We start from the raw sequence: 72,089 nt of genomic DNA, 5'->3' as shown, positions 1-72,089 counted from the left end.
TGTTTTGAAGAAGGCTTGTCTCCAAGTAACAAAGTATTCCTCATGTCACAACCAGAAATTAAACACATGGACAGAGCCACCTCCACTATCCTGAGATGGTGCTCTGAGGTAGCAATGAGCCCCTTTCTTCTCAAATAACTGAACTGGTTCATCATTATTACAACAGGAAGAGTGAGAAGAATTATGGGTCCTGCCCCAAACCTGAAGGCCAGAGCTTAGGAGATATAATAAAAGATCTCACTAATTCATTGGAATCACAGAAGAAGATGAAACAAGATAAAAAGGGAGGGATGGGGCTAAAGTAGTCCCTTCATCCCAGATTGGAGAGAATTTATGGAGCTTTAAAGATAAAACATAATTTTTTGTCCAGACCTTTCTCTGTTCCAGTCCTGTGAGGAGACATTAGGGCAATATTAGATCTTGTTTACCATCATCTCTTTCCACATACATGAGAAGAAGAATCCTTATATTGTGGCTGAATTTGACTAGTGACATGAAGAAAGGAACCGTGTTTTAAAATGGTGTTAAAATTCTTCTTTGTGGAATGAACATGCAAGTTTCAGACACACAAGGCTCCCTCAGTTGAAGTAGCTTTAGTACTTGTGATACAGACCTCTCTGAACATGGGTTTCTTGACTCTTAAAGTCAAAGGGACTGTTGTCACTGAATATTTGGCAATTCAGAAAAAAATCAGTGACAATATACCATTAGTTGTTGACTCCTCTTCAATATTTAGAGGACTTGATGCTTTTCTAGCAAGGTCACAGCACTGCTCATTTCAGTGAGATCCCACTACGAGTCCACTACATCTTGGATACATACTGAAGATGTGGAAGCTGAGCAACCGCTAATAATACCTTTGAAGATACGGAACATGTTTTTCACTGAGGTTCCTGGAAACACAAACCAGATAGTTACCTGTAGTTTGTTCTCTGGTCCTTTCATACCACTGTGATCAGGCTTCCAACTTTTTAGATCAACCCACAATTGATAATAAGAAGCCTTGTCTCTGCACCAAGCTGTAATCACAGGGAAGTGGCTGTTTACCATGAGTGATGTGAATGCAGCTCCTGCAAGCTCTTAAACTGCAAAATGAGGCAGAAGAAAGTGGATTGACCAAGAAATAAGCCCTTGCCTGAGAATACTTCCTGCAATCCTCCTCTTTTATCTAGATTGGTCTTCATCAAGGAAAGTTGGTTAAAGGTTGTCATGCTAGAGGAATAGTAAAAAAAATATCACATAGATGGTATAATCTTTATTGCATTAATCCTGTTAATTATTAGCTCTCTGCCAACTGATGTCAGCAGCAAATTACAGAACAGATTAAACTTCTCATTTTGGATGTGACTTCACCATGCCCTCTATATTTCTTAGCATTGTAATTGTAGAGGCTATTCCTGAGCAGAACTCCCTGAACTGATGTTGAAGTTTTTATGACTGCCTTCAAGTTTTGTGGGACTAACCTGTATTAGCAATAATGCTGACCTTTAGTACAAGGATATCCAAGAAGGAGCAGGACATACTCTGACCAAGTTAACCATCTTACATCCTTTAAACCTAGATTACATCTCTTTGAAGTACGAGAGAAGTAAACAGAATTTTCTGATATAAATTTGTACTATATGAAAGTCACTTGGTTTAGGCAGAACAGAAAAAAAAATATTTGATGCTATGGGTATATATTGTGCTTGGCAACATGTAGGAAGTATCCTTCTGCATCTGAAAATATCTCTGTGTTTATTGTGCTGTAAGATCATCTAAAGAATCTAACAAGCATCAGAGCTTTAGTGTGGCAACAACTGTACAAATTAAAAACTCTGCCTGCAGAAGATTTTGTACTTTTGCATTTGGATTCAGAGTTAATCTGTCCCTCAGCTAGTTGACGGTATAGGAGAACAGGTAGAAAAGGAACATAAAAGACAGAGAAGGGCAGTGGGGTGCTTTGATATGTTGAGGGATTGACCCCCTCTTTTGCCTTTTACAAAAGAACACATCCAATGCTAGTCCACAGCAGTACTGATCATCAACAACTGTCAATGCTGTTAGCAGAAAGCAAACAGCCCCAGTACTTCTCTGGTGTTCACTTCTGCTCAGATCTTCCTCCCCTTTGGACAGTGACCTGGGCCACCAAGGAGTCTGTCCCAGCCTCGTACCAGCTACACTAGAACATGGCACCCAGTGCTCATCTTCTGCCCCAAGCTCAGATTGCCAGCTGCAGCACATCAAGCCATACCATCCCACCATAGCTAAGTCCTCCAGCCAAAGGAGAGCTGACAGCTGAATGAAAAGGGAAGATTTCTTGCCATTCAGCTGCATTACACTATGACACTTTGGAACTGAGAACAGGAAGGCACTGCAGTTAAATGGGTAATTAAGAATTTAAGTAATAATGAGCATTATATGAAAAGTGATATTGTAAATACACAGATATATACCTTGGAACTTCCTATTTCAAAATCTAAGAATTGAAATGTGAGGGTTAGGCAAAGCTAAGATAATTTTTCATTAGATATGGACCAGGAAGCACACTGTTGCAATAATTTTCCCAGGGACTGAGATACAATTGTTATATCCCAGCACAATTCCAAGGTAGTTGAGCACAAAGAATAGTTACTGAGACTTTCCTGTAAAACACATTGCAAAGAGAGGACCTGATAATAAGTTAGCAGAGCAGTTTAAAAGAAGATAAATGTTCTTATGCATACAGAAGCTCATGTGTGCAAATGTGGAATAAAAAGCATTTTCCTTGCTCAAACAAGCTTGCATACACAATGCAGTTAGCTGCGATCGTTTGCTACCAAAAAAAGTAGTATAGAAAGAGCAATATCTTAACCAATGGCCTGTTGTGTCAGCCTGATCACTGATATACAACCCACAAAGCCACAACACAGCAAAACATCACATTACTTATAGTCACACCTGTAGGTCCCTGTCCAGTTTCTCCATGTTCGTCTGACAGATTTCCATGGAAACTTCAGATGTTGTTGAAGCCCTGAAAGGGTGAGATGTTCTGCAATTTGCCCAAGCTCAAAAGAGATCTACAACTGCGCAGCTCATATTAGGGAGACCTTTTGTGGGCTCATCCATCATTTTAGCCTGAAGAATGGACAATGCTTCCTCTAACCACCTGATTTTACCAATCACTGGGTATTTATGTAAGTTCAGCAATAGAAAGAATCAATTAAATGTTAATGTGCATAGAGATGACAGTCTAAATACTGAGGCCACTGAAATATGGCCATTTATTAGATAAAGATAAACCTTAATTGTTATTTTGAAGATAGGTATGCCTAGTATAGTGGTGCTGTAACAGATTTGTCACTTCAGTATCAAGGACGCTAAGATGGCAGTCATTAAGTTTGCATGGTTATATATTATAACTTTCACGCAGAACTAAGTAACCTATAAACTTTCTTTCAGGTGAAGTAAGGTAAACTTGATATATATTGGGATGTAAGAGCTGCTGCTTCCAGAGGGGAGATGGTAAACCGAACTTTCTGTTGGAGGCAGATGAGGGTTCCATTGATCCCTAACATTAAATCAGATCAGTGTTAGTGAAGAACCTACACCTCTTCTTTTGAAATCAAGTATCTATGTTAGCTTCTGTTCTTGACAGTTCTGCACTTCAACAGGCACTTCAGACTTAGTGTTTATGTCAGTTTTCTACTTTCTTGGTATCTCAAGTGGCATAACAGTGACATGATCTGACCCATCTTTACTGCAGTCATGAGACTGAGAAACTGCTCATCTGTAAAGTAAACATGTGCACTTTATACAGGTGCCTTTTGATCAAAAATAATTAGCTTTGTAGATTTTATGGCATATTACACATTTATCTATTTTTCAGTGCTGCTATGCTTTAGAAGAAAGAAAATTAGTCTCAGGGAAGATCATTAAAATCTTGCAGATAACTAATTGAACTGAAGCTTCGTTTTCTTTCCTGCAAACATCTTCAAGGTTACAATGAAAGGAAGGCACAGGTAGAAAATGAAGGCTTCTGTCCACACTGTAAAAAATCGACTTTTCCTCCAGGAACACCTGACAGGCATCCCCTGATACCAACACTTTTAGAGTAGCAAATCCTGCTCTCACAGACATGGCAGAACCCCACTGTTGTTTACACTGTTTGCTCAGAAGCCCTGAAACCAAAGCAGAGCATCCATATTTGTCTTCCAGTGCATCCCTGCCCTTTCAGTAGGAGAGGTACAGGTGCTGAAGCAAAAACACTGCTTGCAGACTTAACGAAGCTGGGTTTGATTATTCTAGCTTATAAAATAGTTCTGATGAGGAAAATAAAAAGCAAGAAAGAAGAGAGAACAAACACTAATAACTTTAGTAGAAAGGACTGTGTAAGCATTTGATTGTGCAGACTGAGTACAACCCAAAAAACACTTTTGGAAGTTTGGAGTCCAGTACTGGAACAAGGAGAATTTTAGTGACATGAATAATAAAATGGGAAAAAAGAGCCTGAAGAATGCAAAAAGTCAAGGAAGTCTAGTGTTCTTGGAAACCAGCTATTGCACTTAATTTCTGACGGGGGGAATGAAGTGAGCAGCTCTTTGGAAGAGCTATCTAACGTTGTAAAACACATCCAATCTTTTTGTCAAGGGTAGAGCTGACCTAACTTGTATTCATGCTGACTGCAAGTACTGAAAGTCTTTCCTTTCTGTCTGTTAAGTAGCAGACCAACATCAAAGGCCAAGATATCCCCAGCTGCCACATGAGCGAGCAAGCGAGGATGTGTAGGAAAACTCTTCCTTCCCTTGGTGTTTCTGTTCCAATGCCCATTTAGCTGGTCCCAGCACTGAGCTTTAAGAAGAACCAGTCCTACATCCAAGGTGGAAATGAAGCACCCAATTCAACTTTTAGGCAGGCAGCAGGGACTAAATTAGCACGTTTTGGAATATGCAGTATCTGTTTTCTCCTCCGAAGCTGCTCCGTTTGGGTGTCAGAAGCACAGTCCCCACAGAGCTCCTTTGAGAGGAACGATCCATGAGGTCCTTGCTTCCTGCAGGTACCAAGAGCTGAACAATTCCATCTTCTGCAGTTGCTCACACTGTGTGTGCCATACAGATTCCACCCAAAGGTTTGTCCCGCACACAGAATTTAACAGGTATATGGCCCTAATGCACTTGTGTACACTTTCCTACTATGACCTTGAAGTCTTAACACACTCTAGAGATTAAAAAGATTTTTCTCCCCCAGAACAGATGTCACAAATCACGATTTATGTGGTGCAGTCACAGAAGCTCTGTTTTGCCGGTGTCTTCCACATGCTTTCCACATCCTCACAACTTCCAAGGCTTCCCAATGAAGCATACCCTGTGAGCAGATATACTTTGAGCCAACCCAGCACTTCTGCAGCCCAACAGACACTGTAATGTGCATCCACACACACTTTCAGCTCTGCTGATAGTCCTGATTACTCAGCTGTTGTACCAAACTCTTTCTCCTTATGCTGCAGTATCAAAGCAAAAGCACACTTTATGTTGAATTCTAGATCTTCAAAGATTGCAGGGCTACAAAGAAGGAATCCTGAATTCCTGTTCCCACAGTGACACATCTCTCCTGGCTGCATTGTTGTGCCGCACTGGTGGATAATCAGAGTAGTTCACTTGAAACAGGAACAATACAGCATACTAGGTAGTTGACTCTGCCTGCCAGGCCATTCAGCACTGACTTGAATGTCCCTATGCAGCTATGTACAAGGTTTTATGGCTCAACCAACCAAAAGTTATCACTAAAGAGGGAATGCTAGGTTCTGAATTTGCTGTGTCATCGTGGAGTTGAACCCTTTTGTAATGTTGTTCCACATATATGATAACCATGCTGAAATTACTGTAACTATCATACATTTTTCAAATAGCTATCAAAGTCATTTACGCATGTCTTTCACTAACCTTGCTTTTTCTTATCTCTGGTGCTTATCTCATCTGTAATTTAGATCTTGGCAGGTGCTGCCTAGCTAAAGGTACTGAGAATTTCTTGAGGGAGCCTCCTGCTAAGCACTTTCCTATTTCTTGCTGAACAAGCAACTTTTTTTTTTCCTTCCTTGTTTTGAAGTCACAGCTGCTGATCATGATAATCAGCACTTTGGCAAAGCTTCCCTTTTTATTTTTACCAAAAAGATCCTCAAAGTCATTGTTCAAGATCCCTTGGCACTGTTAGAAACATTGAATTTCGCCCCCTGCCCTGATGAACACTAGCCATTTCAATGCTTTACAAGTAACATAAGCTGTTTTTTAACATATGTTAGGCCTTGAGTGCACTAACAAGCTTTTATGGTCACCTGGGACCCACATCCACACCCTAATGTATTGGGGCTCTATTTAGTGTCAGGTTGGGCTTTTACTCTCTTCAAGCTGTGTTGCAGTCTGTACCTGGCCAAGGACTCTTATATTGTGAATTGGCTGCCCAGTTGTACCCCAGTCCTTTTTCATCATTGTAGGCACCAATGTGGCATGCTGGTGGAAATCTCACTTTTACAGATTGGGACTTTCCTCAAGGGATGACACGTTTTTGGTTCTATGACTGGGAAGTCTGTGGCTTTTCCTTTGAGGAAAGACAGATTCTTCTTTGACACCAAAAAGCAGACTAATTTGAAGTCCAAAATTGGATCCAAGGAAATAATTAAGGTTTGAGGAAAAACTGCCAGTCCTGAACCGTGCCAGATATGTTTTGTAGCCATGCAAAGTTTTGTAAACCTTCTGTTAGAGATGAAGTGGGGAGGGAGTATTTAAATTTTAAATCTAAGATGCTTCCAGGTCGAAGAAATGTTTTCAGCAATACTTACCTGTAGTCAAACTCCAAGGCTATGCTCTTATATTCTGTTTTATTGTACAATATAACACTTTATTGCTTTATCTTCTGTTAACACTACCTTACAATTTGAAGTTGTCACTAGTTTGCTTGATTTTAAGTACCTTAGATAAAATATCTAACCTCAGCAGAAGCCTTCATGTACTGAGCTCTAAGTTGTCAGTAATGGGTGTGACATCTCATGATGCTGCCACACGTACACCATGGAAAGAAGTATTAATTCAAAAGTCACATCTTTGTAACAGTTTTACAAGTGGCTCAGAGGATGTCGGCTCCTTGGTTTGTAATGTTAATGGAAGCTCTTGTACAGTTCCTTCTGACAGAAAAGTAGGCAGTGAAGGGGTTAGACAGAGGTTAAATACTAATCCAGAACCTTTCTGGTCATGGAAACTTAAGTCTTGTAACCCAGCTTGGAGCCCAGGATTTCATAGCAGGGCAAGCTGTACTACCTGCTGTGTAGTTTAATATGAAAAGCCTGAAGGCTTTTCCTGTTAACTCCTCCCTAAAGAATATAAGTTTATCATTTTACTGTATGCCATACAGGAACTGCCACTAAAGACAGTCCTTTAGCCCTGTGCATGGAGAACGGCTTCTAAACACCTCCACTAAACATCTGCCTTCTGCAAGTGCTCCCTCCTGAAAGATCTTTGAAAGAAACATTAACAGTGCCTACTGGAAAGTACCAAGAAACACAAAATTAAGAGTTTGACAAAAAGTACTGGACAGGCATATTATTGATGAGGACTCAAAGACTGAAAAAAGACAGTCATGGCACAATGGAGTTGAGAAAAGATGAGAAAGCAACTGATGTGAGTGTACATCTCACTGCTTTGGAAGAATGACCACAAGAAGAATAGTGTCAAAGTGTGAACTGAGACCTCACTGTCAGATTCTGGATAGTACAACACTTCTCTTGGATTGCAACAGAATAAGTATGAAGGGTCTGAACACCTAACTTTTACGTGTCTGTATATTGTCTTGAAAATGAATCCTGTGTATGTCAGCACTTTGAGTATTTTAATGGAGTAGGTTCTTTTTTCATTCCAGAAAAGTAACTTACAGCTGTCAGGCACAAGCAACAACACGGTTTCAGTTGTGTAGTAACAAAATGTTGGAGTCTGGTTCTAAAAACAGCTAGGTTGTAAAAAGAAGTAGCACGGTTCACTTCATAAAAGCACATTTCAGAACCAGAATGACCAAGTGCACCATTAGTATTAGCTATATTAAACAACTAACTTCAGAGTGAGATGGCAGGGGAACATCATTCTACTGTTTACATGAGTAGAGGGAAGTCATACAGATGCAGTAAGATCCTGTCCTTTTAGCCTGTTCATTTATTTTTAACAAAAACAATCAGTGAATGATGCAACTAAAGCACAGAAGTTAACAGTTATGTACTGGGTAATCTCCCAAACAAAATAGCATATGGAAGTTAGGGACTTGTTCACACAACTTTGAGGTTATTTTGCCAAAGGTCACTTTGTAAAATCTTTCTGTGGTAATAAACATTCATATCAGTCTATCTTTTTTACTTGCTGCACTTTCCATAGGTGAGAACATGAATACTATTCCTATGTAATTTGACAATCATTAAAGTCACTCTTGATGAAAGAATAAAGTCCAACAACATGCAATAAGCTAGAGCTATTTGCAGCATTTCAAAACATACTGGTGAATCCTGAGTAAACTATTAACAGGATTAACAACAAGACTAATTGCAGCCCTATAGCACAGGAATTCCTCCATAAGTGAATACCCAGTTTCCATTTAAGCAACAGGCAGTTCTTAGAGCAACAGCTGTGGCTACCTAAATTCAAAATACTGCAAATCTATCAGCACAAGTCTAAAACAGAACAGCATCTTGATTCCGTTTGCATAATCATGCATATTGATTAGCACTCCCTCACTGCCATCTTCATACAGCTGCAAAATGCAATGTGTTTTGTACCTCTGGGCATTGAAGTGTTAAATCCAGCTGTTCTTGGGGCAGGATGCACGGGAGAGAGCACAGAGGCTCTTCCACTCCAACCTGAGCAACTAGCTAACAGGGGAGTGGGTTGTCTTCACAGAGAAGCTAGTGCGAAGAAAGGGAAACAATATTAAATTGAGAGTAAATAATCTTATTCTCCACACCTGTTCTTCATTGGTATGTGAGTAAAACATCTGTTCCTATTTATAAATGATCAATGAAACTGCCACAGAGTAAGATAATGGAAGTTTGTCCTCATGAGAACTGCAAAGCTACCTTTTCAAGACATGCAATGTAGGCAAGCAGCATGGCCTTCCACTTGCTGGAACAGGAAAGTGAATCATAGCCTGATGCAAAAAATCCCTCAGAGCCACATTTCTGCCACTTCCAGGTCACTTAGCTCACAACTTTTGGAATTTGACTACCTTAAATACGGAAATCATTGCTCAGCTTTGGGAAGAGCATAAACACAGGTCCTGGCTGCACTTACATTGGTGGGAGATGGATACGAGAGGCTGCACGTGTAACATTAGCGAAAGGAAATTGAATCTGAAGTGTTATGCATCTGTCATTGAGTCACACAGGTGTCAAAAATAAACCACCAAAAAAATCAGTCAGGTTACCTCATTAACCGCCCATCCAGGGAAATATTTCTACATATATCCATCCTCCATAGTGGTTACACAGAAATCTCACTCACTCATCAGGCCTCACCTTAGAAAGCAAGTTCTTTTAAGCCACCACCTCCTTTGGCCACTCTCTTCCCAGCCCTTTTATTCAGAGCAGTTGAGGCCATTTCCTTTGCTCCCTGCTCATTGCCTGGCTTCACCCCCTGCATTCTGGGTGAGGTTGTAAATCCCAGCAGATCAAGGGATTTGGAATTGTATTTAAGAGACTAGTTCATGATGCTCTCAGGGGGAAGTGGCTTTAGTGATTTGCTGTATAAAAGCACTTTTTACAATGATTTCTCATACTCCTACAGCTGCAATCATGTGCTGAAAAAACACCTGAGAAACTGAATTTCAGAATTTCCCTGGCAAAAGGCATTGATGGGTGAGTGTTTTTACTGACCCCAAAAAAGGAATGCAAGGGTTTTGAGGAGACACTCTATTTAGTGTTGCAGAGACAGTAGAAATTATGGTCTGTCTGAATTGAGCTAGTTCCCAAGGACTAGGTTAGCAGAGAGTACAGACAGTAGCCTTTGATGGGACTTGGCTACTCAGAGGGGCTGTGATACAGGGCTAAATGTGGGATCAGCATTGCTTGGTAGAATTGCTCTAATCCTGGCTACACTGGGTGCTCTGCCCTGGGAGAGGCTGCAGGATTAGTGCTGAATTTTATTTCCTGGTGGAATGACAAAGGCAGATAGCAGACTCCTCCTCCAAGTCCTGTTCTTGTGGTCACCAGATGAAAGGCACTAATAGGCCATAGAGAGAATTCACTTGGACGCTGTTGCTGATCATGTGCATGACCTGAAGCAACAGAACTTTCTTCTCTGGTGGCACTTTTTCAGTGTATTGCAGGAGATGGAAAGTCCTGAGTCTTGCTACACTGCAGGGAAGGCCTGGCATGACATGAGTGCAGACACCCAGCTCAATGTGGCCATGGCAATAGTCCAAGTGATCAGCCAAGCATAATCAGAAGTCATCTTTTAATTAAACAGGCTGTATTTCTTTCTGCAAGTCTAGATGTAGTCAGGGGTATAACATTGTTTCTGACAGAATTCCAGGAGGGCAGATCTGCAGCAAGTGATACATATAAACCTTCAGGATAACCTTGGAAAGCAAGTGTGTTTTGGAGTTTTTTTACTATTTATCTTCTTTTTTGCTTTTACTTCACAAAAATATTAAATTGAATTACAATTTCAGGTGTTTTTTTTTTTTTTTCCTGAAGAATCAAAGTTAAAGTGGATGGTTAAGTTCACTAGAAAGCACTTGAAAAACTGGGCCACCTGTCTAAATGTTTCATGTGAACCTGGGAGTCTCAGCTGAGCGTGTGCCAAAATATTGCCACAGGACAATAAGAAACAGTTTGTGCAGCATGCTAAACTGTAGTGAGTTTGCCTGGAGGCGAGGCTGTGAACTCTGCTTTCTTTACAGCACCAAGTGTACAGCTACCTCTTAGAGAAGCATAAGTGTTCAGAAAACCCAGATGCGCCTTGGTAAAACAGAAAAAGCCTTTTCTATTTCTCCATCTAGAACTTTGAGGATTTTTTACCTGGTATTGTTTAAACGGCACTGCTGACATGTTCCACATAGTCAGAAGCATTCCTTTGCAATCTGGGCAAAATATCCCCAGAATATCAGCAATTCAGAAATCTGTCCTGGTTTGGGAAAACAGACAATTAGTAGTAAGCAGGAAGGACTGGGAGGCGGAAATAGGTTTCAGTGTCCTTTTACATTAACATTTTTTTAGTTGACTACAAAGACAGTCATGTTTTGAGTCTCCTGAGTGTTCCAATTTATTTTCCCTCCTACTGGCCATGTCTGAAGATTTGAACATCTCTGTCAACAATACATTTCAGACCAAGATAGATTGAAGGAAAGGGGTGACACATCTTCAGGAAAAACAAACAAACAAAAAACCACCACCATCACCAACAAACAACACAAAACCTCAGCAACAACTATACCCAAAAAACCAAACCAACCAACCAAACCATCTGACCCTCCAGCTGGAGCAAACAGAATCAAATCTTGTGCACAGATGTCCTCATGTCATAGTCAACTTAATGAACAAATTTTTATCGAAACATAAGAAAATTATTAATGTTCTGTCTCTGACAGAGCTTTTTTTGCTGTGTATCACTGCAGTAGTGTATCTTCCTCAAAAAAATATTATTCCCATTCTAAAAATCACACATAACTTAGAGGTGTGAGGGGGAGTTAAATAGAGTGCACCTAGCTTTATTGTTAACCTAAGTATGTTCTTCAGAAACAACTTTCTTTTCTTGGAAAAGTAAGGTATGATCATTGTAAAACTATGCTGAACAGTTTGTCCTTTGACTTTAGAATCTTTACACTGACTCATCAGAATTGAAAAACTATTGCACCATAGTTATGAGTTCTGGTAATTCAGCTGGGATTGCTTTGTCTGAGAGTCCAATAAGTGCTCTTCTTGGCTGAGCAGATATTTTTACGGAATTACCTAGTTTAAAATAACTCAATTTCAAGTCCTGTGCCATTGCGAGAAGCGAGTCAACAGAATGAGAGCCTGTCATGTAATGTGAATTACATATGTTGGATTATGTTGGACGTTATTTTTAGTAAAGGAAGATTCCTGCTAAATTCTATCATTGGGGTTTGAGGAAAAGGAAAAGAAAAAAAGTGAATTAAAGTGAGAAGGGAAAGAAGGCTCTGTGGGAAATACCTGTTTGTACAATAATATTCTACCCTATAGCTTATCCTGTAAAACACCAGTGCTTAAACTTCTCCAGGGACAGCAGAGAAAGCGATCCTACAAATTTAAATGTCAATTGATGGATAAGATTCAATCTCATCTGACATCTGACTCTCAGTGGAGAATGTCTTGGTGAAGGGGTTAAACTCCTGAGCTGGATCCAGACAGCCCAAGACACGATTTGATTTAATATTTCCCCAACTCTAAACCTCTTTGGCTCCATTTGGTGTGGGATATAAAGGACGCAATACCATAGCTGCTTTTGAAAGGAAGATGAAATATTACTTTGATCATCTGTAAGATCTGAAATTCCTGCATTTTTTTGATTTTGTTTGCATTGCTTTTTCTTCAGTGCAATATCTACCAACTGCTAAGTTTTGCTGATCTGTTCATTTATGCTCTTGCCAATCTGTACTGCCGCATACAGGCTCAAAATAACATGTTATATGTCTGAAGAATAAAGACGTCCTCATCCTTGTGTAGAAACACCTACAATTTTGTTTGCTACTGCTCATAATAAAAAATAATTTAGATATGAGGACTTACTGTTGGCTGATAAAATTGTACTCCCGGGTCAACTTGGGTTTGCTAAAGTAGAGGAAAATAATTTATAGTATTCTTTCTGTGTGAAAACATTCGGCCTGTTGTTGCTCATGACTCCCAAATAACATCAAAATAAACATTACTCATTACAGAGCCCTTCTCCTAATGTGACATCCCCTTTCAGGCAAACTTGCTACTCCAGTGCATACACTCCACCATCCCGCACATAAATACCTGCTTGTGAAAGTGTGTGCGGTGAGTGATTTAGGAACTTGCCTGGGAATTGTTCAATGATCTCTGTCTATCTCGTGCTCTACCCACCCATTACAACTACAGTTGACAGTGGCTGTGGGGATGTCAGGACTGGTGAAAATTGAGCTAGTCCTTGAAAGAGGGAGATATTCCATGCAGGGCAAAGCTGGTGAAGTAAATGTGGTTGAAGTCCCAAAGGCGTAGCTTGTTCTATTTCCACTTTGCAGGCAAATAGATTCAACTGGCGGGGAGGGAGGGAAGGAAGCCAGACCTATAATTGCCCACTTTCTTTCATCCCCCAATCTCTTGATTCATTTTCAAATACCTTAATACAACTACAATCCTGTTTACAAAGGGAAAACCAAATGATTACTTTTTTTTTAATATAATAGTAAATGAAATAGTTTATGCTTACAATTGTTTTTTCTCTTACCAACTTCATCATGCTGGCCAAGAAAATGAAACCAAGGACAAATGCAGAGGTAGCAGACCTGGAAATAACCTAAATACGTGCAGACAGAAAACTCCCCTGAGATTACATAAGCAACTGAACAAAAGTGTTTAACTGTTGTCTCCTCTTCCATTAACTTGGTTTCATTCATGGGAATTTTCTAGTACTGGAAATCATACGAGCAATTATTTTTCATGATATGGCATGATTTCTCATGCACCTTCAACAGCAAAGGACCACACAAATTTATACAGCAGGATAGATCAGAAATCTGGCATTAGATGCTTCACAATCAGCATCTATGCCCCCTCACTATAAATGCCACAGGTGAGGTATATGAGAGATTAACATGAAAAGTTTTCTCCTAATCTCTGTCAAATTTGCTGCCTTTGAAAGCTCTGTGATTTTCTATGCTATTATGCTGTGGGATAGGGAAACTATCTTAATCTAAACTGCCCACAGTTTTTACACTGTTATCATATCCTATTGCTCCTTTTTCAGATTCTCGAGCACTTTGTTATTGACTGTTATGAAATTGCTCCCAGTACACACAGTTGTAAGAGAGCAAGATTCAGTGTCTCAATCTCTTTTAGTGATTAAAAGGATGATTGATCCTTCAGTTCTGTTTGTCTTGCCAGTTACGTTGATGTCTTCTTTTATTTCCACTGTATCTTTTTCAGTGAGATGGGAAACCCACAATTTACTGTAAGTGAAAACAGGCCTTCAACTGCAAATACTGTTTTCCACAGTAATCTCCATTACCTGCTCAATGAAGCTACTATCATACTTGGATTTAGTACTATCACTGCATGCTGAGCAGGCATCATTACTGGGCTGCTAATGCTTCATTTTCATTTATTCAGCCCCTGAACTTCCCACTGCTTCTAAAGGAGAAAGCAGTACAAATAAGCCTGCCCTGAAGGTTAACAGTTTTGGGCTGGGGCCAGTTAAGGTAAGAAGGAAATTTTACACCTCTCCTCCATTAAAATTCTTTTCTCCTCATTCCCTGCTATCTAGACATAGAAATGGATCAATATGACTGCATACTGAATGACACAGCAGTGCTCAAGGGCAGAGGTGGCACCTGAGGTAACTGCAACTCGTATCAGACAGATTAAAGTGGTGCCCTGAATTGCAGGTGGAGAGATAAGGTCCTCTAAGGTATTGCACTCACCAGAAAAGACGTGTAGAGAGTGGAAAGCAAGCTTCTCATTCTAAGAGATGGCTCCAGAAGTTCAGCAAATAATTTCCCATTGAATTTCTAAATTGCAGAATTTGGTTTTCCTGTGGACCTGCTGGTGTTCCAATGTATCCTAGAGGTTATACTGTAAAAACTTGTTGCTTTATTCACTCTTGCTTAGAAAGTTGTTAACCAAGGCATGTGTTGAGTGAGTTTGAAAAAACATCCATAAAAGTTAAATTGTATTTTGTTGATACAGTAGAACTCCCCTCAGGCATGTTTTTAAAGACAAAAAGGAAATTTCATATTGGAAGCTAGACTTTGAAGTGCAGAGCCAGAAACTGTAACTATTTTAATGGCCAGTGTTGACCAGAAATAGGTGACTAAAATCTAGAAATAATAAAACATGTTAGAATTAGAAAGTTGGAACTCTACTGACCGGGATCCAGACTTTTGTTCTGGTTGTGTATTAAAGGTTAATTATTAGAATGAAAGAATCCAAGCAAGCTCATCTTGGTAACAATGCAGTGGAAGGTTAAATGATATGATATGATTATGGTATGATAAGGAATAGCAAAGCAAATGAATACAGTTTGACTTGCTTTGTTTACACAAATAGTATAAGAGAAGACATTCACATTCAGAGGAACAGAATTCGTGTCCAGGAATTTTAAAAAGGAAAAAAAAATGGAAGAAAGAAAGAAAATGGAGTCTCTAGTACCGGTAAATCACTGTACTTTCTTGTGAAGAGGCTTTGAGGTAACTCCCTTCAACCTCGACCCTAGCGATAAATAAAATACACAGCACTGACCTGCTGGGGGAACCCAGCAGAACCCAGAATAGGTGGTGGGACTGCACTGCGCTTCAGCCAGCATGTTATATGCAGAGCTCATCACTCTGCAGCAGGAGATAACACCAATCTTCAAAGGCACCACAGCCCACAGTGCCACACAGCTGGGGCCAGATTTCTAAGATCTAAATGAGGAAATAATTATGACTGAAGAAATCCTGACTGTCTTTCTCAAATCAGTTCAGAACATTTGCATTTCCAAACAACACAGATGCAAAAGGTATTGTGGCTGGAACAATGACCGCTGCAGGCCAGTAATTACTGAGACTTGTGAACTCTAGGAGACTCATGATCGTTAAAAGGTTTTCAAAGCTAAGGACAGAGACCAAAACAGACATTACAAATGTAGGAAAACACTGGACAAGGGAATTATTTCTGATACAGTTCATTTGTGACCTGATGGAACACCACAACCATCTCTCAAATTAATATCCTAAATTTTTTTTGGTAGAGGGCCACAGAGTAGAAGTCTACACGTGCAGCCCAGCCAGAAAGCAGTCACTACAGCAGATTGCTTCATGCCTTATTTTTTTGCAATGACAAATGTAATGAGGAGTGTTAGTTTAGCATACAGAGAGCCAAATTCCTCCCGATGGAGGCAGAGAGCATCCATTTATTATCCTTAAGTCTTGTAGTGGGAGCAGCTCAGAGAACAGAAGGAAGTCAGAGGTGCTTAGACTCTGTTGCCCACATGTTGCCTTAATGTCCCTGGACACAGGGAGCCAAATACCTCCTTGGCATAGGCCCAGTAAGTGTTTCATGTTATTCCAAGGATAGACTTGGCTTGGAGGAGTTTCATTTGTTGTGAGTTGCAGTTCTTCTTCTTCTTTTTTTTTTTTTTTTAATTAATATACTTGATTTATTTCCATGTTTTTGATGCTTTCCAGAGCAGCTCTTTTCTTGTTGTCAGCTTCAACTGTAGATTTCCTGGGACTATGAGACCTCCCCCTGAATGCCTACAGCAGATCTGTGCGAGTGCTGCTCCTGGCTGTCACCTGCAGAAATTTTATTCCATTTTCTGCACTTAAAATCAGAAATTATACTGGAAATTTGTGGCTGACAATTAAGGGATAAAAATTATTATTCAATTGTATCCCTGGTAGTTGTCAGAAAATATATCTGGATATTGTTCCTCCAGGAATTTACATGTCCTCACCAGCAATGTCATGACAGAGACTTTATACCGCGCTCCATTTTAGGTAACCAAAGGAATGTAGTTAAGTCAGTGTAGTAATTCTGGTGCTGACGGAGAACTAAAGCCTAATTTAAGGTGAAAATAAAAATCAACACCAAACAAATGATAGCAGTTGTTAGCATCGTCCAGGTAACTGATAAGATTGTTTTAATCTCTTTTCAGTTTTTTTCGGAAATTGAACTAAAGCAATTTAAACCCCTTCAAACCTGACCAGCACTTGACTGCAGTCATGCTTGTGATTTATGCTGGAGCAGCCTGGAGTGAGCTTTCTTCTACTTTCCATATGGAAATTCATCATTTTATGCCCTTTGGGGAGAGGTCAGACAAAGTATCTATACTTTATTGATGAAGACCATGGTGCTCTTTTCTCTGGAGGGGCAGAACCTGTTCGCTGCCCCTTTCTACCTAGAGATAGCCAAGTAGGGAGGGCACTGGCACCACCTTGGGGAGCTTTGCCCTCCCTTTATGGCTCCTGTGCAACAGAATTAATAGTTTGAGCCCTGCCTTATCCTTGGACATGTGTATTGGGTTGCTGACAGCGAGGCAGCTTCTTAGCACTGCTGGCTGACCCCAGTGGTGTCAGCTAGGAAAAAAGCATATTTCTTGTATGGGAGGGATCAGTGTGCTCATAACTACCACTCTCAGAAATATATCATACCTATTTTGGGCTGCAACTAGGATTGAGCCTCAGTTTTTATAGAGAAGATCAAGGCTAGAGCTTGTGTATAAATGCACTATTTCTCTTGACTGGCAGAAGACACCACTAATCTCTGCTACTTGAGCTAGTTCATTTGTCACTCCTCATTAGCACAAGCTAATGGCTTTTACTGCTAGTGTTGTTTTTAAGGATTAGGATAAGAAAAACATACATTTTTGCTGTTTAGGACTAACTCATACACATATGTTTTCTAGCTCTTCCTGAAGAAGGGAATTGTTTCCAGTAAAAAATCTGCAGTAAATAACTTCCTCTGCAGTCTATAAGATCAAGCAGGATTTTTCATCTTCAGATTAAAAATGTAACAGAAAACCTCAGGGCTAAGGAGAATAAAAATGAAGGTGATGTAAAAAGTATGCCTGAAATCAAGTCACATTTATTATCTCATCACTTATGGCCTGCTCTGGCTTAAGATGTCTTATTTAAAATCTGTTCTCGCTCTTTCTCCTTGTTCTGTCCAATCAGAACAAAAGAAAAACTGTAATGGTTTTAAATGTTAAGACCATGATCTTCAGTGCTGGCTTAGTTGCTAGAAATTAAGTTCTTACCCAATCCATTAAAGGGCACTGGTTTCCCATGTCATATCTAGTTTTGATCACAGCAGAGAAATGGGAAACAATAAAAACAGACATAATTTGAAACAGATTTTTAGCTTTCTGCTTGATTTTTTTTTCTTTGCATTGGTTTTTCACTTTTGAAAACAACTGAGTAAGAGTTAACTTGATAATCTGAAAAAAAAAAAAAAAGACCTTTTCTCCGTTTCTGTTGGAAAACTTTGTCTTTAAAAAGAAGACGCTATACAAATAGTTGTGTGCTGTAAGATTGCTGATGACAATTAGGATAATTAGGTAGCTGAAGCTCCCCATGGTGGCTGGTGATATTTTGAAGGCAGACTTCTAAAGCTTGTGAGGAGATACATTTTTAAAAAGACTGGATGAACTCTGTCCTGCTAAAGCTCCTTCCCTGATTCAGTGCATGTCACTCAGAGCATGCGTCGGCCGTCGACCCATCCAGGTGTAACTTCATCTATTTCAAAACAAACAAACAAAACAAACCAAACAAAACCCAACCAAACAAAACCCTCAAACACCACCACCAAGAAGCTAAGTAGTCAGAGAGTTGTAACTGATGTGAAAAGTGATGTTCATCTGTCTCCCTGTAAACTAAAACAGGAGGCATGAAGCCAAACTGATGTTCCTGATTAAAAATCTACTCAAGTGTACTCCATAAGTGGAGAAAAAGGGTTAACAGTTCCAGAGACCGAGGTTTCTATTCTACAGTTTTCCTCTAGTTCAGCATCAAATAAGGTCAAGGCTACTCTGTATACAGTTTCATACCGCATTAGCAACATCTTGCTTGCAGGCTTAGCAAGGCCTTGCTTACAATAAGTTCCCCCAAGCAGAATCAGGCTCTATTCAGTTAATTTGTTTCCATGAAGCGCCACATCGTGATGACAAGCAGTAAATGTTAAATTAGGTCTTTACTATGTAAATCATGTAACTGCATATTTAGAAGTGTCCCTCACAGCAAGGGTTCACTTCACAGTCAGGACTGTAACTGTGCTCCCGAACAAGGCAATTCTATTCCAGGTTGCCAGCCTGCCTCCTGGAAAACTGGCCCAATGAGAGGGGGAAGAGGAATTAGACATGTTTTAAAGTTTGAAGTCAGAGATCAAAATTTATTGTTCCACTGTGCATTCTTCTGCCCGTGACTGCCTTGAATTACTCAGCAAAGGTAAATGAGCCTAGAAAAGAGAGGCGATTTTTACTGGATTTTTGAGACTTTGGAGATGTCATTTCACAAATTACAATGTGGAAGTTCAAGGAAATCATTGTTAGTAAGAGGAAAAAGTAAAAAACCCCAAACCTCAAAAAACCCAAACAAGAAACAGCAGGGGGGGAAAGAAGGAAAAGGTAGTGGCAAAGGTTGAGGGTTTGGAGCAGTTACACCTCTATCTGCAAACTCTTTCTGAAAGCTGCTGACAGAGCTTTGGCATCTGATCATTTCCTAACTGCTGATTAACACAGCACTGTTTTATATTTAACTCAGGCCAGAGCAGGAGGGGCTGGGGGTGGGGTTGCAGTGCTTATAAGGGGAGCATGGCAGGAACAATGTTCTTCTGCGTCGGTTCCCTCCATCTCCCGGTCCAGCTGTGCTCCTTTTCATCATTCACATTTCCTCCAAATGCCTGTTGCCTTTAATTAATTGAGTGTCTTGTAGAAAGCAAGGTGGGGGAGACAGGCAGAGAACAGCTATAGCTACACAATTAAAATAGAAACCAAGTCTGCTGAGTTTACCGAATGCAAGTGCTGAAGTGACTAATAAGCTTTTTTACGGTTAATGTTTTGCTCTGAGAACAGACCCCGGAGCAGAGATGGAGGGCATGGATTTTGACGATAAGAAGTCCAAGAGGTACTGCATGAAGACAAAGCATGTGGCCATCATCTGTGGCGTTGTGGTATTTGTAGGTCTTGCCGTGGGGCTTGGCGTGGGATTGAGCAGACCTAAATCTCAGCAATCTTCAGGGGAAACAGATCAACCAACAAACTCTCCTCCCACAGAGGATCTGGTTCCCTGTCCTGCTAGAAGTGATGACACTGGAGAATGGAGTGATTTTAGACTACCAACTTACATCAAGCCTGTCCACTATGATCTGGAAGTCAAGCCTGAAATGGAGACAGACATTTACACTGGGACAGTCAATATTTCTATCACTTTGGAAAAATCTACCAGCTACCTGTGGCTCCACCTGCGAGAGACCGAGATTACAGAAATGCCCACACTCCGGAAATCCTCAGGACAGCAGATTGCTCTGATTGACTGCTTTGGGTACACGCCGCAAGAGTACATTGTGATGGAGGCAGAAACAGAGCTCTCTGTCACTGACGAAAGTGATCCCTACATACTCACCCTGAAGTTTCAAGGCTGGCTGAATAGTTCCCTGGTTGGGTTTTATAGGACCACCTACACTGAGAATGGAGTGATCAAGTAAAGCAGTTTTTCTTTTATTTATTAAACTTTCTTCTCTATTTCTACTTGCTAAGGCCTGCTCTATTCCTGTTTCAGATTCTCAGTCTTGTCTTTCACCAGCTTGCTGACATTTCTGGGCTGTTCTTTAATTTTCTCATTCCCCTAAGGAAGATGCTGTGTTCAAAACCCTTTGGCTGTTGACAAGTGAATGTGGGCTGGAGAGATGAGGGGTTTGTTATTATTCTGAAAAATTTTTTCAAACTCTACTGGTCCCAGGTTACCTTTGAGCTTTACAAATGGCTTCCTCAGAAAGCTGCAAGGATCGAGGGTTTTTTAATCTCTGTAGTACAATAAATAGCATATAGCTCTCACCACTCTCTCCTGTCACTCCCCAAGGTAACTGTTTTGGTGTAAAATGCTCTTGTGATAGTTCTCCTGACATTATGCCTTCTTGACGTTATAAGCCTGAGGAATATCCAAACCAGAACTTCTCTGTCTCTCCTGCAGCTCATTTAAATTATGGGTAAGAAAATCCAAATTATGAAAGTTATATTTGACTCAGATTTTTTTGTGCTCCAGCTCTTGCTTTTTAATATATCAATAGTTATTGAAAGACTACAAAGCCTCTTACTGTTCAGTTAACCCATTCCACTTCAAAAGTTTGTACTGCTTCAGAGTGGAAGCTTGAAAAAAACATTGCCCGTTTCTCGGAGGCATTTCTTCACATTTAACTTGTGGAGCGGACACTCTTTTTTTCCCCAACATTTACATCTCTGAAGTGATTAATTCCAGTTTTTATGGCTAGAAAATAAACTTGGCTAGAGTTTTCCAAGGCCCTGTAGCAGGAACATGGAGACAAACAGTGGTGTGTTTTCACAGCACTTGTTTGCCCTCCTGGGACAACGGCATCATGAGTGAGAGTTGCATCAGCTCCATTCAGCTTCTGACAGGCAATGCCAGGAGTAGCAGTAGTGACAGGCAGCAACAAATCCAGGAGGCAGAAGAAAAAGCAAGCATTGATTTTTCATACTTAAACATAATTATCTGATCTGTGAAGAAGCCAAGCAGAAAGTGGATCAAACCCTAGCCAGCACCTTCCCTCTTGTTTTCCTCCATCTACCACTTCAGTATTGCTCTGACTTGGAAGCATCTGACATCCCCACAGCAGTTTTAGAGTGTAAACACTTAGCATGCCTCTAAGTTGAGATGTGTCACTTCCTTTTTGTTGGTAAAGGATAGCTAGATATTAAATGAATTGCCCCATGTCCACCACAACACCAGAACAGCAGGACGAGAACACAGGTCTCCTGAGTTACAGACAAGGAGAGCTGAGTGTCCATCCCTCAAATCCAGACAGTGCAGGAAGACAAGGACCAAGCATGTGGTGTCAGGAAGGAGAACTTCAGAAGCTGAAGAAAGCATAAAACGTGAGCTCACTTCAAGAGTGTTCCTATGTCTCAATTTGGGTGCTAGAAGCTACATACAAATGCAAGGATGATCCTAGCCAGCAGTTTGAAAACACTCGATACAAAAAAGAACTTGAGTGTGTGTGTTTGTTAAGCTTGAGAAGGGCCCTAATAAGAATGAGTGAATGGTGATTTCTGAAATGCTTTTAATGTGGCTAAGTTTCAGCAGATTGTTTGTGGGGGTGGAAGAGGTGATGTATGTGATAGTGATAAGTACAGCTTTGAATTGGAAGCAACCACCAGCCAAGTCGCTGCTATATGGTGTGAGCGTAGGTGATAGGATGGGATGAGGAAGGATGGGGAAGGAAGGCTTTTATTACTCATTAAAACTGCATTTTCCCCTGGCTTTCTACTCAAAACCAATGCTGATTGGAATTAGCTTTTTTATTTAACCTTTGCCTGAGGCAGACATAACTCTTAGAAAATTTCAACCCAAATAGTTCCTATTTTGTTATGTTGTAAGTAAATACAAATCACATCAGGTAACAGCAAAAGTCAAGCAAGCCTACTAATAGCAGATGTTAGAGGAAGCGGTGGCTGAGGTGAAAATTAGAGCGAATGAAAGGAAATGATAGTGAAATTAACCCACTCCTCATCCCTTCTGGGCAGTACTAGAAGCAGCAGGACCTTTTGAGAGAATTAATAACACTGGAAAACCAGCTCCCAGGGCTGAGCTGCTCCCCAGCTGTCAATCTGTGAAGGTAAAGGTTTGCCAAAGCATTGCTATAATGCCTTTTGTTTATAAACTGGGCACATGTCCAGACTCGGCTGTTGCTTAGATTCAAGTCTCCCACCAGATGTTGTGGAAAACAGGTAGGGGTAGACATGTGCTGAACATGCCTGAAAGTCTGGGATCCTTGGGAGGCTTAGGGAGAAGAACGCCTCATTTGGGAATCCTGTTCAGGCAGATCACACAATCCCCATCAGGACAAATGTGCTTCTGGACGTGCCCAGAAGTGGATCTTGAGGTACCTTGGGAACACAACTATTTAAATTGACGTGCACATGCAGGTAGGGAGCAGGAAAGCAGAAACTTTGAAAATGCAGATTTTAGGCATAGACCTGGCTAGATCCTCCTGTGGGCACCTGAATCCAGCTGTATATATACATGAAGTCCTTTGGTAAAGCTATTCCTTTGTCTGTGCTTTTTATTTCCCCATTGATGAAAGGGGAATAACAGCCCTTTCCTACTTGGCATGATGCAGTGAGCATAAATAACTTACAATTGTGTTATTTTCAGATATTAGGGAATGGAGCACAACAAGCATCCTTGTCTGGTGTGATGGGTTCTTTTTACTCATTAGTTCCTCTCAAAGAATCTGCTAAAACCCCCTTTTTATTTTCTCCTTACTAATACAGATAATACAAGGATGTCACTGCAGCTGTTTTTGATTTTGCATTACTGTTAGTGACAAGGTATGGCTTCCGTTTTATAGGAATTTTCTCTGTCCTCTGTAAGAGGAAAACAAGAGACTTATAAAAGATAATCAGCTGGGCACGTCTCTAACAGGGAGACTTGCATTTAGGATTCTATTGATTAGAGAAAGGCAAAATATTATTTAGTTTACAGAAGTAGCACTGCTGGACTCCATCAAGGAGAAAATTTTCTCAGAAGCAGCAATGAATCTGAATTTAGGGAAAGAATAGAAGAAAAAATGCCTAAATTATCTCAAGGGGAGGGGGTTTTGCACCAAGTCTTTTGCTTAAAAAAAAAAAAAAAAAGGAAATTCATCATGATTCTAAATGCAGCTCTGTTTTATTTGAGGAACAACAGCTGAATGCAGTCTCAGCCAGACCTTCACTTCTTATTGCTATGATCTTTACAACTGCCACCTTCAGTTCACATTTAATTGTCTGGACATCAGCAGCAAGTAGAAGGGCAGAAGTCACCAAGCACTGAAAAAAATCTTATCTAAAACCTACATTATATAATTTGAAAGGAAATTACAACATTTTAGTGCCACTTCTATGTATGCCATAGCCTGGAGTTCTCATCATTGACCTCATAGGAATGGTAGTGCTGTTTGTCTGTCTGCCCCCACAAATATATGAGGATAGATGGATTACCAGCTTATAACTCAACAGAGATATCACAGTGTTATCAGTCTGTAGGAACAAGATATAAATGTGTCAAAATATATAGCCAATTTTTTAAGCAATAGCTGTGAAGCATTGCCCTGGGGACTTGAAGTTATCTTCGTTGTGAAATAGTAGCTTTCAAATCCTACAAAAAGTACAGAGTGACATCAAACAATTTATCAATCAACAGAAATTCTACTGAACCTGAAGTTATGCTAAGGTAAATATTCATTATGTTTTCTGCCCACGAACTTTGGAGTTACTATTCCAATGAATGTGTATGGTAAGAACCCAGACATTACCTACATCAAGCTTGTAAATGACCCTTGCTGCTACAAGTTCCTAATGACCAGTTTAGTATTTAACCATCACAGGTAAATGCCAAGGGCAAAGAAGCATTGAAAAATTGGTTGTCAAGTGAGCTTGTAGGATGCTGCAGACCTGTAATTTATGATGTACACTTTTAATTACTTTTTGGAAAGAAAAACTACCTTAATAAAGTTGGAGCAGCTGTAGAACTGCTGTCAGAAAATGCTCAACATTCCAGATTAATTGAAGAAGCATCTGTGATCCCTTTCACCATCAATCACTGGAGAATACACTCTGCCACTGTATGGTTCATCATTGGGGGGGCTCAGTGTCACTGTGAGAAGCAAGCACAGTATGAACATTCACAACCTTCACCTTATTTTTTATGTGACCTCTATTGACTAGGTCCTCCAGTTGTTTTTGCATAACTGGGGTGACTTTCTAAACTCCCTAACATGGCTAGCACAGCACCTGTTATGTACTAGGATATTTACCTGAACTTGCCATGCTTTCTCCAACAGCTTCATTGATAGAGTCAGGGCAGCATAACAGCACCAGCAGAAAACTGTATGTGGTAACTGCAGAAGAAGAAACACACAAGCAGGATGAAATTTTAGGGGCATTTATGCAATTCCAAGGTGTCTTCTCAGGAAATGTTCAAGACTCCAGTTCCAAGATAGGCTCTTGTGGGTAAACAACACATGGAGTGACTTAAGTAAAAATCCCTATACCAAGATGCTAATTTCCTTACTGATTATATCATCAGTAGTTTATTTTAGGCACAAAAATCAATGGGAAAGCACATCAGGAAGGTAAGCAAAATTTTTACCAGCCATGAGGGGTCATTCCTACCTTATTGCTTGGCTCCAAAAAATCATTGACGATAAGCAATTGGCTTTAGCTTTTGCTGTGAAGCCTAGACAACGTTGATTACAGAGGTAATGTCTATAGAATGTCAGCTTGTGCATTTCTGGTGTTGCCTACTTTTATGAATGGACAAGTATACACAGATATGTGCAGTTGACTTTAGTTTATGAAATTGCTAAAATATATGCTTAGAAATTGCAGATAAGTTTTTAAGGGTATATAATGAAGATTTGCCAATGTGTTGTTTGTTTAAGGAGCATTGCAGCTACTGATCATGAGCCAACAGATGCACGGAAATCATTTCCTTGCTTTGACGAGCCCAACAAAAAGGCAACTTACAACATATCTATCGTCCATCAAGATGAATACGAAGCACTTTCAAACATGCCAGTACAGGTATGTATTTCCAGCTCTGCTGCCTAAATGGAATGGTTCTGTAAAGCCACTGGAAAGGTGGCATGGATCAGAAAGTCCTGATACATTCACAGACTCTACCATCCAGACACTCTAAAGCTAATGCTTAATAAATATTCCATAAAACAGGACTGCTTGGTTGGTCAGGACTCCCAGTGGTCCATCAGCACACAACATCCAAAGCAGAAATGAAACATCTCTTCTGTCTCTAGCTAGCTGGCCCTCTATTCAGATTTTCTAGATGAGCATCCCCTACTAACTATAATGACAGCTTCTTCACTCAAATCAGATAGATTCTGGAAGACAGCTGCTTTTCAGGTGGGAAATCTAAAATAATCACTGAAATGACATAATGGCCCAAAGTGAGGGTCTTCTGCCCACAGTCTAATGGAAAAGGATCCTGATAGTAAGAAAGTCTGGGATTATTATTTTTAGTAATACAGGATCTGAAATCCCATCTGTCAACTCACGGGTGTGGACACTTGTCAGTCCACCATGACTGTAATTTCCTACATAATCTATTTCTGGACCTGGTGGGTCAAATTCCAAGTTTTGTATGAAATTCAATGGCATCATTTATTTACCTCTGGGCTCTCTGGGAGAAGACTGAATGGCATTCATTTGGGAGAGTTTCTAGTGAATAGTTTAACTGAGTGTCTAGTCCAATGTATGATTTCTAATTAATATGTTCTGAAGTGGGACATAAACTGCCAAGTTTGGTTTTTGTCACTTGGTTTGTTTTTTTGGAGGTTTGTTTTTTTGTTGGGGGGTAGGGAGGAGTTTGGGGTGTTTTGGTTGGTTGGTTGGTTTGATTCGGTTTGGTGTTTTTTTAAAGAAAATAAGAACTTCCAGCCCCCAGGCTGTTGACATTCGCATCTTCCCAGTCACTCCCCCACCCAGAAATCAAAGGTCTGCTTTACTGTGTACTGTTTTATTTAGAGTCTCCAAAACCTTAACTATCCCCTAGCAATGCAGCTGAGAGAACTCTTACCAATCTGACACAGCTGCCTCATGGACCCTTTGCAAATGTAAAGCTCTGACCTATTGTTTTTAAAAATATTTCTGTGATACCCAAAAAATCACCAGGCATTTTCATGGACAACACACAAGAGTGTTTGCTGTACTTTTCCTCACAGACTTCAGATAAGTGAGGGTACCAGCAAGGAAGGTGAGGGGATGAGACTTGATGTTATAAAGATTTAGTGGGTTTCAATATTTACTTTACACCTTTACAACTAGCTCTTGCCTGTAGTGCTTTCAAAGGGCTAACTACTGCTTGTTAATTACTTTGCCAAATTCCAAGTACAGTCTGGGAAATGTATATTATGCTGGGTTCACACTCATATTTGACTAACAGGCGATAGGAGGGCACTTTTTCGTCTGGTGTGCTCATGAGGTCAGTAGCTCTGTTCTTAGTAGTGAAAGAACTTTGGGAAATCTTTTCAATGGATTGAAATGTAACAGTTTGGAAATGTAAGGCATGTTGTGTGTTGCACATCCTGTAGTAGTTTTGGTGGTGTGGAGCTTTATAATCATCATGGCAAAATCAGCTCCACGAAATGAAAAACTTGTACATTGCATTTGCATTTCACACAACATTGATATTTTTTTTCCTGCTTTTTCACTGAAGTTCTAACTTTGTTGAAAGAAACAAAAGACATCAAAATAGAGTCAAAATGAGTGAAACGAGAGAAAAATAGATAGTGAATATCTCAGTGACAAGAGATTTGTGAACATATCTGTGAAAATGTGGGGTTTTTGCTTATGGAATCATATTACCCATAACATTCAATATCAGTGCATTACTTATACCGTACTTATAACAAACAAAACTCAGTAAGTATTTTTTCTCTACCAGAAGGTTAATGTCCTTTATATGCTGTTTGTTTTTGTCCTATTTAAATTAATCATCCACTCAGAACAACAAGAAATTATCAGATAGGCAACAGCAGATAACAAATAGCAGATATAAATATTTAGAGGATGAGTCACATACAACAGGTTGCAGGTTTGGTCGTATTGTTCAGCTGAGAGTTAAGGACTTTTGGGAAAATGAGAAATTATTTTTAATTGATTTACAAAATAAAACTGTGATCAGCACTAAACCTTATGTACCTTTAAACAACCCACCAATGAGCAGTGCTAATTTGTATCTGAATGAGTTCAGGATAGATTCATTAGACTGGTCTTTACCCTGAGTAGCATCTCTGCAATTCCTGACTCCTACATGATGGATATATTTAAGAGAGGAGAACATCCAGTATCTTCTCTAATCTGTCCAAAGTGATGTTATTTTATGCAACTGTTTCAAGAACAAAACAGACTAGCATACACTGGAAAACCCCTGTTGGCAAAATCCTTGTGCATGTGAATTATTTCAAATCCTTGATGCAAAATTAGAAGCAAGTAAACTTATTTAGTGCAGAAAAATAAAGTCCAATTTTGTGCATTGCAGTATTGCAGGATAAAACATTTTGTCTGTTCTCATGCCATCAGCAATGGGATGCCAGAAGAGGTGAACACAAAGAGGTGATTTATCACTCCTATGTAGTTGCAGCCTTCACAGAAATATTGTACCCTCTTCTGCATGTGTTTGCAATTCCAAAAATCAAATTCATTATTTTTCCATTTCTGCAGCAAACGGTACAGCTGGGCGATGGCTGGAGTCGGACAACTTTTGAGAAGTCAGTTCCCATGAGCACTTACCTGGTCTGCTTTGCGGTGCACCAGTTTCAGTGGGTAGAGAGAAAATCCGCTAGTGGAATACCTGTAAGTCCTGTTGCAGCCTGAACACGGTGACAAATGTACTATGATCTGCATTTAAAAAAAAGAAAAAAAAAGTGGGACATCTCTTTTTATGATACAATCAGGAATATATTTTTCCCTTTCCCATACCCTGCTTTATACAGCCTATTTGATCAGATCAGGTGCTCAGAGTGGTCCCCCGACCTTGACTACATAGTGTGGTTTGCAGTCCTTCCATGTCTCCTATCTGGTACCTCCCATACAGACACACGGGTGAGCAAGGAGCACTATTTCTCCAGCCTCATCCCTGGCTTGAAGCCCACATTCTAAGGGAATGTCCAAGTCCAGGGGTACAAGAGATTCACAGGCTATGGATACAAACACTTCACAGTTTTCTGTGGGTTAAAGGGTGTGAATTTATGCACTTGATGTCTTCCTATTTACAGTCATGAAGACATAGGACTACAATGCTATGTGCCATTGTGTATTTGCCCTAATATTCTTTATTTTACAACAGTGACTTAAGGCAACTGCCCAGTGTAAGTTCTGTACAAATATAGAAGTGATAGTAACCTGCCTAAACAGCTGGACATTTGGTAGGTGCCCTAATGAAATGAGTATCCAAATCCATAACATTTAAACAGTGCCTTTATTTAGATGCAACAAACAGTCCAATCTAGTTCTCCTGTAGATTCGTCTCCTGAGGTGTAGCAGATCAGGCATAATGAAATCACGAGACATTACAGTGTGTCACAACCTGAAAGCCTAAATACCATTTTCCCCTCAATATAAAGTCCTCATTTAGCCTAAACCTAGTCTGGGATTCTCAATCCACTGGTAGTTATTTATTGGTTTACATCTTTTCTTCATCTGAAACAGAGGATGAGCCCAGAGCTGTATGCTCTTGCCGCTGCCCTTCTTTTCCCCTTAGGGTTGTCTTGCAGTTCAGCTGAGTTGGCAGCACTTTCCTCTTCTTCTGGAGACAGAAACACCAATGGTGGAGGAATCTGGACCAAAGCTCCAGCCAGACCACTGTTCCCCAAGCAAGTAAACTCTTCCTGAGTTTCTCCATCCAAAAAAACTCAGCAAATCCTTCCCACTTAAAGCTGTCCACCAATGAGAAAATCTGTCTTGTATAAGTCTCTGAAGTGCTGATCCAGTTCTCAGCAAAATCTTCCTACACAGCATTGTGCTGAGACCTCCCTCCTCTGCGTCCTTGCTAGCATCATGCTGTACGCTTATATCATTGTTCGACAAATAACTAAGGCTAAATTACTCTTAGCCAAGCAAATGGAGCCTAGTTTGTGATAAGGATGCAATATTCTTAGATCCCTGCTGTTTGTCTGAGTAATTTGCAAAACATATTAGGCCACCCAGCCACACAATTTTGTCAAGCAGATGGTCTCCAACACAGCTGCTCCATTCACTATCAGAGACAGGACTTTGGTTATTTGTCCTCAATATATTTTCTCTAGAGTTTGATTATTTTAAGAATCAGAACTTGTACAGCTTTTATAGAACATAGTACAGTAGGGGGAAAAAATGCTGAAGATGTACATATAACGTTTTATTTTCTAGATGCAAAAATTAACATTCTATGCTTGTCCATGCCACTTTCCAGAATATGGCTCTCAAGTCAATATTTGTTTGTTTTTTTTCTTCAAGCAAAACAGTAAAGCCCACAATGTTCCTGACCAGTTGTAGCTTTTCTAAATCGAAGGGAGTGTTCACTGAAGAATGGTATTTAAAATGTGTATGTGTATAAGCAGGGGTATTCGTGTCAGTACAGAGGTTGTCTGGAGAGGTGTTTTCTAATTCAGGTCTTGGCTGCTACATATTTTGTTAACACTGTTCACTAAACAGTGTTTGAGGACTTGCCTGTACGACGAAACCTGGGTTTTAAGTGAGGTTAACATCATAACTGTTTCCTTTCTCTTAGCATGGACATAGTTTTATCAATATAAAGTTTATGTGTAAGATTGGTTTTAATTAAGAGAGACACATAAACTCCAACACTAAAAATTATCTTTTACCCAAGAAAAACAGGCTATCACTAGAGTTTTTAACCAGATATTCAGAAAGTCCTACTCCTAAGGAAACAATTCCTTTCTAAAGGAGCAATGAGGTATTTAGATTCACCAGCTGCTGAAAAGAACATCCAACAGTTTGCTATATAAATTTCTAGCAAAAAATCCCTCATCCAACAGAAAATATTCATGTGATCCATATATTGCTTTCATAAACAACAACAGCATACAACTTACCTGACGTGGTAAATTATTTAAAAATTCTACCTTTCACTCTGAAAACCCTTGCCCTAACAAAGATATTAATGGAATCAATGGTGGGAAATGTGCCTACAGCTGTAAAGGATGCTCCTGAGCTGATTACCTGTCAGGTACCGAATGTCTAGTTTGGAAAATCACAGAGGAGATTATACAAATGCAACCCAAAGTCAGTTCTAGTGCATGATGAGCGTTTTGGAAACCATTAATATGGATCAGCTAGGGGACCAAAGACTGCTAAATTGGGTAAAGAGCTTACTGAAGTGGAAATTGCAGACTGTAATTGCAAACTGACCCTGAGGGAAATCCCCTGGCTGCAATGGATTCTCTATTGAATTTCCTAAGCTTTTTTTGGTTTTGTTTTTTCATTCCAGCTCTATTTATGACCAGTTTCCCATCCTCCCCTCTTGATGGAGGAAGTGCGATTTCATGGTATTGAAATCAATGTGCTGTCAGGCTCCAAGACAGCTCCTAGAATAGGTCAGATCCTTTGTTCAGTTTGAACCCTAAAGTCCTGGCTGTAAGACAGCATTGGGGAATAAACAAGCTGCACCAACCCAGACAGAAGAATGTGCCCCATTCATTGGACACAGAGCCTGCAAAATGGAATGGATTGGTTTTCCTGAAGCCAGAAGCTTCACTCCATATAAAGATCTCTTACTTTCCATGCTGGAGGTTTTGGGGGATGGTGAAGAAAAAAGCCTACAGCTCCTGACAGTGGACATGGCAGCACTATGGCTCTGCTACAGGGCAGAGATCTGTGTGAGCTTTGGGACAAAGAGATTAAGGGAAAGACCCCCAAAAGACTCCATAAATTCTCAAGTCAGGCTTTGTCTTCACAATGTAGAGACAACATCTCAAAAGGCTTTTTCAAGCTGTAGGTCTCCTCATCATGATTGTGGATGCCACAAGGACTTTAGTCCTCCAGGGCTTGAGGTTTCCTATTGCTCAACAGCAACAGCCAAAGCAGTCGCAGACATCAAGCCTCAGGGATGGAAAGGTCAACACTCAACACACCATTTTTCACGTTAAGGAAAAAAAACATTCTCAGATATCCAAGTGAAGCACAGGAATAGTCATTCATCGCGCACAGGGCTACCAAATGTGCCAGTTTTCCTGCACCTGCCAGCTGGGATGAGAGAGAGCTGATTTTTGTCTGAGATTTCCAGAGGGGCAGCAGCCCTGCAAGCTGGGTGTTACGTGTCTTGAGGTCCTAGGCAAACAGCCACTTCATCTGGTAAACACACTGTCTTCAAAGGCTCTGAGGTCTTCAAACATCCAAGGACAAGAGGAAATTATGATGATAGTAGGTAGGAAAAGTAGAAAGAAATCAAGAAAATAAGGTGTTCCAAGGCTTCAGACACATTTCAGGACAGATGTGCTCCACCAAATTAGTCTGATGGGATCAATGAATTGTTCGAAACAAGTGGATTCCCTTCAGTTGTTCTTGACCAGTCTTCCTTCTTGAGAAAACAAGGCCATGAGGAAGGTGGGGCTGGTGTGCATCCAGACCCTGCTCCAAGCTTGGCCACTGTGAGCTTCTGGACATGGGTCTTTCCAGTTTTACAATTTCAGCATACTGTGGACAACGTCCACAGATTGTGCTGACTTGGTCTCTCTCTTCTGTACATTTGAAAAGCTTTGTTGAATAAATGTGTTAGGGAACAGAATTCAGTGTTCAGGCCAGTCTCTTAGAGAGAACCTGCAGTGTTACAAGTATATATGTTAAATAACTTTTCAATGCTTGCCACTTTCTAATTTCTTGTAACTGAAGACTACCCTGATTGTCTCTCTCTATTTTACAGCTGAGAGTTTACGCCCAGCCACTGCAATTACACACAGCAGAGTATGCAGCAAATGTAACAAAAATTATATTCGACTTCTTTGAAGAGTACTTTGATATGAACTATTCTCTTCCAAAACTAGGTGATTATTAATACTTACAGTTTTTCATTTTGCTAATTTACTGTTATGATTATGTTTCTCCCAAAAATCTATGTGCTTTGGTGGAAAACACCATGAAAGCATTTGGTTGCTAACTGGTGATATTATGTCAGGATGTTTTAAATCTGTACCCATGTAGTTAAGGATGTTCTTAAATGTCATGATGGGAGGGCTGATCTCAGTTACAGTTTAGTTATTGGTTCTCACAGTTTAGTTTGCTGAAGCACTGGTCCTGGCATGGTTATTTTAAAGTGTCTTGTGGAAAATCAGGGGAAGCATTGGTGTCATCAGCAAAGGAACATCATGAGCTAAAATAGAGCCAGAAGAAGTTTGGGAAAAATATGTACCACTTCCATGGGAACTTCTGGACAAAAGTCAGCAGTGAGATAAGTGAAGATGTAAACTGCCAGAGAGTATGTCATACTATTTATTGACCTTAGTGCAAAGTGGGCGTGTAGCTACTTCTTAGAAAGAAAGATGAACACGGTCCAGCATATCATCTGTAGTTTCTACTGCTGGGCTAAATAAAGGCCCAGAGCTAAACAAGAACGGGCACGTTGTCAAATTTCACCCATGGTTACAAAACAAGCAATGAAAAAGTCATGCGCTTGGGCATCCTTTAGCTTGGCCTATCTGGACTCTGGATCTGATTTGTGTAGTTTGAACTAATAAAGTTGGGAATGTAATCAGAGTTTTGGAAATGCAGCCTCCTAAGACCTCCAAAGAGGTAATACAGTTAGGCTCATGAATTTAAAAGGATGGAAAAGTATTAGATACAAACATATTAGGGCAATGTATTGGGGATAGAAAACCCCCAAATTTTGAAGATGATTAACAGTGCTATGCAAGTTTTTTGTTGGCTATTCATACATGCACCTGTCAGGCTAACTTGTGTTACTTTAACAACAGAGTTTTACCTCCTCTTTTCAAAATATCATCTGAGTTTACTGCAAAGCTTTGTTTGCATTTCAATGACAACTGAATTAGAGAAACCAGTACAAAACGTTGGTTTTTCACACACTGGTCCCCAGTAACAATTGGGACCGTATCTCACCTATGCTTCCTATTCAAACTTTCATTTCCATATAAGCCTGGTGACTTGACCACATCAGCATATGGATAAGGGTCTGTCTGCACTCCAGGGTGGACTGGTAACCCCAGGTCAGCACTATCACAGGGTAGATGTTCCTGTAGACTTTATACTGTTTTTCTCGGAATGTCTATTTTTTTTGATCACAAATCTTGAGTTACTATGTTGTTCCCTCAGTATCAGAAGTCAACTATACCAAGCCTGATGAATCAAATATGTTTCATTTAAATATTGTATTTCACCTTGATTTATGGCTTCTGGCATTGCCATTCTCCTTGTGATCCTTATTTTGATGTTAGTGAAGCCCTTGCAAGATTATCAGCTTTGATTCTATAATCAAGTTGTTTAAATCAAAATAATTAATTCATATTTTCTGTTAAGGTGGAGTGAGGGCTGTTTGTTCTATTCAGTTTTAAATCTATCTGTAGTTTTTCACTAACTCACATAGAAAGGCTGTGGTCATTACCTACAGAAGAAAATGCCAGTCCAATTGAGTGCACAATTCTCATTTAAACTTCTATTGATTACTGACCATAAATGAGTGACCCCCACAAATTGCCAGGATAGAAGCAGATGTTGTTCACTGCATGGGGAATTTATTTCAGTTAACGTGTCAATAAATATTTTTAACACAACAGTGTGACAAACAATGACATGCCTCATTATGCTACAGATAGTTTCGGGAGGTTTACTGCATACAGCATATCCCCAGACAATACTACTGATTACTGGAGCCCAAATTAAGTATGTATGATACACACGCTCCCAGGAGGTGGCACAGCATCACCTCGCAGGACAGATCCTCAGCTAGTGCAGCTGATCCCAGCTCTATTCATCTCAGCAGAGCCAGGGTGCTGCTATCAGCTGCTGCAGGCCAGTCCCCTGCTTGGGAACCCACGGCTCTAAGTCAGAACCACGAATGGTAAGCAAAATGGGTTGTGAATACACAGAAAGAGGACAAGCTAAGTGTCGCAGAGGATACAGTGGTAATCATGTTCTCTTTCTTTCAATGTAGATAAAATAGCTATTCCAGATTTCGGGACAGGTGCTATGGAGAACTGGGGGCTGATCACATACAGAGAAACAAACCTGCTGTATGATCCCAATGAGTCAGCCTCTTCCAACCAGCAGACAGTAGCTGCAGTGATAGCCCATGAGCTCGTGCATCAGGTACGTTTTGAGACACGATTCATTTTTACAGTGCTTCAAATGTGGAGTCACACCATTTTAATCTTGGAAATACTGCCATTAACTCCATCTTGGGACCTTCTACAAGTGCTCACAATTTGATCGCAAAGTATCGTGTTAAAACAGGGAACTGTTAGAGCTTTAAAGTACCTTCACTACTGCCTTGAATTTTTCTTAGGAAGTTAGATGCTTGGGTGTAGACTATGAGCCAGCTTATGAAAATCTGTCTGAAATGTCTTAAAGGAACTAATTTGCATTTGCAGATGTCTCTCTTGGGCAAGCAAATAGGGACAACTATACACTGGGGAGGCTGTCTGAAAACATTTCCTTAAAAGCACAAATCAGCAAATCAAGAGGAAGAAACTAAAAATATTTTCAGTGGCACATGAATCATTAGCAATCTCCTCAGTAACATGTAATTTTATAATAAAAATGATGTTTCAACACAAGGCGGGGCCTGAATTCCTATTTAAACCACAGAATTATGATAATTTTCATCTGGCAATAGGAATAAAAGTGAACAAATAAATTTTCTACTTGGAGATGTGAGATATTGAAAGGTACATTTACCATTTAGCTAACACTACATCTTTCAATGTTTGTCATTGTAGTGGTTTGGAAACATCGTGACCATGGACTGGTGGGATGACCTGTGGTTAAATGAAGGATTTGCCAGTTATTTTGAGTACTTGGGAGTAAATGTTGCAGAACCAGAATGGCAAATGGTAATTATTTCTGTCTTGTGGAGGGTTGGCAGGGCTGGGGGAGCATTTTGGGGGGGGGTAGAGGTCAGACAAAGATGATGAAGACTCAAAGTATATTTGTGGAAAACTAACATAATGCAGTGTAACATAAACACAAAGTTGGTTTAAAATTTTCCATGTACCTATGCTATGGTGTCAAACTAGCCAAAGTAAACTTCAAAAAGTATTAGTCTCCAGGGAAAAGTCACTCTTTTTTAACAAGTGAGTCAAGTGTTTGGTTATTATCATGGCAAAAAATACCTCGGTGGATTCTGAACAGACCCTTAATAATTTTTCAATGTTGTTTAAAAGTCTAACCCTTGAAGATAGAGATTCTCCTATATTTTTTGTATTTAGTTGGGCTGTAGTGTCTCTTCATAAGACACATCTTAAGACCCTTATCCAGCCTGGTGGGGGCTGGGAACCTGGGCCTGTCTTCACAGCTTAGGCTATATATCAAGGAAAATATCAGATCCCCCTTTCAGCTGCTGCCAGCATTTTAAGTGTCATTTCAAATACTCCAACGCACACAATCTCTACTCCGCACAGTGCAAAAACAGGTAGTGACAGTGGATGTCCCACAACACTGCCTGTGCAGCTAAACCAACTCCAAACACTTTAAGGGGGTTGCAGGCAAAGAGGGTAGCTTTAAATATGCATTATACTCTGAGAAATAATAACAGAGTGTGAATAAAGAGAGGTTTCTTGCTTTCTCCTTGCTCCCCTCCCAAACAGACATGATGGCGCATAGCATGCGTATTTTCCCCGGCTATCCAGTTGTAATGAGATTCTGGCTACTAGAAAATACATAACATAGGACAGTAGAATAAATCAGGGTAGGTTTTGTGTAGGTTGAGCTTATTGTCAAAAACTACTAGCCCCTGAGCCTAGTAACTTTAGAAGCAGGCAGTGTTTGCTCAGTGCCTAACCTGCATCCCTCCCTGCTCCCCATAAATACCTCTTCTCATCCATGTTACATGAGGCTATGAAAGAAATCATTCCTGGATCACTTCTTTTACATTTTGAAGTAAGAGATCTGTTGTGCTACCTACGTTAGTAAAATTTTATTACTGAGCCTAAAATTTAAAAGACCCTTTTGTATCTAGACACCATGTTTATTTAAGATCTAGAGCCATTTCAGTGTTATCTTCCTAGTGAATATTAGAAGAGAAAAACTAAATAGAAATTTAGTCTTTTTTCATCAATATTGATTAGGAAGTAGGGGAATTTTGACTGCATATCACTTCATCTTTTAAAAAATTATAATCACTTTTTTAAAGTTATAAACCTTGGGGTGGGGAATCCTGCCTTCTTCCTCCTGCCTTCCCTTCCTCCCCAGCTGCTTTTTCACAAGAGGTGCCCATAATGCTTTGCAGATATTGTCACACTGCTGAAATTGGTAATACAGACTCCTTTGTTGCCTACTGACTTTTGTTGTTGCTGTTGTTATGATACACATGGGAAAACAGGATTTTTCAAATGGAGATTTATGTTAGTTAAGGAAAATATGTATCCCTCCCCGTCAGACATAAAGTAAGAGTTCACAATTCCTTCTTTAGAGGAAGCAAAATTTAATTTCAGCTACCACCTCCTTGAGAAGTCTAGTTCAAGCTTCTTATTTTATGTAGTTAGACATATAGAAGAGCCTTTGTTTCTATTCTAACATCTTCTCTTTCTCAGCTTGATCAGGTTTTAACTGAGGATGTGCTTCCTGTAATGGAGGATGACTCTTTGGTGTCTTCCCACCCAATTGTGGTTGATGTGTCAACTACAGCTGAAATCACCTCTGTGTTTGATTCGATTTCCTACAGTAAGGTAAGATATCATCCTCTTGTGACTTTGGATTCAAAGAAAGTGGAGACTTGGGAGAGGAGATAAAAGTCAGGAGAGCTTGTAATCATAACTCCTAACCCACCTGGGCAGTGGAAACAGGAAAGTAACTTTTTGTCTCATGTTGCTCACATTATCTCAGCCATCTGAGAAGCCTTAGCAAAGATGGGCAACCACCAGCCTCTGCTGTCATTGTCCCTAAATTGGGAGATAATTTAGCTCCACATTTCACTGAGAGTTGTGGAGCTCAGGACTGAATTCGGGTACACTAGTCTGTAGCCCAGAGAGGGTAGAGGGCATCTCATTAGGTATTTGATCAGTTTTTTGCTTATCCTTGGGCTGTCCCTGTCAGTTGTTCATGAGGACCTGTGCCTATCTAGGCTCTCTCAAGAGCCAGCTGGAACCAACTGGAAGAATCCCTTGTGTCATGGGTCAGCCATCTCCCAACCTGTTGCTTCTGACCCTCATACACCATGTTTGTGTTTACAGCTTCTTGTATGATTTTGATGCTGTAACAAGTTTCCACTGAACACACAAAATCGACCATTATTAAATCCTACTTGTTGCTTTCCCTCCAGGCTCCCATTATCAGCTAAGCATAACATATTGCATTGCCTCTAGCATTAGCTGTGCTGGAGTCTGTAGCTGTAGATATTACTTTTATTAGTTAGACTTGATCCATCCATTTCCATCAAGTTTTCTGTTTTCAATTGTTAAATCCTCTATCCAACAATACAATCAGTACTTATTGCATCGTAAATGCCTCACAGTCAAATCGTAAACTATGTGAAAACCTGCCTTGTGTAACACTGTTCTTAAATCAAACTAAGTCAAGAAACATACAGAGCTAAATCAAATACTCCAGACAAAAATGTATTTTAGTAGTGAACTAAGTAAGAGACACTTCTGTATGGTCTGAAAAAAATGACTGAGAAGAAAAAAACCCTAACTTTTACTCATCTTTTTGTGCCTAGATAATTGCTACATTAACTCATTTTTTTTAAGCTAAAACACTTGAGGACTTGTGCATTGTTTGGGAACAGTCTGTTTGGGATATAATTTGTCTTGGGATATAATTTGGCTTGAATGAGAAAGTCTTTGCGTAGATTTAGCTCAAATTACTGTTGGTATTTATATATAAATGCAGGACAAAATTAACTTGTTTCTTTCTGGCTTCATTTTGGCTTCTCGTTTGCATGTTTCTTATCAAAACAATCTCCTCATGATGTTATTCATCACTAAACAAATAAAGCATAATTTGGAATGCTCTCTGTTAGTTTTACCAGAGCAATTACAGGGTTTATATAATCCTAAAACTCCAATGAGTTGCCTAAGGCTCTGTGGAGTCATTGCGGTGGATTCTCTAAGGGAACCTCTGACTGCTGTATGAGGGCGTTATGCATCAAGGAAAGATGTATTCCAGTAGAGCTGGTGACTACACAATTAATGTATATAATGCTTTTAATCCGCTCTTAAAAAGTAATTGTATCTCAACTCTTTTCCAGTTTAATCTTCTCTCTTAGGGTGAAAAATTTAAAGTAACAATGAGATGTTTTTCTTTGGAAGTTCAGACATTGATTACCTTTTCAGAAAACAGATTCTTAAATAATTTCTGCTAGAAATCTGGTCTTGGCCCCCATATTTTTGGAACCTCCCAGTTAAAGGAGCTTAGGCCTGAACGTTCCACATTTCTGCTACATAAAATCTTGTCATATACTTAGCAATTACTACAGCTTTCTAGGAGAAGTTATGCAGGTGTTGAGATAAGACTTCCCCCATACCCCCTTTGGACAAGGTCAACTATTCAAGTCAAGGTCTAACCTTTTGAACTTCCCCAAATAGTAATGAAAAGTTATGGAAACACTGGGGTTCTTATAACTGGTGGTTTTGTTAGCATGAGATTTTTTCAAACATACCCATGCATGGACTGTAGAGGAGGGAAAGGAGTAGGAAAAAGAGTCTGAAAAGTAGTAGCAGAAGATGTAAGGGATTAACTATACATTGCAATCTAAAGCAAAAGAAACTTCCAGTGCATGCAAAGACATCCACAGGTGTGTATTTCTTCTCTGATTTCTAATATAAATGAGAGAAGATGGTCTATGAGAGGTGATAGCGGATGAGAAGTGTCTGATAGACAAAGGTGAGGGACTGAGATACCCTAGTGCACACACACGGCCTTATGATCAACTTTAATCATAAGTAAGCTTCTGATTACCACTAATGGATACCTGTTCTAAATTTCACTGAATCTTTTTTTAATGATGTTTTGTGGCAAACACATTGAATTATTGTGTCAGAAAAGAGTCATCTGCTGACCACCTTGACTTTGCACCAATAGTCTGGAGAGCACTCTGAGGCATATCTGTTCAAACAGTCCCTCTACTGTGACTCATGCAGTCAAGCTGACATTCTCAGACATGTAAATAGGGGAGACAGGATTTACTGAGAATTCAGATAACATTCTTGTTTTCATGGAACAACTGGATTTTTAAACCATTCATAGAATTAGGTTCCCAGCTGTGCTATGATTTAATCTGGAATATGAAAACACGCTAATCCTAAAATCGTATTTTGCATTTTAGATTGGGTTTGTACTGCTTTTATTTTATTTTATTTTTTTTTAATATTTTGTTCCCACTCTGCTCTTTGTTCCACATGACTCTTCTGCTTCTCTATTTTCTCTTCCATTTGCTTCTCTCTTCTTTCAAGGTCCTAATTGTTGTTTTGGTTTTTTTTTCTTTGACACCCAAGTAAGTAACTTTTCTCAGTTCTACCCAGCTTCAAAAGCCAAAGCTTTTCCACCAGTCCTCATCAGAGTTCATTCTGAATCTTGCAACAGCATCTCCACCATGTAAAGCCCCAGACTTGCAGCATTTCTGAAGTTGGGCGCTCAGCAGAAACCAGTTCCTCCATCAGGCTGTGCTACTGGTCAGGGCTGCTTCCCCAGCTGCCCTCACCCCTGTCCTGTTCAAAGTGATAGAGGGAACCTCGCTCACACAAACCAGCAGAGTGCTGGAACAGTGACCTCTGGCACCAGGGCTCGGGAGCCCTTGTGCTGGCAGAGCTGAACTTGGAAATGAGCGTCTGATCCCAGCTGAAGACCAACTCTCACATCCAGAATTAAATTCCAGCAGGCAGGCATGCTGTGTACGGAGGAATTAGAAAAACCACTTCCTTAGTCAGATGGATGGATTCTATTTTTGCTTTATAAAATATTCATTCACATGTTCCTTTTTAGGAGAACAGAAATCTGGTGTTGGAGCAGCACGAAATGACCTTCTCCCCTTTCCCTTTGTCCTCAGGGTGCATCAATCCTCAGAATGCTTCAAGACTGGATTACACCAGATGTCTTCCAGAAAGGCTGTCAGGTAAGAGTGGCACCAAAATATACCAGAAATACAGCTCATCCCCATGCAATAGTAGCAAAGCCATTATACAAAAAGTGCATATCAGAGATCTTGGTATTAGTAGCAAAAGTATTTAATTCATTTCAGTATTGAGTGGACAATGTCAAGGGGAAGAACTTTCACACTCCCACAGAAACAGGAATGTGAGCTGCATGAAGATTTGATAGCCTGCCAGTGACAACCTGAATTCATGACAGCTTTTAGTGGAGAAACCTCCTCCACCCTGCTGTCATCCTGTTGTCAGCTAGGAACACTTGTTCAGTTGTATGCAGCTTCATGTGGCCACAGTCCTCCAACTCACTCAAGTCTGCTATGCACTCTTATATCTTACAAGCTCATCCATGCCCTGAGACTTGATGCTGGAGCACCCACCCCTAGAAAGCCAAGGGAACAGGGAGCAGAAAAGAGATGTTGCACAGTTCATAGTCCTTCCTTGTGGAGAATAGAACATGATGCTACAAAACAGGAGAACGGATCCCTCCCAGAAAGAGGACGTTATTTGTCCTTTCCTCTGAACAAACATCTGGCATCTCTGAAGAGTTACAGCACAGATTTACCACATTTGTTCTTCCCTTCTTCCTTCATAGGCTGCTACAAAATGGTTGTATTTTCCTTTGTTTTTCCTTTCATATATTCAATTAGGACAGTTCCCCAAGATTGGAAAATACAGCCACCTTGTCCACAAGAGTCTAATAATTCCCTTCAGAGCCTTCAAGAACTTTAAAGGTAGCTGTGGCTGACAGTGAAACAAACAGCACCATCTACTGACTAAACAACATTAGGATCCAGATAACAGGATAGGAAGGCACTCCTTAAGCAACCATGTAAGACACAGGACAGGAATAGTGTTCAGGAGGTGCAAACACTTGGCTGAATATCATTATTCCTTGTAACGGTCCTTTTGATTACAACTGAGAGGTGACGAGACTTCCCTACTTCCACTCAGAGTTCACAGCTACTGAAATCTCCTGAAATAGCTTCCTCCTTCTAAACAGCCTCTTACATTAGACAGAAATTTGCAACAGGGTATGTTGTTGTCCATTTCAACAAAATACAAATAACTCTTGAAACACAAATTTATTTCTGACTAACAAGTCACACTGGAAAATGGTGACTTCTAACATTACAGGATACATTGGAAAGCAAAGGAACTTTATCAGCTGAATATTGATCCATTCAACCTCCTACTCACAATATGACCTCTCTCGGGTAGATACTCTGTACAACTGATCCTGTTTGAATACGTGTATTGTTTTCATAGGCAAACAAGAAAGACCTGGTAGTATTTTCACAGTCTTCTACCTCCCTCTAGGCATATTTGAAGAAATACCATTTCCAGAATGCCAAGACAGAACAATTTTGGGAAGCTCTGGAAGAGGTAAGTTTTGCAGCATCTCAAACCCTTGCTAAATAAATGTAACATTTCTCACCCACTGATTTCAGCTTCCCAAACTTCTTACATTCTGCAGCTTTTCTGTCAATAAGAGATCACAAGCTAGGCAACCTCCTACTATATTCCAATACATCTTATTTCTAGCAAACATATATTATTTCCTCTTTTTTTTGGCAGAAGACTCTGGAAATGGAATAAGACACAAGAAAGGATGCCTTGCTAACAAACAACCTGTTACTGAAACACTCCCGTGCAACTCAAACTCATTTCATGGGTGAAAACACCCCTCAGCCACCACACACACGCATCGTATACTCTCCCTTATCTGTAACCAGAATCAGCTGTTTGAAACCTCTCAACAGTATTCATTCCCATGTAATTTTGGTGCTTATCTCAGTCTCTAGCTTCTGAGCTGGGTCATTTTCTGTGCCACCATTTTCTGATCTTTCCTTTTCCTTGAGGTTGGGTTGTTTCTTTCCATCTGTCTCATTACCCTCAGAAGCCCGCCTACATACTACCAGCTTCTTCCCGTGATGATATTTCCTGTCCTTCCACTGCTGTGGATGCTCACACAGCCTAAGTTGTACTTCTTTGTTTCCTTTCAATTTCCCATCTTCTCCTTGGTCTCAGACTTCTTCCCGCTCTCTCTCTGGTGCTCTGCATCTTCATGTCACCTATCTCATCTGAAGAAGGAAACAGTGACCCCAGCTCCCTTCCGTCACAGGTGGCATCTTGGGTAGTCAGTGGGAGCTTCCTCCAGCTCCAGTCTCTAAGACAGAAGTTCACAGTATACAAAATGAATGAAATTTTACATTAGTGCAGCTGCTGGTCGTTAATACTGGCTCTTGCTTCCCACTCAAATCAGGGGATGCTGCAAGAATTCTGGCTTTTAAAAGTCTCTTGATGTCCTTTCTGTTCTTTTCGGTTATTTCCTCAGAAAAAAATTGAGAGATCTTAGAGCGTGTAAGGGGCCCCAAAGGTTCCTCAGTATATCTTGTCCACATTACTGATCGGTCTCCTGCTCGCATGCTTCTCATGTCCTCTTTCCATGTTCAAGTTTCCAGCTCATTCCGTCTTTCAATGACAGGCACCATAAAAGGATTTAATGGAGCATTTCTTTTGTACTGAACTTGCTCTCTACTCTGCTCCTTTCTGCTCTTCTTCCTCTAATATTAGAGAGAATTTTTTTTCCCTCTTTGGACTGAATTTACGTTTTCGCTGAAACCTTCTCCCACCATTCATAGGCAAGTAATCAACCCGTGGCAGAAGTCATGGACACATGGACTAGGCAGATGGGTTACCCTGTTTTGGAGATGGGAAGTAATTCAGTACTCACACAGAAACGTTTTCTCTTGGACCCCAGTGCAAATGCTTCTGATCCTCCTTCTGATTTTGGGTGAGTTCCTGCTGTAAATGTCTATCCAAAACAGGCAGAAATATTGTACAGATACTCTCTTCAGCTGACATACACGTAGGAAGTGTTATACCCATTCTTGCTAAATTTACTCTTAGCATTTGTTTTTCAAAAGAAACCAACAGGAAGTTAGATACAAATATTTCAAGTTTAGGACACCATCAGCCCTTTGTCTCAGGGTTTCTTTCTCAAACATGGTGGAGGAAAATTAGACAGAATCCCTCAGAAAATTTTCCTTCCACACACAGACAGCTGAGATGATTGCAAGTCATCTGTCGAATGACTGCAAATAATAGTCTGCCAGACTAAGAATAACTGACAGAAAATTGTCTCTGTCCAGAAACCAGATACCATGATCCGGGTATTTTATAGCACAATAGCTTATTTCTTCTCCTAGCTGGTATAGGATCTATAATACCTCACAGGGTCTTCACATATAATACAGTGTCTTCTCTATATGTCTTTAAAACATGAGTTACTGCAAAATACCTAGTCATGTATAAATGCTATTAATTTGCATTGTAAGCAATTTCTTTCATTTTTAGCTCAGGATGGTTTTGCTTAGTTTTATCCATCCAAAAAATGGTTATCTAGCCAAAGTTAGGTATCTTGGGCTCTTTTGCGGCTGGACAGCCGGCTGGACAGCCTATTCAGGACAGGTAGGATACTGTACAGGAGCGTATCTCTTAACTAACGGATGACTAATTGGAGGGGAGATGAACCTACCTGTGGGGTGATGGACTTGCACAGAAAAATGGCTCAGGTGCACCACGGCATTAACCAACTGAAAACTGCTCAGAGCTGGCACTGTGGATATTCTTAGCCAGCCCAAATTTTGAGGCAATACAAGTTTGCTAACATTTCAGTGAAAGAGATTCAGTTTAACCCACGTTATGCGAGCCTCATTCCTTGAACCACACCAATCAGCTAAACCAGTAAAACTTGCCTGTATGAACCAGAACTAAATCTACCCAAATGCAATTTTCCGTTAGCTTCTACCAGTTATTTTAATACAAAGAGCAAGGACAAGGAGAAAATGAAGAAACAGCTGTGGCCACTTTAATTCATTCTGATTAAACAGAAAAATCTTGAGCAATGAGAAGGCGCATGGTATTGGCAGTTTTGGATAGGTATCAAAAGAGTTGGATGAGATAATTTTGCAATTTTGTATTTATCCCAATACAAGCAGAAAAGTTTGCAGGCTTTTGAAGTAACTCTAGCTGCAAACCACAGCGCTGTGCTTTCTGAAGGCTGGTGTTATAGACTATTCAGGCAAAAATACTTCTTTGTGTTAAAAATTTTGACTTATTGTACTATGCTCTGAGGTAGCAGACTCAGGAATCCTACTTTTGCTTGACTTCATTAATGAGTTATTGCAGTCATGAGTTATATTGCATTTGTCATTTCTTGAGTAGAAATCCCAAAACTGTTCCTAACCCAATCTGTCAAGAAGCTGAGCTGTGCTCTGTCCCCATTATTCCCAAAGTGAGAAAGGAATTTGTTTCTAAATATGTACTTTTTGTAAAAGACTTAAAAATAAAATGCAGTAATACATATTAATGCTGATACGATCTATTCTGGAACAGATTTACTCCCTTGCCTAAAAGTCAATCCACTGAAAATCAACACCCCATCCTTCCACCTTCAAAGACAGGGATGAGGAAACTCCTAAAGAGGCTCTACCTCAGATAGGACTGGCCTATTTCATGTCTGGGTGTGGGGTTTTGATTTAAGCAATGAAAATTCCTTGTGTATGCTTTATTCTCTGAACACTGAAGGGATAGTCTCCTGAGCTGCTAGCTTGTTTCAAGCTTGTTTGGCTTGAAAGAGTCCTCTCCTGCATGCTGGCACTCAAAAGAAATGGAAGGTCAAAAACTTGTGCTCTTAAAATAGTGCTGCCGGGCAAATATGTAGCTACAGCACAGCATGCCAGGAACACATCCTCAATATTCACAGTTAACAGGATGCAGCTATTGTATCTTATGCTCAGGAATAGTACTTCTGTATGCCATCTCAGGAACATACAGAGAAAACAAACAAACAAACAAAAAGTATAGGTTTTCTCTTGGGGAAACACAATCTTGAGTCTTCTGGACAAAAAAACCCACAACCTCTCTAAATTCCATTGCAGTAAACTCCATAGGAGAAATAGTAAAACCTAAAAATGTATAAATCTGTCAAGATACTTTTGTCTGGAAGATACAAAACAACAGCTGACCTTTCTTTCTGGAGGCAGCAGGAGATACTGTAGCCTTCATTTTGATATTTTCTGGAAGTTAATGACCATTCACTTAATCCAGGGCTGTAAAGATGACTCAGGTTTTCCTGTAGCACTTGTCACCAGGGGTTTTAAGATGGAAGAAAAATCTCCCTGGGATGGACTGTAATATGCTAACATGAAACAGCACTTGACTGCTCAAAAGGGCTTAATAATTTTAGCAGCCCTGTGCCAGTGGCTCATGGCATCCTCTGCCATACCTCCCTGACTGCCGGGTCGCAGTTTCAGTCAGGATGTGCCGTGACTCCCTTCCAGCCCAAATGTCTCAGCCTCATCCTGTGCATCCCCAGACTGAGGAACCGGTACCTGCCCACTGAAGGTACTCAAGGAAACGAAGAGCAAGAAGCAAGGTCATATTTGGCTCCCAGTGCTTTATAATGGAGGAATTAAGGTTCTCTTGGTTAAGGAAAATAGGCTGGAAAAAGCAAGAGGTCCTACAGACTGTATTGTAGTATTTGCTTAAGTTCTTTCAGTTTTCCTATCTGTAAAAAAAAAAGGGTTTTTAATACTTAACCAGTTATTTCAAGTTAGCATTGCAAAGATTAACTGGTGAATGCACAAAGCCCTAGACACATCAGCATTAACACTGACACCAACCATACACATATAATCAACTTTTACTAAATTGATTGTTTTGTATCCTGCTAGATGATTATCTACCATGACATGAAGATACTGCTCAGCGGGGCCACAGGTTCCAGAGCTGTGCAGTGCAGCACAATGGAAATTCATTCACATGGTCTTTCTCTGATTATGGGTAATTATTACCCTCTCCAGTACACAAAGTCACCAAGAGGTGAAGATTGCATTCAGAAGGAGATGGCCCTAGCAGTTCCATTGATTTTCATTTAAAAAAGAGAAAAAAAAGTTGCGCAGCTTTCAGATTTAACTCTAGGCATGTAATCAACACAGTACTATATTAACTTGACTAATACATCAACATCAGTCAATGCACAAAATCCCACTCCCTTGCTTTTGAGAACTGTTGATAAATACAAAGTTTTATGACAAGCTACTGCTGTTCCCCATCACTAGAGCATGAACATGCTCAGACGTGTCATGGTTTTTATTTTGCTTTTCAGGGAATATATCTGTCCCAATCATACCACATGAATATCTGACATTTTGTTGCCTGAATAGAATATCATAGCACAGAAACATCTTTACAGCATAAACAACAGATATTGGTAAAATGCTGTGTATTGTTACATGGGATATTTGCTAAATGTATGTGTATATAAGCATGCAGCTGGCTTCATAAAACAAGATGTAAGCATTAAAACAAATAAAAAGATATATTGTTTTTTTATTTTTAGCATTTGGTTTCAAATGTCATCTAATTCTGTTTCCCTTTAATTTCAGTTACAAGTGGAATATACCAGTGAAACTGAGACTTGGAGCATCAACAGATTATACTCTCTACAACGCATCGAATTCTGCAGGTAAACTTCCACTTTTCTTTTAAGGGTAATGGATGGATAAAGCTTTTCGATGTCCGTAACAGGAAATAAAATACAGAATTAACTTTCATGCTTTTCAGTTTTCAGATCCAGGAACAAGCACACAACTTGGTTGTGCTGAAGTTAGTAATCATTTCTGCAATAAGATGATTATTTCCCCTATACGCATTGACATTATGGCAATTTAGGCCAAATTCAGTAAAGTGGTTAAGCATGAGTTTAAATCCAGCCCTATTCAAGGAAGCATCTAAGCATACTCTTTGTTATGATGTACTAAAATCAATGGGACTTAGATAAGCTCTTTGTCAAGTCTAAGAAAAGAGGTGAAGTGAGAAGCCGATGAATGCATCTGTGGCATGTTAAACTGGCAATCTGTGTTCAGCTGAACAAAAAGAGCTACAAAAGATTAAACACATTTTCTAATGCTGATTTCAGGAATGAAGAAATACCGACATAAGTAGGTCAAATCTGAATTTCTCATTCTACAGCTCTAGTGGCCAAAAAAGGGGAAAAATTGGGGAAAAAAATTACTAACTGTATTTGGTTTTAAATTTCAACATATATTATAATTTCAGAAATACCACAATCAACTCTTCTTGTGCTTATTTGAATGTCAGCTATTTAAAATACAATTTGTCTTTCATTCTGGTTTTGGTTGTTTTGCTTTGTTTTAACCTAGTTGCAATTAGTACCTGTGCAAAAACAAAAAATAATGTCCTATGTCATGATACAAGTCGGAGATTAACACAAAGAAAATCTCCTTTTCTAAATTCCACAAGACATTACCGTGGCCTACAAGGGGCTATTAACTTGATGAAGCCTGCAAAGGCACAAATAAGTGCTTACTTCTACATCCATAAAAATCTTGGCTAGTTGAGCAAACAGCAAATGTAGGGAAAAAATGCCTTTCAGAATACCTTGCATGGAACATCCAAACAGAAAAGTGCTTTAACTCCAGCCACCCTCAAACCACAGATTGTAGCCCACTGCTTTCAATGGGCAATAGATGAACTTTCATAATTAGCAGCACCAGCTCGACCAGGCCAAGCTCCTGAGAAAGGAACATTTCCCAAGGATTCATTTTAAATGGGATATTCCTTAAACATGAGTTCTAGAGTAAAGGGTCAACCTGTTCTGTAATTCCTTTATCTATAGCCAACAGAAATTGAATCAAAGAAGAGTACAAGGAAGAAAACACTTTAAAAGTTAGTTGAAATCTGGAGTTAGACTCGGTGATCCTTGTGAGTCACTTCCAACTCAGGACATGCTATGATTTTATGAGTCCATGTAATAAACTGAAAAAATGAAACTAACACAAGATAAAGTATGAGAATTTTAAAACTGATAGTAATCATGAGAGTGAAAAACCTTTTAAAAGAGATATTTGCAAGAACTGTTTCTTTGCAATTTCACAATTTTTGCAATGACACTAATTTTCACCATCCTCACTCTCATCACAGTGATCTCCATTTTAAATTTAACTAACTAGCTGGCCCAAGTAATCACACAATTCGTTATTCTAAAACAAGTGTTGGCATTCATTAAAGCCTATAATAGCTCATCTTTACTCACAGCCATTTAAGAATAAATAAATAATAATAAGGTTTGGATTTTGTTTTGATATACATTAAAACCAAATATTACTTTTGGAGTCAAGGAGTCTCCAGTGACTTCTGTGTCATATAAGATGCACAAATTGATCATTGTTTGTTTGTTTTGCAGGAATTACAATAACATCAGATCCTAATACTTTTGCAAACATTAATCCAGACCACATTGGATTCTATCGGGTGAATTATGATAGTCAAGGCTGGGCCACTTTAAGCACTCTTCTGGTCAACAACCACAAAGTGAGTGTCATAACATTAACCCAGTTGGTCGGTTTCTTACAAAGGTCTGTAGAGGTTGCTTTTCCTGCAAATAATCTACCTATCTATTCTTGATCACTCTTTCCTTCTTTTCACACAGAATTTTTCAGCTGCTGATCGTGCAGGGATTTTGGATGATGCCTTTTCTTTAGCAAGGTAAACTGATTCCCTGCAGAGATTTCAATGCAAGTTTTTCACTTTCACTTGCCTACTAATTAGAACTCAGCTTAGGTGGCTGAAAGAAAATTTCTGGATTTGTTACAAGCCTTAATTGTTTATTGGCCTGTAGTCCTCCAAAAGAAGCAAATTCAAATATGCATTGACAACTCGCAGTACTAATGCAGTCAAGAGAAGTGGCAGGGAAAGAAAAGAAAAAAAAGGGTTGTAATTGCACAGGTCTTAGAACGGGGTTGTTTTGCAACGTAAGTAACAATAATAGAAGCACTCCAGAAGAAGTTAGGTGTCCAGAAAATCAGAGGCATGCTTACAATGCATAGCATGGCACTAGGAAGTTACCACCTCAGCTATCTTGTTTGGAAACTTCCAGCTCTTGTACCCAGCCATGCTGACACTGATAAACTTTAGGTGACTTGCTGCGACACCGTGCAAGTCTGAATCTCCTCAGCCTTTCAGGATGACCCCAGAGTTAGCAATTCCTTTTTGAGTGACAGGAGTTAATGTCATCAGTCGAGGGCTACCCACTTGTGGGCACACTGGGCTGCTGCACATTGAAGGCAGCGAGAGCTCCCGCAGTAAGGTGTTGGCCGACACTGATTCTCAGTGGTCTCTTTGGAAAACACCACCCAAGTTCCATTCCACCCAATTTTTCCCGCTCCCAAAATTTATTGTTTCAGACCTTCTAAAGTAAATAGTGTTGTAATATCTTGAAAGAACCAAGTTCATCAAGTCCATTAAAATAACAGTAGTTATGTTTTTTCCTTCTACAGACCTGGACTCCTGAATTACTCTGTTCCCCTGGAGCTCACAAAATACCTAATAAATGAAACAGACTATTTACCTTGGGATAGACTTATATCATCTGTAGCTTACCTCGCAGATATGCTTGAAGATGACACAGATCTCTATCCCCAGTTCCAGGTGACAAAGCAAAAAAAAGCGTTCCTGCATGGTACCGCTGGATCTGACAATTCAGGACCTATAACAGCAATAATGTTGAAATTCAAGTGATTTTCAGTGTTGCTGAGCTATCAGTACTTACTTTTTGTTACTATACTCTGAAAGGAGGTTGTAGCATGGAGAGTGTTGGTCTCTTCTCCCAAGTAACAAGTGACAGGACAAGAGGAAATGGCCTCAAGTTGCACCAGGGGAGGTTCACATTGCATATTAGGAAAAAATTCTTCATGGAAAGGGTTGTCGGGCATTGGAACAGGCTGCCCAGGGCAGTGGTGTAGTCACCATCCCTGGAGGTGTTTAGAAGGTGTTTAGATGAGGTTCTCAGGGATATGGTTTAGTGCTGGAGTTGGGTTAGGTTATGGCTGGACTCGATGATCCTGAGGATCTCTTCCAACCAAAATGATTCTATGATTCTATGAAAAAGTGCTGAAAACTGCTTAGTACTGATTTCTGAATTACCTGGAATCTCAATTCAGGATTACGCATTCGGAGGAAAGAAATTATTTCCAATTATGCTATAATCCATCACCATGAGTACAGATGTTTGTTAGTCAAGGCTGTCCTGTGTCCAGTATAGACCTATGTGTATGGCAGCACAATCTCTGACACCTGTCCTCAGCATGAAGGACGACTACATCTCAATGTGGCAGTGGGATGGTTTGTTAGTTGAGCCAACATGCTGAACACATCGCTAAAATAAGCATGACCTGAATTCAGCATTATGTCTGGAAAACAGTTGTGGCGCCGTGTCTTTGTTGTACCTCAACCTTCATTTGAGAGTACAGACAAGGCTGGAGAGGAGCAGGTTTCCTTCGTCCCACCTGTGCATCAGTATTGGAAGCATTCAAACTTGGCGTGCTGTGATGATCTGGAAATATTGTGCATGTGCATATTTGTGTTACTTTTTCTTTAAGATGCTAGTTCTGGGGAAAATGAAGGAGAGTCAACTGTGAATACAAATCTATTATTATTTAAAGAAATTGACACAGTAACTAACTCCCTTTTCTATCCCAGGAATATTTTCGCTCGCTGGTAAAACCCATTGTGAATCAACTGCAGTGGAATGATACTGGAGACCATTTAGAGAGGTTGAACAATCTTTTTCTTTTTTTTTCTTCTCATATTGTTGATAGATCCAAGGAATGCTAAGCAGTAGTAAAATATCTTTCTCCCCATTACTTTTAAAGGCTTCTTCGTGCATCTGTTCTAAGCTTCGCCTGCAGTATGGGTGACACAGAATCTTTGAACAACGCTTCTCAACTATTTGAGCAATGGCTGCAAGGACAAACGTGAGTGTGCATGACTCTTGTGACTGGTAAAGAACACAGCAAGTGACTTATTCACAGGTCTCAAACAGGAAAGGGGGAAGAATATTCAAGTACTGTTTCTTTATTTTAGTATTCCTACAAATCTCCGACTCCTGGTGTATCGCTATGGAATGCAGAACTCAGGCAATGAGACATCGTGGAATTACATGTTCGAGAAATACCAAGAAACTTCATTAGCACAAGAAAAAGTAAAGCTGCTGTATGGCCTGGCATCAGTGAAGAACATCACCCTTTTGGACAGGTGATTTAAAGTCGTGAAGATTTTTCCTTCCCTACAGAAGCAACTGGCCACCATTTGCTCATTCCCCTTTCCTCTGTCATGTGCTGTCATTTTTGCCTGATTACAGCATGAGGAATGCAACACATTTTCACAACCAGTTATCTAACACCCCCTCTGAGATTGTACTATAGCAGAAAAAAAGCCTTGCTCCTTCAGTGGAAAGATGTTGAACACATGATAGTTTCTGCACACAGTCAACTGCCTTCAGCTGTTTCAACAGTGCCTTCACCCTGTGAAATTTTAACTGCCTAATAGTTAAGCATCAGGAGAAAATTAGCCTTCTATGTTTCCTCTATAATCAATGAAGTGAGGCAGGACCTTCAGAGCATTGTTAAGACCAGACCAGGAAAGGGATTTGAAATCAGCAGGAAGAACTGCTTTTGGGTGTTGTCAGTCACCCTCCATTAGCTACAAAGGGAGTTTGCTTAGACTAGATGTCTACCTTCTAAGTAGCCACAATTAGGCAAACAACTTGGAGTAATTGTTACTAACAGACCTATGAAGGTGTCCGTCACAATGGTCCTCGAAGTGCTGTGCAGAGGTACTTGAGCTAGAACCAGAAAAGATGTATTCGTGCCACCACAGCAGTGCCAGGGAGGCTGGTCCAGCTCTCAGGCTGGGCGAGCATCTCCCCAGGCTGCTGCTCTGCACAGACACAACAGCTCCTTTCAGTTTATCTGATACCTTTGCATGCAGTTGTGTCATGTATCAGAGAGGCGGGCAAACATCTTCAGCAGGGGCATTCATCACTGTATTGGAGCCCTATCTGAATATCATAAGATGGAGCAGTCTCTGCCTGGAAGAGGACCAAGTTTAAACAAGATGAAACTAGGAAATATAGGAGGTTCAGGAAGAGTAAGTATAAGAGTTAGTGTAATTAAAATAGTGGTAGGAAGCAGCTGTATTCCTACATTCTTGTATTCACAACTGCCATAACCTAAAGCCATTCAATAAGTAATTGCTGACATGATTAAGACATGAATTAATTAGCTAGATCAGCCTATATTTGCAGAAAATAAAAATCCCCCCTAAGGCAAGGAAAGCTTCTCTCTTAATTTACTGTTAAAATGAAAAGGAAGGGGAAAAACCAAACAGATTGAGAAAATTGTGCCTTACATATATGAAAAAAGAAGACAGTCCTTAACCCCAGCACACAACAACCCAAGGATGTTCTTCTCCAGCTGCTCATTCCACGCTACTTATCTCTCTACAAATGTGTGTGTTGAGGGATCCCTCCACTCCATCGGTCAAAACCATTTTTGCTGTAACTGGAAGTATAACTGCAGTGTTTGCAGGCATACTATGCTCAGATGAATTGTAGCTTTATGTGGATAAGAGTTTCAGAACAGCACAGATTTCAGTCTGAACAAGTCATCTGCGTGTGTACTCATGGTCCCCATAAGGTCTTTATAGCTTGGACTATTACTTCTTTTGGCGCTTGGCTTCCAAATAGGCTGGCCCACTGAGTAATCCAATCTTTTTTTCACTACTATTAAAATACAGGACTAATAATTGGTTTGGGCTATTTTCAAGTAACTTAGAGATATAAGCCCGACTTACTTTCTGAAGATAAGCCTAACTGCTTAGGTTACTTTCAATACAATTATCTCTTGACACAGTTTTCAACAGATACTTATATTTTAGATCAGTGTAGTTCACCTTTAAAATGCAGTAGAAAAAAATAATATTCCTGCTTAGAAACAGGCTGTAGACTATGGTGGCAAATACTTGAGAAATATAGATATTAACATGGTGTAATTTATTATCATAATCAGTTAGGTCTACACCAAAAGTGTTAACTTAACATTTTCTTTCCATCATCCTTCATGAAAGGCTTTCATTGATTCTTCTGACATTTCCCACAGATATCTGAAATATATTTACGACACCAACCTCATCAAAACCCAAGATGTGTTCACAGTCCTGAGATACATCTCATATAACACCTATGGGAAGACAATGGCCTGGGACTGGATACGACTGAACTGGCAGTACTTGGTTGACAGGTACGTTAATGAACTCACTGGAAACTTAAGCTCTACATCCATCCATCCATCCATCCATCCATCCATCCATCCATCCATCCATCCATCCATCCATCTTGTTATATTCCATGCTTTTCTATATTTTCACCATACGGCTATAATAATTGACCTTTACATAATGAAAACAAAAAGTGTATTCAGTGCAGTTGTATCCACCTGTTGTGAAAAAGTACTTTGCTGCTAACTTGAAAACCATTCTTCCCCTAAATGATCACTACCAATAAATGGTGATTAAAAAGCATAGAAAGTTCTACCAAGGCCATAGAAATCTGGATATTGCATGGAAATTAGTCACTTTCTCCACTGCATTGATTTCATGACAAGAAGACAGTGTATAGACTTTTTTTAATTCCTTCTAGTAGTAGCAATAAGCAGCAGATGTATAGACAAGCAGTGGAAGTAATAGAAAACTTTTCCTTTGCTTTTCCCTATTTGAGTGACTTGTATCTCCTTCCTTTTTCTTTCTAAGTGCCTAGTGATGGCACACAGGCAGAGCACATCTGCAAGCCTAGAGCGATGAACTAGACAGCATTTGTATTGCTCAGCAGCAATACACCTAATTGTCAAAGACAGACAATAAGTCATTAATTAAAAAGAAGAAAAATACCCCAGAAGAGATCTCTCCATTAGTAAATGTTTTTGAGAACAGCGCAGATATCGTGTAGGAGTACTATTTTTCAAGTATTTCCAAAAAAGCCAAAATCTGAGTGCCTCTGTTTTATTGTAGCACAGTTAGAAGCTTAAGCTTCAGATAATTACTTGTGCCTTTTCTTTTTCAACAGTTTTGCATCAAACATCATTTATTTCATTGTTTTTCTAGATTCACTATCAATAACGGAAACCTTGGTCGAATAATAACCATTACCCAAGTCTTCAACACCGAGCTCCAGCTTTGGCAGGTATGGTGACAGCACTTCTCTTGGGTTTAAGTCAGTACATTTATCAATCTACTGGCCAGGAAGCTTGAATTTTTATCCTCTAAAAGTGTTAAACAGTAGGAGTTACATGTAAAACTACCCCAGTGCTACTAGCCTGAGCTTAAATATCTCTCCCAATCAAAACAAAAACCACTTGCCCAATAGCAGCGTTACTTACTTCATGTCAACTCTTTTTCTCTCTGTTTTGCAGATGGAAAATTTCTTTGAGACATATCCTGATGCTGGGACAGGAGCAACACCCAGGAGTCAGTCAATTGAGCAGGTGAAGAACAACATTGAATGGCTGAAAGCGAACAGGGAGGAAATACAAACGTGGCTAGAACAACAACAAGGCTCTTAAAGTCTTTGTTAAAAATACCAGGCACTCATTCTGGGCACTCAGATATTGAGAGATACATAACAATGTGGATTTCTCACCTTAGAGGACCAAAGCCTAATATTTTTCTCTACAAACACTCAGGAGACCACTGGCAGAGCAATACTTGTGTAGTTGCTGATCCCAGATCCTGCCAGCACTTGTGTGCAAGAATAGCTTTATGTTTTGAGAGATGAGTTTGCCTGAACAAACAGGATGAATGTTTGAAATTACTCAAGGCACAAGTGATGGCAGAACTGGGGTCCTCACTGATCAGGCTGGTCTCACTCCTTCCACTTACCACTCTGAAAAGCTACTTCTTGGTTCACGCAGTAGTAAATCTACTACACTCAGGGATTCCTTTCCAAGTGCACCTCATGGGAGCTTTCTCCTGAAGGAAAGCAGTAGTTTCAACATTGTCTGAAAATGATCCCCTATATTTATACCTGTAAAAATTCTACATTTGAGATTTAGCTTAGCATTCTGATACTTCAGAAAGGCCATTAATTTTTGAAGTTTAACTTTCAGTACACAAGGGATCAATATTATCATCTTCTTTTTCAATGTTATTAGTTGGGATTCTGGGATTCCGTGGCTTGGGGTATAGGTTGTCTTCATTATTTTTGTCTTATTTCTAAATCTTCTCAAAAGAAGAACTTGTGGTGGTCGTTACTGCAAATAAGGCGTATGGTACTCACTGTCTCTTTTGTAAGGGAAAAATAAAATTAAGAAATTTACCTGGAAACCTCAGTGTTTTTCTAATAAGTGGTAACCTGCCTGGCATGTAGAAAAGCAGCTGTTACATAGCCTAGCTATGATATACATATCGTTTCGGTGACTTTTGAGAGGGAAATATCTATTATCTCCTCTGAGAAAACACACATCTTAAAAAAAAAGAGAAATTCAGGCACAGGGGACAGATGAGTCCCACTCAGTCTGTTGCAGAAGCACAGGCACCGAAGAAACAACTCTCTATTCCAAGTCTCTCTGCCTCTATGACGCTGGAGAAGGCAGCAGAGCTGCCCTGCCTGCCCCTCCCAAGCTGGGAGCTGGGGTGCCTTGGAGCTCCCTGGTTTCCACGTCCTGTGTCCGGACACCAAACAAGCAGCAGACGTGAGTCTCAGCCCCATCCTCCTTGCCTTCTCCCTGGTGTCCTGAATGGAAAGGTGCAGCAGAAGGAGAGCAGCTGGAGCCGGTCCCTGTCCAGATGCGCTGGAGCAGGGCCGCAGAGCATCTCCCAGTAGGTAGCCCTGGGACAGATCAGGCACAGCTGTCGGGAAACTCTGCAGTGAGACGGGAGGAAAGAAACATAGAAAAGCACTTCTCCTCCCTTCATCCTGCAACTCTATTCAAAGGGAAATCTGGAGATGTCGAGGAGATGGCTCTAATGTACAGAAATCCTCCAGCTCAGTCTCTGCCTGCTGCTGGGCCTTGGTATGGCACACAGGGCTACAGAGAAGCTTATACAGTCCCATATAGAAACGCTTTACGTGGCTCCCCCAGGAGATTGAGGGCTGATGCTGTTTTGGGTCTCTCCCTAGGTACCCAAATAGCTGTGACAAGCCCAGACAAATCTGGTGACCAAGTCAGTTGTCCTGTCAAAGGAAAATGTCAGTCATTCGCCTCCTGCAAACAAAACATGACAAGATTTTGACTAACAGTGGTTACAACTTGCTACATATACCAGCTGCTCTTTGAGGTAAAGCAGTGGTAAAGGGCCAGGCGATTTCTTCCAGTTTTTCTTCTTGCTCAGATTCACACAGGGTGGTGAAAGTGAAGCTGCTGCCCACACCCAAACTACCAGCAGCTCAGCACCCACAGAGATGCTGTCCTGGGGCAGCTGCCTGCTCAGTAGGACACACATCAACTCACATTCATGATTCTACAGTTCTGATGAGTGAATTGAAGGAACAGAAGCCAAACAACAGCTCTATTGGTTTCAAGGTCATGAACTGGTTTCATAGAATCATAGAATGCTAGGGATTGGAAGGGACCTCGAAAGCTCATCCAGTCCAACCCCCCTGCCGAAGCAGGAACACCTAGGTGAGGCTACACAGGAAGGTGTCCAGGCGGGTTTGAATGTCTGCAAAGAAGGAGACTCCACAACCCCCCTGGGCAGCCTGTTCCAGTGTCTGTCACCCTTACTGAGAAGTTTCTTCTCAAATTTAAGTGGAATCTCTTGTGTTCCAGTTTAACCCCATTACCCCTTGTCCTACCCTAGTTTGTCACCAAGAAGAGCCTGGCTCCATCCTCCTGACATTCACCCTTTATATATTTATAAACACTAATAAGGTCACCCCTCAGTATCCTCTTCTCCAAACTATAGAGCCCCAGCTCCCTCAGTCTTTCCTCATAAGGGAGGTGCTCCACTCCCTTCATCATCTTGGTTGCCCTACGCTGGACTCTCTCCAGCAGTTCCCTGTCCTTCTTGAACTGAGGAGCCCAGAACTGGACACAATATTCCAGGTGTGGTCTCACCAGGGCAGAGTAGAGAGGAAGGAGAACCTCTCTCAACCTACTAACCAACCCCCTTCTAATACACCCCAGGATGCCATTGGCCCTCTTGGCAGCTCTGCACTGCAACACTGACTATCAGCATGTTGTATCACTGTGATTATACAAGAGTATGATCAGCTCAGAAAAATTATCTGTGCACTGCCAGTGCTGTATGTTTTAATTGAAAGTTTTTAACTACCACTATGAAGATGTTCAGGCACATAGCTCAGTTGTTTTCCCTTTCAGAAAAGGTTTAATGAAATGTGGCAGGAAAAAAAAAAATTATTCTCTAACCATTCACAGGCTTCTGCCACAATTTGCTGTAGGGAGGAAAGTACGAGGTGTGGGTACTATGGGTATCATACAAGATTAAGTAGTTACTTTAAGAGATTTACATCCTTTGCTACATGTAGACCCTACTCCACTGAGTTGGAGCAGACTTGCCAACATTATTAGCTACAGTAGTAGGGTTTAATCAAAGAAAACATAAGTAATAAAGATTTTCTATAGTTCTTGAAAGATATACCAAAAGCAACCTTCATCCAAATCACACAGACATAGCCTGTTCAAGACAAGGCACATATTGGTAGTATTGTATATCCCTGTGGTAGAAAAAAAAATACAAAAGGTCAATCGGAGAGAAACTGAAAAATACCACTGAGACAAAGAGAGAGCAAGAAGCCAAGGACAAGCCTGAACAACTACAGGGCTTGTGACCCTGAGTGGATGGAGAAGGGGATTTAAAGCAGCAATTGCTGCCTGTCATTCAATTCTTGCTCTGTTCAGAAGGGACCATGTGCAGCTTTTGTGTCTGAGCTGCACTGAATCAGAGAGACATTTGACTGATGCTTGGCTACTTCTGATGTTACAGAAAGGTTAACTGGATTTCTACACCAATCTTAAGTGGGTAAATGAACATGCAAATAAATCCAAAAGCCCCAGAAGAAGGCTGCTTTTATGGTACGGTAAAAGTTCTGTCAATTTTAAATAATGTTCTTTAGATTATGCAGTGCTCTTGCTACCTTTAAATGTCTCATAGAGACTGTACTGTATGGCATGTGCCTCTTTCAGACTGTTTGTCCTAGGCGGATAACAAATCTGGTACATGCTAAATCTTTCAGTCAGGAACTAGTGCATTTACAAATGGTCTGTGATAAGCTTAAGAATGCCAATTTGAAACTGAATCCAAAGAAATGTGAACTGTTTTAAAAAGAGATAATTTTCCCTCGGTCATTCAATCAGCAAGGAAGGAATTTCCACTGATAAAGTCAAGTGAGGGAGTGCAGAACTGGTTGGCCCCTTAGATCCATGTGGCTTTTTGAGGTTCTGCTGTTCCTATTGTACCATAGCAAAAGCTATTGCTCACAGTGAGGTAGAGAAATGCTTTGAGTAATCAAAGTGCAATGTGGTAGAGTTAAGAGGGGCCATTTGTGACTGTGGCAGTGTTGCCTTACACTAGTTCTGCAAATCCTTCTCATCAGCCACAGCTGTGCGTCCTATGGAGCCTGAGCCCATGAGCCCCAGGAGGCTGTAAACCTGATAGGCACATGAAAATCCTTTATCTTGGTGGTTCAGGTAAAGAAACAACTGAAAATACTGTATTACTGCACAGAACAAAAAATGAATAGCGCCAGTGCAAATATCAAGGCATTTACAACTCCCCATCTGAGTCAGTTTCTAAACAGCAGTTAATATCACTACAAAGCATGCAGACATAAAAAAATACCATAAATGCATGATGTGTCTCACTGTTGAAATAGGACATGGTTAGGAAGCATTCCTCCAGTCTTCCTACAATGACCAGTGGTATATCTTGGCTATCATCATTTTGAGTGATAGTGGCTTTTGGGACTCAGGGTGAAAGGGAATAAGCTAGCTTGTGCTGGGTGCAGGACAGACTAGCTAAGCAGGGCCAGAAGGATAGTACCTCATGTCATTGCTAGCAGCAGCAATGCCAGATTAGAGTTTCATCCTGTATTATACATATCCAATTATGAAAGTTGGTCAAACAAGGTCGTCTTTGCTTTTCCAAGTGCTAGCCAGAAGCCAGCTGATCTGGAGGTATTCCAACTTCACATCCACACCTATGAAAACTGCATGTATGCCTGTATGGGGAAAACTAGTCCAGATATATATAGCTATATGAGACTAAGGGAAAGTTCTCCAGCTCACAGGTATTGTAGTAACTCATATGGCTACCCAGACATCTGAACTTTTCTAGGATGCACATTGGAAAAAAACACAAATCGATTTATACAAGCATCTGAAATATATATGGTCCAGATAAGCCTGAAAGTTTCTGGCCTCTCAGCACGATTCTAAAGAAAAACATGGCCAGGACATAGTATCTGAGAGATACTGTTCTGAAGTAGCACTCACAGGTATGTTTCAGTAATCCCTCACCCATAGAAAAACTTTCTGTATCAACCCTCTCTTCTTCACTAATATATGTCCAGAGATTGCTATCAAGTTGATACCTGGTTGCTGATGGTTTAATGATGCTGAAGCAATGTCTAGGGATGGTCTCAAGAACGAGGCAGTCAGGGAAAGGAAGGGATTCATGCCTGAGAGAGGCCTGGAGCCTAACTCTTTGAAAGGAAGGCTGGTTATACACGGTCATTATTCCTAGTAAGAACCAAGAGTTAATTTGAAATAGATGTTGCAGTTATATATGAGATATCCATCATACAACCTTCACCCTAGCTTAAACCATCAATGTTAATTTTCTTTAGGAGATGGATGAAATGGTCAGGTGTCCTCTAAATATCCTCTCCAGTGCTTTCGAATTTTTTAAATTGTTTGCAGTGAACAAGAGACTGGTGACTGGTATGGTTTCTTCCAAGGAGTGCAAGGCCAAGCACAGATCATGAGGTTGTGCCATTCCAGAGCTCCCATTCTGTATTGCTGGTTCCCCAATGCATGCACACACCGCAGGTCCGAGAAGAAGCCTCTCCAACCAGGAACGGCACACCATGCTGCTACAGAGCTCATACTTGTGGCAGGTCTGCAACTCAGGGGTACTTTTTATGTCTTTTGCAAAGTAGGAGCCAGAAACCAAACAACTGCAGGATGCTCTCCATAGGGTGGTCAATGTATTAATACTTCTTAACCAGAGCAAAAGTTGCACAATGTTAAAGCAATAAAGGTGTTAAGCCGTAGGTAAAGTTCTTACGAGCCAAAGGAGTTACTGTGGCAGTTTAAGAAGCAGATTTTCCAGGTGTCTGGTGGGCAGCCAAAAACTGATTTGATTCATTTATTTTAGCAAATAGTCACTTTCAGCAAACTGAAATTACGACCCACTCAGGTTAATTAAGCAACTTCAGCTGGAGAAAATCCTATGGAACTGAAGTTACAGAATTACTGATGAAAAGTCATCTCCCCCCTCTTTTTCTTAGGCTGGAGCACTTGAAACAAAAAGCAAGCAGATCAAGGCTCAGTTCTGCCTCCTCCACAGAAATGCATGCGAACTCTTCCACAAGACTATACTGGGCCTGGTCTTTCAAATTCTCCTGTGGTACTTAAATAATAGACAGGATCAAAAGCAAATTAGTAGCTTTCTAGTTTGGTGCTTCACATGAGCACCTGAGAACACAGGGTTGCCAGACCCTTGCATTTTATAATTACTTTAAGTAATGATGGATACCTTCAACAGAGGCTGCTAATAAGCTCGGATCTGTATTAATAGGCCCTAAGTAATTAGAAATGTAGAGGAATACCATACCATAGTACAACGGTTTGAGCAACAGCCTGAAAGGGCAGACATGGTTTAAAATTCTCTCCAGCAGAAACAAAAATTCACCAAGTCTTCCACCTCCCACACAAGATCTCTGACCTTGTACACGTAAGGGGTGTTCCTCTCCTCTAGTGCTCTTGTAAATGCAGCCCTTCTTTTACTTTACCACCTCAAGGACTCCAAACCAAAAGGCTCAGTCCTGTGAAAGGGAACATTTCTGTGTCAGGCGAGGCAAGATTTCAGCTTTTCATTTCCTCAGCAGAAAACAAAGCTTCATTCAAGCTGCACAGGCTCACTCCCCTCCTCCCTAGTTCAGGAGAAAAACAAACAAAAATGTGCTCCCCCAGCGAATGCCCCAAAATAACACGACTGTTGGCTTCACATACGGGCTGCTGAGCTCCCCAGCCAGACTGCAACAGAGGAAAGACAAGCTTCAGGCATGAAAGAAAACCAGTGCAAACTAGGAGGTGAACCAGAGCAAACTACACCCTCAGGTATCACCCTAGCCACAAAACAACAACACACAATTACGCAATTTGAGAAAGGCTGATGCAAGCAGGGACTGGTTTTAATGAACATCGAGTCAGTCACCATATATTACAGAAACAGAACAGCCAGCAGAGCCAACAACGCGTAATTAGCATTGAAACAACACAACCGAGGGGCAGGTCAGCTACGGTTAAGATCAAGTTGCAGGAAGAGGAAACTGGGTACGCAGGCAAACAGTACGTCCTAGCTGGCACTGAGTGGCCCCATCAGTAAAGTCAGGGCTCAGATGAAGGACATCGTTCATGCAAACATGATGCCATGTTGACACACCGATATGGCACCTTTTGCTCTGATGGCTCTACAGCCCAGCCAGACCAGTCCCCATGTCCCCTCCTCATGTTTGCAGGTGCACAGTTAGATAAGAACAAAACAGGGCAAGAAGTGTTCAGACATCTTTGCATTTTGCAAGAATGGAGAACACCTAATTTGGCCAAAATAAAGTGTTCATTCTGATCTAATGGATGGGTGGATTTACTCAGGAAAAAACATTTGCGTTGTACCTTCTGTGCTGTCCAAATGAACACAGAAACAATGCACAGGACAGAGGGAGAGAGAGGCAGTTAAGCCACCAAAGCAGGTTGATGTGAATGTCCTAGTGACACAAACAGCCTGTGTTTTGTTTATTTAAACACATCTGGTTTACATGTCAACAATCCTGCACGAAATATTTAAGTTCTTTGCAAAATATTGAAAGGATTTTTATTTTATTGTTTTAGCTAGGACTCCTTACCTGTCAAAGACAAAACAGATGGGAAAGATTGAGAACAGAAAGCAGCAAGCATCAGAAAACATATCAGTGAAGTATCATTAAGTTTTTCATATGGGAAATGTATTACTCCAAAAACATATGCTAAAGTAAACCACACATTTCTTGTTATAATTAGGAGTTATTACTCAAATACTTCTTAAAATGCAACTCAAAAATTTTGATCTATTTTCTGTGTGTACTAGAAAAACTTGAATATTGGTGGTCTGGGAAATGTGGTTTGTCCCTGTATTGCCTAATCTCACAGAGTTGTAATAGCTAGAATGATTTTATGGTTAAACGAATAGTTTAGTGATGAAAACAAATAGGATAACGGTGCAGATGCATCATGGTGATTAAGTTTTTTTCCTCTTGTGAAAGAAATAAAAAAGTTTCTCCTTGATGTGAGATGGAGGACGTGTAAAGTTTTTCCCTATTTTTATTTCTCCACAGTGTATTAAGAGCAACCTCTAGTGACAGCTGGTAGCCATTACATTTAATTATAGCAGCTCTAGCACAGTGTGCATGCTCACAGAAACACTTCCTTAACTATTTTGAATACATCTTAATAAAAACCCCAAAGTTCCTTTAGAGATCTTATGAACAGGACCAGGCATTAAGTACAGAGGTCCTTCTAAGTATCATCGCATAAGACTACTTAACCTAAAATAAATGGCAATCAATGGGTAAAATTTTTAAGCATGAAAAATTAAAAAACAAAAAAAAATTAATTAAAAAAAAAACAAACAAAAAAAAAACACAGAAAATAAGCTTCTGTGTCACTTTCAAAGATAACATTTAACCATTCGAGTCATCAGAAGTTGCTCAAAATGTAAGTTATGTTTCAAAAAGCGGAGGGCACTGCTATGAAGGACCAAGAAGCCAAACACTTAGAACTTGAGAGAGTCACAACAAGCTTGCATGTCTGCCCATACACAGCAGGAGCACTGGACTCTGGTATGAGTTCTATTGTACCTTAAGAAGTTGTTTGCAACTTATAAGAAAAAAGAAGCTTCCCAGCAAAAAAAGGCACATGTAACTTTCAACAATCCTAAATGCTTGTAAACTCCCTTGCACCAACCTGAGCCACCTATAGCAACTGAGGCATTGAAAAGATCTTACCTCTCCTTACAGACTTTATGAAGATACACACACACACTTGCGCTTCGAGGGGTTGTGGAAACAAGTGTCTAGCTGTGCTCATGCTGGGTAACTCACTGCGCTCAGCAAAATGCTGAGGGGCCATGGCAGAACTTGTGCTGCCATGGGGAACGAGCTCTCGTTGCCAGAGGTGGGAACGTCAGGGCCCATGCTGCAGAGACCCCTCCCCTCTGGTCTGGCAGGAGCCCACAACAAAGCTCTCAATGTTTCCAAAATGGGCTCATTTATTTGTTTTTAATCCTTTACTCTTGAGAATCATATGTTCTTTTATCCCTCGTTGAAAAGAAGTTAGGAAATATTTGTTTAAGAAACCTTAGCACCTGCCTTAAAGTCATTGTTTCATTTACAGAAGGACGAATCATCCCCCTCTGCCTGTGGCAGTTGTTCTCCTGCAGACATGGCTCTGCTCAAACCGTTGGAGAACTGCTCCTGCCAGCCAAGCTTTGATTACAGTAAATGGACCCAGGCTCACAGTCATGACTTCCTGTAGCTTCAGTCATTCAGTGACGCTTCCACGGTGTTAAAAATCATGGAATCATAGAATCATTCCAGTTGGAAGAGACCCTCAGGATCATTGAGTCCAGCAATAACCTAACCTAACTCCAGCACTAAACCATATCCCTGAGAACCTCATCTAAACACCTTTTAAACATCTCCAGGGATGGTGACTCCACCACTGCCCTGGGTAGCCTGTTCCAATGCCTGACAATCCTTCCCGTTAAGAATATTTTCCTAATATTCAGTCTGAACCTCCTCTGGTGCAACTTGAAGCCATTTCCTCTTGTCCTATCACTTGCTACTTGGGAGAAGAGACCAACACCCTCCATGCTACAACCTACCTAGTTGTAGACAGCAATAAGGTCTCCCCTCAGCCTTCTTTTCTCCAGGCTCAAATTCCCCCACTCCCTCAACTGCTCTTCATCAGACTTGTGCTCCAAAAAGGGAGGCTGGAGAGCAAGACCGAGGCCAGGAAACAGTGTCCCAGGCAGGACATCAACCAGGCATCGGGTGTCATCCCCTCCGCACAAGAAGGGCAGCGTGTGGCACCCCCACTGCCTTGGGCAGGTGGGAGGAAAAGCCAGTAGAGGATTGGGACTCCCTTGCATAGCTACTTTCCACAGGCTATGGTGGACAAAGTTCACCTCAACAGAAACAAGGGTTTGGGTCATGAGGTCCCTACCTTCAGGCACATCTCCTGCCTCCCCTCACACCAGCCTTCTCTGGTAGGGTGGTCTTGCCCTTACACAGTCTGAGGAGGCTGAACCTGCTGTGCTGAGCCACCATTTTTCTCTTTTAAATTAAAAAAGCCTCTCCCTGAGAGCACAGGTGTGGACTCAGTCTTGTTACTGGGCTCTGAGTGACAGCTGAGTTGGGTTCAGCAGCTACACCCCCACGAGCACCTGAGGTGGCTCCAGCTTCACCTCACACCAGCCCTTGGGTAGTGAGATCCCTTCACAATCCCCAAAGAAACGGCTGCCTCAGCTGCCCCAGTGGGCTCTCCCAAGCAGCGTCACCCATGGCCGCTCTGCCTCCTCACCCCAATGGGAGGTGTCTGTGGTGCCTGGGATGAGCCCAGCCCCAGGGAAGGGATGGTCTTTCCTGGTACAACACTTGATGGAGACTTCTCCTGGGAGGCCAGGAGCCTGCCAAGCATTTGTTTCTTCTCCACATAGCAGGCAGGACCACATCAGGTTGGGCAACACCCAAACCTTCGGCAGGCTGAGTCTCCCATGCTGCGGCACAAGGGAGGGCAGCAGCGGGTGGCTGGGGCCGCTCTCCTTACAGCCACTCATCGGATGCTAATCCGATCATTCCACTAATGAAATCAGGCTGTGCTGCTAATGAAATCACCCTGTGGCAGCCAGCATCGCTTTGCAGTGCTGCTGATCTCAGCACTGGGGCAGTCGTGCTGGTGGATCACCTCTGCCGACAATTCCCAAAGCCGCTCCTGCCGATGGGGACAGGCTGGGTCCACTGCTATTCCCCCTGCCAGCAGGAGACGGCAGGGAGCAAAAAGCAGCATGGCTGATAACAAGACAGAAAAGGCACCTATTTCTTTATTAAATGCTTCACTTCTGATACTATCATACCAACATGGTAGAAGGTGCTGCAAAGAATGCCAATTCTGTTTGTTCTTAATGTCTTTCTGCTCAGGAGCCTCTTGAAGAAGCCACAAAACATATCATATTAATATTTTTTTACTTTAAAAGCCGCTGGATGTAGGGGAGCATCCTGAAGCACCCAGCTCATGTTTGGAGTGAGGTCTACCTTTAATTAGTTTTTTCTTTTTTCAAACAACTTGGAGCTGAAAGAAACAAAGGAGAGGGTGATAACAGTATTGTTTGTATGAAACTTATTCATAGTAAAGGCTTTAGCATTCTGCGAGCTAGCACGCTTCTTCGAAGGTCTGCTAGTTAATTGGCATGTTGTTTAAGGGAAGGTTTTAACGGTGTAGGGGGCATAAGCCTTTGTAAATAATATTATCGTAAATGCAGAAGGCCTTATCGTGCACTCCTTGCTCAGGCAAGTCTCCTCTTGAGATCATCTGGAGTTTTGTCTGAGTGTAGGAGCGCAGAATCAAATCCATAATGAGCCAACCACTTAAGCGAGTGGTACAGAAAAACACATCCAAGCAGTTTTCAGTCACATCTGCTACACATCAGTACTGCTGCAATCTCACTAGAGGGAGCAATTTATTTTGAAATATTAGTCAATGTTAGCTCAGTGCTTAGCTGGGCAACCAGTGGGTCAAAATTAGAAAGACTTTTCTGAAGCAAATACACATCTTAAGATAAAAAGACAAACTAGGGGAATAGAGAAATGAAAAGACAGCACTAGTTAAAAATCCTGACTTCTGAAACAATGAGTTGTAAACAGAAAAAGGAATCTATGCAACATATGGAGATGATTTTTATGTTGTTTTTTTCCTGCTGAAACATCTACAGTAGAGATTGTGTCTGTGTTTCCAGTAGAAATTCCTGTTTTCAAGGATTACAGATCATTTAGGTTGGCCCTTGATGTGAAGTTTTGCTTTTATTTTAAAACATGGGTAGAGCTATTCTCTTTTTTATCATAGGCTGTAAAAGGAAATAAATTCCCAGATGCATCAAGATTCTTAGAAGTATTGCTAGCACTCAGGCTCTGTCAACATTTCCATCTTAAATCATTATTTAATGTTGAGTCATAAACACCTTTCCGTAAACATTTATTTAGGTGCCTGACAAGGTCTCCCCTCTAAAGGGGTGGGGGATGGTATTACTCAAAAAAACAGGGTTTAAAAATATTTTTAATGATATCTTTAAAGGCTGTGTTCTAAATCTGTCATGGTTCAATACTGTCCTTATTCAAAACCTATATCGGGCTGAGTTTGTTCTGGACTTGTACAGTGCCTGGCACAGGAAGGTTCTCAGAGACCTGAGGCACTGCAGTGAAAGCAAATAATACAGATTTAATACTGACGGTGTTTATGCAGTCTGACCCTGCGTACCGCCCAGCTCTGGGTCCTGCTGTCTGCCTCAGCTACGTCTTGACTCTGCGTTGGGATGAAATGTGGGAATGCGATCACTCTGCTTTGCCCCTGCCCAGTCTGGAGGGAGGGAGGGAGGAAGGGAGGAAAGGGGGTCTGGGAGCCAGGAGGGAACCAGAGCAACCTCCGCGAGGTTTGGTAACGTGGAGCACCCTTGTCCCACAAGCGAGACACAGCCACCAGGAATTAATCCCTCCTCACAAAGCTGAAATGCTCAGCTTTGTGCATCTACACGAGCACTTTGTTTCGTGTGCTCAGTAAAGATTCTGTTTGCTTTAAAAGCCCTAAACTTGCCATCCTGGCTGCTAAAGAGGAGCCTTCTGTCTAAGGAGCGTCAACTGCGTGGCATAGTTTGCAGAACAGGAGCTGAAAAGGTCTACATGTTAGTAAGCAAGATAACATCACTACCCACCATGATATGTATTAGACTGAATTAGTGTTATTAGCAGAAACTATCAGCATCACAGTTATGTTTGGTGATGACATTGCCTCTAAGCTTTATACAAACAAAAGCATGTTTTGACTTCTCAGATGTGAGGTACACAGAGGACATCTTATGCCCATACCCTCGCTGCATTTTGGCAGGTTGGGTGGGGGTCTGTGCTCTGCGCTGCCCCAGGCCCTGCCCGTGTGCTGGTACAGAGAGCACCTTGTTATGCTTAAGGAAGCCGTGCTTGAGATACAGCGGGATCCGCCTGGGTCTAAGTGCCATTTATCACAGGGTAGGAAACTGCAACAGAGCTGGAGGAAGAGAAGGGAAGAGGAAAAGAAGGGTTGTGCAATCTGCACCTCCATCACAGCCTGGAAGAGCTGCCTTTCTTATACTGCTGCTGACATTTTACTGTCAAGAAAATTAAATGTCAGTTTTCACTGGAAGATTTTAAAAGAATGGCAAGTGCAAGTGAATGCAGATTTAAGGCTACGCTCAGATGTGATTGAATAGTGGGACAAAATAACTTTTTGTAGTTTTAATCTCCACTAATCCACTAGGTTGGGTTTTTTGTTGTTTTTTGTTTTTTCTTCCAGACTGAGATTTTCTGGTAATACTTTATACAATATATGTATATATGTAGGTCCTGGTTTATTCTACTTGTCTTACTCTGCAGCTGAATAGAGATTTACTAAATGTGGCATCAAGAGGCAAGGAGGAAGGGAAATCTGACAGACCGACAGAATGTGACTAATAATAAGCAGTTCATAAAGAAAGTCTTTTTGTTAGCACTAACCCAACTCCATTGCTGCGTGAGCAAGGAAAAATCTGTTTCTTTCAGCAAAGTAGTGAAGCACAAGGCCAACTATGTGAATACAGTCACTGAGTAGTTCATATGCCTATGCACAGTGCTAGAAATTTTAAAATATTTGTATCTTCATTTACTTACTGAGGGGTCTCCCACTGCTTTGAGAAAATTTCCAGAAAGAAAACTGAATGTTGAAGGAGGTTTTTAAAAATATAATGAACATGGATGCAAATTGCCTTCATGTGCCTCCCCTCCGGCTTACAGTCATTGCTGGTGACACCTGCCCCTGTAGGTACATGTATATTTCTGTTCTCTTAGAAATATTGCAGCACCTATCTTTATTACATTAGGTCAAACAATTCTGATGTAACCAAATGGTATTAGTACATAGGAGACCATGTTGTATCTAAAAATTGCTTTAGCAGCTTAGCCCAACTGAGGCGGTAGCAATAGCCTGGATTCTGAATTGCTTGATTTCTATTAATGAAAATCCTGAGCAGCCTAAAAACTAAATAAGGTATGTATGTAAAGTGCACATAATTTTAATAAATCTATAAAATTTAGTTGTCCATGTCATAAGAAACCTCTTTATGGTCAAGACGCGTTTGGACTAGCAGTAATGTTAACAGGACAAAGTTAGCTCTTAACATAATAAATATATTATTTTATTTGTTCCCTATTAAAATGTGTTGCTGGTTTAATGGAGGTTATATTCTTCATTTGACAGACATTTTAGGAAAACTTCAGAGGACTCTGTATTTGTTATTTTAAAATGCTTGACATTACACGTAGAACCAAAAATGTTATGTGTAAAAAAAAACAAAACAGACAGCTGTTGTATTTTTTACAATCCTAAACTTAAACACAAACTCCTTCCTTCCCCACATATGGTTGGAGGAAGGAGGGTTAAGCTTTTGCATTCACCAAGCTGCACTGAATTCACACGACCGGAGCGCCGTACAAAACCCACAAAGGCATCCAGTAATCAATTCTTTGGAGGAAAGTGGGTTCATCTATTTTTTGCTACAAGAAAAAGTTGTGCTTTGCAAGAAGCCCTTTGCCCTTTGCCATGCGAATTAGCAGTGCACTGCTGTTAATCTAAGTGGATTAAGAAAGGGTAAAGACTCCTGGTCCATGAAAGCCAGCTATGTGGTTTAGATTCTGTACAAGTGGATCTGTGTCGGTTGTGGGGGAGACTGGGCGGGGGGGAACACAAGGGGGGTCTTTTAACTGCATCTACAGCCCCTGGTATCAATTCACTTACAGTGGCAGGAAGGTGCTTGCAATTCATTCCTTTTCCTGGCGAGGAATAATAATATCAGTATGGGGTCTTTATGCGGGTATAATGGCAGTCACAACATGGGGGAGAGGGGAAAGCTTGTGCTGGTGCTCTTATGCCCGAGTGGTCGAAGCAACACAGCTTCTGTGTGCAGACCCGGCTGAAATAACGTGTTTCCCAGGAAAGACAGCAGCGCCATTCTGCAGTTATTAAGCACTGGGCTTAAGAATTTTGCTTGTGAACGTATCTAGGAGCTTGGCATGCTGACTAGATAAATGTTTAAAAATAAGTCTAGTGCCCAAGCTGACAAGCTTGGGCCTTTTTGAATATATTCATCCAAAGAAGAAAACGGATTTATCTGAAAGTCTGTTTCATCTGACTGAGGTTTTCATCAGCGATGTAATTCTTACTTGCCATGTTCCTTACTCACCTGAATATTTTTGGTATCTGGAGACAAAGAAGATAAAGAGGGTTGTACTCTATTAATCACCCTTCTCTTTGTTCTCAAGCTACCTCTTTTCCTTCTATTCCTCCTCCAAACACACCTCCCTTGCCAAATCTTTAGAAAGAAAATAATCGCTGCTATATTCTTTCAGGGACTCCAGCACTTACTGGTACAACATGTAATACTTGTGTCTGATTTGTTTTGTTGCTCTCTGAACTGCAGCCATTAAAAAAAAGAAGTCACATAAAAATGGAATTTTATAAATAACAGATGTGAGCCTTTTTTGTGAAAAATGTTTGGGTTTTAAAACGTTCAAAGTTTTTAAGAAAAAAAAAAAATCTAATTCTGTTTGCTTACTTTGCTTTTCCTTCTTTTCTTTTGTTTCTGTCTCTATTTTCCTGAGGGTAGAAGGCAAATAAAATTTTCCTGGGGAAGACAAAGTTGTAAAGTATTGTCTTCATTTTTAATGTTGTGAAATGAGCACAGAGAGGCTAAAGTCAAGAAGTTCCTGCAAAACTAGGATACCTCAGAGGTGACACCCTTATTCTTCGGGTACTCACCATTACATGGTACAAATCCCATTGTCATTATTTACCTGTAACATGTCTAGCAATCGTTTTCATTGGAATAAATGGGGTTTGAAGAAGGCTTTTTTGCAGAAAAATGTATAATTCAGTGTTCCCTCAGGGCCAACACTTCTGATAGCCTCCTGCTCTCTCGCATGAGGATCTGGGTGGCATTGATCACAAGCCTCCTCCAACTTCAGCTCCCCATGTGCTGGCAGATGCTGCCAGCAGAACTCAGCCCCTCGGCCTGAGCTGCTTTCCCCAGCATGATCTTCAAAACGCCAATGAATAACTTCTCTAACCACAGCTGCTGTTGCCCTTATCCACACCAATTGCCCTCTGCTGGTGGTTACAGGCTCTAGAGGGGACATAACTCACTGCAGCTCTTCCTGGTACCCTCGTTTGTGCTGTCTCTCCTGGTCTTCAGCTATGCATGCGCTTCTGTCTCAAGCAATGTTTAGCTCTCCATCATCTCTAAGAAGAAAGTGCTCAGCCCTCCCTAAATTTCAGGCTGGTCTGGATGAATTAAATCTTTCAGCAAGTTCTGCGTTACAAAAAGTGGCAATTCCAGACACTACTTGTCCACAAACTCTCCTCAAGATCTTCCAAGCTGGCCAAGAACTAGCCTGCCCAGCCCAGTGGAGCCTGGGCTGGAGAGATGGGTTTCAAACGTCCAGCCTGCAGGTCTGTTTGATGGATGACTGGGTGGTTCCAGAAAGTTCCAAGCAGCAGCCCCCACCTCGCCATCATCACATGGAGCCAGCTGGGACATGCTGCCCAACTCTAACAAGCCTCTCCAGAGTATGCCCAAACCAGAATTTCACAAATTTGGCTGATATTATTTAGGAAGCCAAAGGACATGTTCCTGACATCAGAGCAATCCTGTCAGCAAACTCACATCCCTGCTCCTAAGCGCATACAAGCCAGTGTTTTGCAGTGGGACAGAGGTGTTTTTCTCCCTTTAGAAAATGAGCCAAACAACAGATTAATTTCATTATCCCTGGAAATACTGGCTGAGACATTTCTGCTGAATCTTTAACCAAAAGATAAATAAATCATCAACCAAAGATAGACATCCTTCATGGATGTTTTTAGTATGAAGAAAAGTATGGAAAAATTCGAAGTGCCTAAAATAGTCAAAAGTCAAG

General features: G+C 40.7%; 1 protein-coding gene across 1 annotated transcript; it reads left to right on the top strand.

The window, feature by feature from the left end:
- Positions 1-19,470: 19,470 nt before the first annotated feature.
- ENPEP (glutamyl aminopeptidase) lies at positions 19,471-55,948 on the top strand. The gene is made up of 20 exons (XM_065837156.2): positions 19,471-20,361; positions 25,319-25,460; positions 28,116-28,247; positions 32,314-32,434; positions 34,558-34,712; positions 35,342-35,455; positions 37,154-37,288; positions 40,606-40,671; positions 42,023-42,088; positions 43,348-43,499; positions 47,158-47,237; positions 48,978-49,105; positions 49,224-49,279; positions 50,071-50,221; positions 51,272-51,345; positions 51,445-51,546; positions 51,656-51,826; positions 53,731-53,871; positions 54,731-54,809; positions 55,039-55,948. Exons 1-20 carry the CDS (start codon positions 19,748-19,750, stop codon positions 55,186-55,188), a joined length of 2,829 nt encoding a protein of 942 aa, XP_065693228.2. The 5' UTR covers positions 19,471-19,747; the 3' UTR covers positions 55,189-55,948.
- Positions 55,949-72,089: the final 16,141 nt, after the last annotated feature.

This window comes from Patagioenas fasciata, chromosome 4 (assembly GCF_037038585.1).
Source record: "Patagioenas fasciata isolate bPatFas1 chromosome 4, bPatFas1.hap1, whole genome shotgun sequence".
Taxonomy (NCBI): Eukaryota; Metazoa; Chordata; class Aves; order Columbiformes; family Columbidae; genus Patagioenas; species Patagioenas fasciata.
The sequence above is the reverse complement of the archived record's forward strand: the minus strand, read 5'-3'. Positions and strand labels throughout refer to the sequence as shown.

What these genes read in the sequence shown, in the direction of transcription:
- ENPEP (XM_065837156.2), top strand. Translation starts at nt 19,748, where the DNA reads ATGGAGGGCATGGATTTTGACGATAAGAAGTCCAAGAGGTACTGCATG. An exon ending in CCCATGAGCTCGTGCATCAG is followed by an intron (nt 34,713 to 35,341) that starts GTACGTTTTGAG and finishes TTGTCATTGTAG; the next exon opens with TGGTTTGGAAACATCGTGAC. An exon ending in GATCCTCCTTCTGATTTTGG is followed by an intron (nt 43,500 to 47,157) that starts GTGAGTTCCTGC and finishes CTTTAATTTCAG; the next exon opens with TTACAAGTGGAATATACCAG.